Genomic DNA, 69234 nt, shown 5'->3' on the forward strand with positions numbered 1-69234 from the left:
ATAGGGGAGAACTGAGGATGTGAAGGCATCTGACCCCAGCTCCCTGCTCTCTGAGAGAGGGCAGGGAAAAGGGTACCCTCCGAGGGGGCCCAGAGGGACGAGACTCCTGATCCTGGGGAAAGCACCAGGGGGTCTAGAGGAAGGAAAAGGAGGAAGAGGGGGAGTCAGAAAAAGAGCAGAGCGCTGTGAGGAAGAGTGAAGACCAGGAGAGCTCTTGCAGCATTCCGGGCCAGGCAGGGAGTTGGGGTGTGGGGGAGGTGCTGAAGTCTCACCCCTCAGGGCAGGATGCAGGACTCTGGCCTCACAGAAGTCGGCTGCGGCTTGAAGGGAATCCTAGAGCCATGGAGAGGGGTGAGGTTCCTTCCTATGTTTTAGTTTTTATTGTTTTATTTTGCATAGGTGATATGTGTTTGAGAAAGCATCCATAGGGCACAAAGCAGTATGCTATAAAAAAGATCTATTGTCTCCTGACAATTGATCCCCCAGTTCGCTGGCTCAGGGGCAACCTGTTACCACTCTCCTGTATGCAGGGCTCCTTCTTCGTCGGGCTGGGCCATAGTGGGCTGTATGGTCTGACAAGCAGTCTTCCCCACGCTCCCCAGCTACTCAGGCCAGTAACCAGGGCCTTGTCCTCCCCACCTCCCTCTCTGTCATCCCTCGCATCCAACTAGCGACCAAAGCCTGTACTGAAAATATTGTATGGATCTGTCCCTCCTCCTCCGCCCTAGTCCAGGCCACCATCATTATTGCTGGCCTTCTTGTTATCTCTTTACTTCCAGCCTGCCCCAGCCCCCAGTCTACCCCCAATTTCCTAAGATCCAGATCTTACCATGTCACATCCCAGCTTGAAAATTTCTAGACACCTTGATGCTCCCAGGATAAATCTCAGCTCCTCTCCAGGCTGGCCTCTGCCCACCCCTCCAGTATCAACTCCCTTCACACTTCCGGTTCTAACTGCCCTGCTAAGGCATCCCCTGCTGCTAAAGCACCCCCTGTTGCTAACACACCCCCTGCTCTATGCCTCTCTGTGCCTCTGCCCAGGATGCTCTCCCTCCCCTTCTTCACCAGGCGAAGGCCCATTCATTACGAGTTCTGCCAGCTCCCCAGCAGGGTTCATCACCCTCTCTCTGCTCTTGGCCCTGCTGGTGGTGTGCGCTTCTCACCGTCTATCTGAGCTTCACTTTGGTGGGCACCACTCTTTACTAGACCATGAGCTCCTCAAGGCCGGGGGCTCTGTCTCGTTCACCTCCTCATCCCAGTTCCCAGAGCATGCCTGGCACAGAGCGGTCACCAAATACTCTTGCAAAAGATGAATAAACCAAGTGTTCCCACACACAGGGTGGGTGGTTCTACACCTCTTCACTTCCTTGAGGATGGTCGGGTTCAGGGCAAATAATGACGACATCATCACATGATAACTACAGTGTCGTTGTTGTGTGCCATCGCGTTGATTCTGACTCATAGAGACCCTATAGGACAGAGCAGAAGTCCCCCATAGGGTTTCCCAGGCTGTAATCTTTACAGGAGCAGATTGCCAGGTCTCTTCTCCCGCGGAGCCACTGGTGCATTTGAACTGCTGACCTTTCGGTTAGCAGCTGAACACTTAAGCATTGTGCCACCAGGGCTCCTAATTACAGTGTAGAAAGCCCTAATCTATGTGCAAGTACATTATCTATATGATTCTCACAAACAGATCATTGCCTCCGTTTTACAGATGAAGAGACTGGGACTCAGTCTCTTACAATCTAGAATTCAGTGCACAACTCACAAAGTCCACTCTCACCTCAAAGCACCCTGCTCAGGCTGGACTCTGATCAGACCCCAACAGTCACCGGTTGAATGAAGAGTTGTTCTTACTCATACTGGCCACACGAGGGCAGCCGAGTGCTGGCGTGAGAGGCTCTATCCACCACCACCTCCAGCTCCTCGCTGCTCAGAAAGATTTGGGTCTGCTCCCTGAGGGAGGCATGGCCACCACTGAGGAGAGACCAGGGACAGGAGCCATGTCAATGGGTCTGTTATTTCAACATCTGCTAGAAACAGTTAAAACTGGAGACAGAGAAGAAAAAAATGAATTCCAAGAATCAGGGACTAGAAACATAGACTATATACTCCAAACTTGCATCACCAGCATATTTAATAACAAGCCACAGGAAGTGATGGGGTGTTGCTGGGGTACCCAAGACCTGCAAATGGGTGACACTGACCCACAGCCCTCAGTAAGGATGGGACACTGGCCTGTCAGGCCACCACTGCCCTGCAGCAGGGCCAACAGGACAGGGGCTGTACTCATGTCCTCAGAGGCCCAGTGGGCAGAGGGCATGGCCGGAGTCTGCTGCACAGAACATCCAGGTGTGTGGTCACTTCGGTGCCCAGGATATGCAGCAGTCGCCAAAGGGGCTTTTCCATCCCTGGAGAGCTGCCCTCCCAGACCCACACCCACGAGTACTTCAGAGAGCTGAGCGGAAGAGTTCAGAGGCAGCAGTTGGGTGCAAAGATCCCAGGTTGAGGTCTCATCACAATGCAAGTCTCTCCCAGTCTGTCATCCGCACCAAAGGTGGCGAGAGCTCCCCAGAGAAGCAGGCTGGAGGGAGCACTCTTTGGGAGGCAGACCACGCAAGGTCAGGAATCTGTAAGAAACAGGTTCCCCCCTTCCCACCATCTTTGCTGGGAAAGGTGCTAGACTACATGGAAGGCGAGGAACAGATTCGATAAACCTCTGGCAGCCTTTTCCAGCTTAGTGCGAAACTCAGGGAGTGGAGGAAGGGCAAAGGCAAGATCCCAGCCCATCTGTCATCCTAGCCCTTCCCCCATGGACACCCTAGGCTAATGGGGGTGGGGTGGGGGCTCAAGGCTTGCTGGGAGTCCAGATGCTGGCTTCCCTCCATGGCGCTCCGAACTGCACCCATTCCCCCACCTCACTCCGAAGCTGGAGCCTGGTAGATGGGGTGACAGCAGCAGCACCCATTTCCCAATTTTCCAAATTCTTTTCCTCCCCACTCAGCCTGACAGCCTTGATCAGGGTCGGAGTTCAAAGCAAGCATCTCAGTACCTTCCCCCAGGAACACTGAGGTCCCCAGCTCACCCCACACCTGGCTCTGGGTGAGCTGAGGGGACAGCAATGGCATGAAGTTGGATGCAGAAAGTCTTTTCCTGCCCACCTCACCTCAGGCCACGCCCTTCCCACCACCAAATCTCTCTGTACCCAACACCTTCTGGACTTGAACCCAGAGGCCAAACCAAAAGCCATCACCCTTTAGCTCTGGCCCCCTGCTCTGATGCTTGGATTTTTTTCATAAATGTATATTCCAGCTGACCCTCTGAGTGCATCCCCGCCCCTCAGGATCAGGCCAAGAAAGATGAGTCCAGCTGGCTGGGAGATGTGCCAGCATCAAGAAGGCATCACATAAGGCCGCTGTGGAAGGGGGCAGTAACACAGGGGTTTTGGGTTCAAGTCCCTGAAACTGTATGGCAAGTGTGTGTGTGTATGTGTACGTGTGGGGGAGAGATAGGTTCATTCTTCTGGGAAGGGTGAGGCCATATTTTTCATCAGCATCTCAAAGAGTCGGGGAGCAGGTGGTGGAGAGCAAAAGAGGCAACCCAAGTAGGGGAATATGTCCTGAGTTTGGCGTCAGAAGTCCCAGGGTCCTGTTCCTGCTCTGCCTTTCACTTGAGCATGTGACTTCTCTCTGAGCCTCAGTTTTCCTGTTTGTAAAATAAAAGGATTCACAGTGGGTCTGGAGACTCCTCTGGCCAGCTGCGGAAGGAGAGAAGGGCACAGGGTCCAGCTGGGAGCAAGGGCTGGAAAGCAGCAGAATGTATGCGGCAAGAGGGATGGAAGAACCTGGATTCAAGAAAGGGAGGTCGTGCCTACTCTCTCTCCCAGGATACAGCAAAGTAATGTCTCCTGGGCCAGCCCGGCCGCCCTCATGCCAGGAGCAAGTAACACACACATACCTCACTGGCCGAGATAGACCTCTGTCCGCGGGGGTAGGAATGGTGCCTCTGAGGTGAGAAGTCCGCAGCTCAGCAAGGCTGGCATGGTACGGCTGCCCAGGATTAGTGCCAAATCCTGGGCTGCTCTGTGCAGGGATCACACGTCGTCAGCTTCACAGCTGCTTAGCTGCATCCTGCCCACACCCTCCCCTTGCCCCTCACCAGCCCCTCCTCACAGGCACCAACCCTGACTCTTCTCAGAGGGGGACAGGTATCCTGCCTCTCTCCTTGGCAAGCAGGGGAGAAGCTCTAGGGGCAGGGGTAAGACATGTCAGAGTTACCCCCAACAAACACCACCACCTACAGAAAACCCACAGGAGCAACTAGATTCAAAACTGAACAGACCCTACCCTAGCGGCTCCACCAGAGGTGGCCTTGGCCTGGAGATACCCTGTCCTTTGGGCCACCCGCCCTTCCCTCCAGATGGCTCCTGTCCTTGGAGACAGGGCCAGGAGACCCAGACGGAGCCCCCACAGCTGCAACCTCTCAGCCCCAGCTTCCTGGAGCAATGTGCCCCTGAGGCCCCCCAGCTGCTGGGAACCTTGCCATCCATGGCCACCCCCACCCGCCTACACACACACACACACACACACACGCTCCACCTCCACACCAAGCTACACACACGCTCCACCTCCACACCAAGCTCCTTGCTCCAGGCTACATTTGTCCCCCCAACCTGAGCAGGGGCTATAGGAGGGGACCTCAGCACACCTCTCATTCCCCAGGGTCATCCTGGCCCTTAGCTCTGCCCTCAAACATCCCAATCCCTGCCTCAGAGGACAGTAACAGTGAGGACTCAATTACTCAAACTTCCTTCCAGGGAAAAGGCTTCAGGAAGGACAGGACAGGAGGGAGCTGAAGCCAAAGACCGGCTTGTCCAAGTTTTTGTGCCAAGTCTCTCCTGGTCTCCCAGTGCAGTAGGCGGGGCTGGGTCACTGCTGAGTTGGGCCTTTGCACCGGTGTGCTAGGGACGACCGGGGGAGGGGGGGGGCGGGGGGGGCGGGGCCAAGGGAAGAAGGGCTCCAGAGCATTGCGGCCCCTCCACAGACCGAGCCTCCCTTCTCTTTGATCAGCCGTGCCTCCTCTCCGGCTGGGCCCTGAGCACAGACCCACAACTATGTCCATTCCTAGCACAGAGACGGGACAAAAGGTGAAGGGCAACTGCTGCTGCGGAGAGACGAGCAGGAGACTGATGGAGGGGGCAGCCCTTTCCCTCTGATCCCTGCACACCTGGGGTAGCTGCAGGCTTCACCTCCTGTGGATTTAGGGCCGGGGAGGTAGAGTCGCTGAAAAGCTGATTCTCCAAAGGTGGTTTTCCAAGCTTCCGCCTGAGGAGCACCCCTCAATAGCTGTTACCCCCCTACCCACCCCCACTCCCGCCTCCCTCCAGGCTACGTCCTGTCACCCCGGCTGCACTGCTGATTGTCTCACCTGTGGGCACGCAAGCTTCAAAGGAGGGTCTGGGAGCCTCCGCTCCATAGCGACGGTCGGAGCACTCCTGGTGGCGCCAGGGGACCCGAGGACCGCCCCCTCGCCATCCTGCGCGGAGTCCGAGGCCACTACCCTGGAGCACAGTCGGATGCCTACAAGTCGTCGTCGCCTCCGCTGCTGCCGCTGCCGGGCTCGGCCTCGCCAGACGCGCGCCGCTCGCGGTCCAGCAGCGCTGCCAGGCCCTGGGCGCGGAGGAGGAGACCGCCACCCAGAAACAAGACCCCACAGAGCACGAGCAGCGACAGCACACCCAGCACCGCCGCCTGCACCGCGCGCGGGGCCTCGGGGGGCTCCGGCAGCGCCCCCGACTGGTTGCAGCAGGCGCTCAACCAGGCGCCCCGGGCCGCAGCGCCCGCTTGCGAACCGTTCATGCTCCAACGCAGGCTGCCCGAAAGTGCGCTGGACCGCCAGATGTGCGGGAGTGCGGGCTGGCGACCCAGGCGGGGAGGGACCTGAGGGGCGGATCCCAGGCGCCCTACCCCCCACTCCTTGCCCAGCGAGGTCAGACTCTTCCTAGAGAAAGAGGGCTCCCCCAATGTGGACCACAGCCCCTTTTCAGGAGCGTCCAGGGGCTAGGGGGTATTCTTCTCCTGGCCAAGGCCCACACACCCACTCATGGGAATGCAAGCTCCTGTCCCCAGCCAGCCCCGTCTCCAAGACTCTCTCTGCCTTGGGGAAGGAGGCCTAGAGGTTACACTTCCCTCAGAGCCTGAAAAGATCCTCCAGACCCCCATCCCTGGTGCTGGCTGGGGGGCTACGAAGAAAGGCCATCCCCATCCCTGGGTTTTTGGTTCCTGGACCAAAGCTCAATACAGTTAGGTAGCCCAGGTGGCTGCTGGGACAGGAGGCAACAGGGCAGACACCAGGACCTGAGTGATTCACATCCTTCCTCTCCCACCATCCCCTTTGGGAGCCCCCTGGGTCTGGACAAGCAGGTCAGTGCTTCCTTCAGCCTCCACAGAAGGAGGGGGTGGGGGTTTCAAAGCCTACCCCCAATCCTTTTCTCAGGCCCCATAGGCCAGGAAGAATCCTCTTTACAGAACAATGGGAGAGCACAGATTTCAATCAACAGGCTCCTGTCCTGACCTTGAGTAAACCCAGCCCTGCTCAGGATAGCTCAAGATATCACAAGGCCAAAAGGGATAGGGATGTTACTGTCCTGTCCACCACCGGCAGGCCGCTGCCAGCCGAGTGTCCCACAGCCAAGCCAGAGTGCGCGAGTGGAGCAGAGTCCAGCTGCAAAAAAGGAGGAAGTCTGCGGATGCTGAGATGGAGGGAAGACCATTCTGGTCAGATCTCCTGAAAAATCCTGTAGCAAGTCTTGAGCCCTCTTATAAAAAACAAAGTCTCTGCCAGCCTACACCTGTACCAGTCACCCCCTGCCATGGACTGAATTATGTCTCCCCAAAAATGTGTGTATTAACTTGGTTAGGCTATGATTCCCAGTGTTCTGTGGTTGTCCTCCATTTTGTGATTGTAATTTTATGTTGAAAGGATTAGGGTGGGGCTGTAACACCTCCCTGATCCAATGTAAAGGGAGTTTCCCTGGGGTGTGGCCTGCACCACCTTTTATCTCTTAAGAGATAAAAGGAAAGGGAAGCAAGCAGATTTGGGGACCTCATACCACCAAGAAAGCAGCACCAAGAGCGGAGCACGTCCTTTAGACCTGGGGCCCCTCCATCTGAGAAGCTCCTTGACCAGGGTAAGATTAATGACAAGGACCTTCCTCCAGATCTGGCAGAGAGAGAAAGCCTTCCCCTGGAGCTGACACCTTGAATTTGGACTTGTAACCTACTAGACTGTGAGAGAATAAATTTCTCTTGTTAAAACCATCCGCTTGTAGTCTTTCTGTTACAGCAGCACTAGATAACCAAGACACCCCCTCGGGAGGTGTCAGATGGGAGTAATAAAGAAGGATCCCCAGACTGCTGCAGGCCAAGTGGTGGTCACACGTGATCGAGGACTTCCTGGGAATGGGCCTTCTCCATCTCCAATTCCCACTGCGCCCCTTGCAAGTTCTCCAATTCCCTGAAGACCGAGAGATCAAGGCCATTGTTGTTAGTTATGGTCAAGCTGATTCCAAGAGATCAAGGGTAGGACATGAAATATCATGTGGCCAACGGTGGCTTGGAATAGTAAAACATGCAAACACTTCCTGGGCATCTTGGTTACCTACTCTGCTCCAGGAACCCCCTCCAATTTCTTCCCTAGTATGTCCCCCCGCTACAAACACACACACACAATTCATACAGTCGGGTTAGAACTGCCCCAGATGTAGCCAAAGAGGATTGCAAAACATGGAACAAATCAACAAAAAGCGTAGTGCATGACAACGTTCACTGAATTTGAGTATGCTTGTGTGGAAATGTGAGCATGAGTTACCAAAGCAATGTCCTAACAACCAGCCAGAGCCAGCCTGACCTGGAAGAGTGTCATTAAACGCCAGACGGTCTCAAGATGGCCAATCTCTCTCCAGAGAGCAAAACCCCAAATCAAATTACCTATCTGGTACATGCTGGGCCTGTGTGCGTTCTGTAAAGACAGAAAATATTCCCTGGGGCCATTATGAAGCAAGACCAGGAGATATAAAAGCCAGGAAGGAGATATGGCTCAGTCACATCTGACCCCATGTCCTCATTCATGGGCTTGGCCATGGCCACATCTGGATGGGTAACACCTGCCTCTGTGAATGTCCAACAAAGTGCAAAATCTGTTATAATCTTTAATTCCCCGTCATCTTGGAAAAACACCCTCAACACACGCCCATGTCCTCACAAGTGTGCCAGAAAGTTAACATTTCAGGGTAGAACACAAGCCAAAGGAGAGATGGCTCAACCCAATCTCACACTCTCAACTTTATTCACAATCCTTCTGTACAGTGGAGAAGAAAGGCGGACCCCAGTCTGGGTGTGGAGAGACAGTGTAATGCTGGACCTGATCATCAGGCAAGGAGGACCAGAGAGGCTGGTGTCCCCAAGCAAGGAAGCCAGGGACTAACCCTCCCAAGTCTCACCCAAGGACCCAGAGCAGGTTTCCAGAGCCCCAAGGGCCTCAACAGCATAATCCCCAGAAGCCAAGGTCTGGGAGGCATAAAGGAGCTCCCGGTCCCCAGCGAGCCCTAGAGGGCAAGGGTGTCTTTGATGAGCCTGCGCATGGTGGTGGTGACCGAGGTCCCCAGGGCATCAGTGATTTGGAAGGAGATCTTATAGAGGTAGGGCTGCACGTCCCGCAAGCCTGTGTCAAACACGTTGTCCACCTCTGACTGCGTGGGCATCTTGGGCAGGTACTCATGCCGGTTCATCACCTCCACGATATTGATAATTTTCTCACACAGCTTCTCACCCACCTTCTCCCGGCATATCTGCCGCTCCTGCTCTGTGGCCAGGGCTACCACGTGCACCTTGACCGTCCACACTTCCCATGGGATGCACTCGTCCGAGAAAGGCCAGCGAGACTTTTTCTTCTGGTAGAACTCCAAGGACATCTGCCCCAGCCCATCGCCACCAGAGCTGCGCAAGGCATCCTGGGGGAGAAGCGGTAACAGATGAGCAGACCAAGACCCCTTCTCACCCTGCAGAGGTCTGCTTCCTATGCCCCAAGGAAGCAAGCACCCTTATCTGTATTAGTCCCTCAGTATGGCAGGGAACAGAGGCCCAGAGAGAGTAAAGGATTTATGTGAAGTGACACACACCAAGCCAACAAAATCTGTCCCCTCTCCCAACACCTCCAGCTTTGTTAGGAATTGATGGTAGAGAAATCACTAGCGTTTTTCAGCACTTACTCTGTCCCAGGCAACATGCACTCTCCTACTGGCTCAACAACTCTGTGGTAGGTGTGTGACCTCCATTTTACTGACGCAAAATCAGGCTCAGAGATGTAAGATAACTTGCCAAAAGTCACATTGCCAGTAAATGGCAGAGCCAGGATCTGAATCCAGGTTATCTGATTTCAAAATCCATGCTTTTCACCTTTACATTAAGGGCCTTCTCCACCTACAACCGCACCCTGTGGCCCCCATCCTTGAAAACAATCTCTAAAATCACCTTCTCTCCAACGTCTCCTTCTCCCCAAGCAAACCCTATTTGCCTTCTCCACTTCTACCCCATTCGTTTTATGACAGCCCAAATTCATAGTCTCTTTCTAAAAAGCAGGAGGTAGGGAAGAAGGGAGAGATTATAAGGCCTAAATGATCCTTGTTTAGAAAGAAAGAAACCAAGGAACAGAATAGGGAAGGGAAGTTGAAGGACAGACCAGATCTGGCCACTTTTACCTCTTCCCCTCTGAGGAGCAAATAGGGCCATCTTGACCAATAATTCTGCCTCTCCCAACCCCTGGGGTGCAGGTGACCCTCACACTCCTCTTCTTAGGGCGGCCAGGACCCTGAAGCACCTTTCCATCTGAGTTAGTGCCAACCCAGAGGCACTTCCTCCAATCCTGAGCCACCCAATAGGGAATAAGTCTCTCCTTCACAGACAAACCAAAGTCATGTGACCTTAACTAATAGTAACAATGGCTAACTTCTGTATGCTCACTGTGTGCCAGGCTCTGTTCCGAACAATTGACACATTTCACTCATTTAAACCTAAAAGTACTTTTAAGAGGTAGGTACTATTAGCATTCCAATTTTACACGAAGGGAAACTGAGGCCCAGAGGCGTGGACATGCACCCAAGCTCACACACTTGCTAGGTGGTGGAGCCTGGCTCCAGGGTCCACGCTATGCTCTTGATCACTCTACTCTGCAGACCTTGTGCAGGCACAGAACAGAAGGCTAGGTGCTGCTGCCTCCCTGTAGGGTGACTGGGAAACCTCTTATGAACTTGGCCTTTCTGGGCTTGGACATCCCGAGGGAGGGGAGGGAGCTAGCTTTCTGACTGCTGTGGCCTGGGAGGGGATCCACCAGACACAGGCAAACCCCTGCAAGGAGCACACAGTGTAGAGGCGCTCCAAACACTTGTGGAATCGAAGGCAGGCGGCAATCCTCTGACCCCAGAGCTTGGGCAAGAGATTCCCTTTGTTACTTTTTTAAATAAAAAAAAAAATCCTTGCATTGAAATAGGAAAGCACTGAGATTCGGCACAGAGACAAAGTCAAAAATCACACCCATTTCCACCCTCCTGAGGTGACCAACATTAACAGCCTGGTGTGTCCCTTCCTCCCCTTTCTCTAACCCACACAGGCATATACAAACACATCATAGCGCTCAAAAGGAGCACTCCGTATCAATGGCAACTCCTGTCTCTCACGGAGTTTTGTATGGGGAGGGACCAGAGAGTGGTGAAAAGAAAAGCAGAAAAGGTGCTGGCAGAGCGAGCTGTGGAGTCAGAGAAGAGCTTCCAAGGGAATCTGACTGCAAACGCTGTGAGGGCTTCCTGCGCTCCCTCCGCCCCTGGGTATTCTTATAAACCCTCCACCCCCACCCACCACCACCACAACCCCTCAGCCCCAGAGGAGCTCTGAACACGCCTTTTCATTACAACCTGAAAGACTTCCAACAGCAAGGTCCACCTGCCATTTGCCAGGCCACATTCCTACCTTGAATTCCCCGACAACCTTGCGCAGAGCACGGTCAAGCTCATCAGAGGAGACGCGCACGTAGGTGAAGTCGATGAAGTCACAGTCGACATCCTGGGTGCCCACGGTGCCGATGGAGTAGGTGCCCTCCTTCTTGTAGTGGAACTTGCCTGTACTGCGGTGCAGGAGCACCGTGTGCAGCACGGCCAACAGAGCCTCCTCCACCTGCCGCCCCTCCACCGACACCTCCAGCACCTCTGAGCGGCAGTTCATCCTGCGGCTGGTGGCCCACGGCAGGGTGGGGGACAGGGATGAACACGGAGAGCTTCACCCCACACAGGGACCACCCTGTAAGAGGAGCCCAGGTCAGACTGGTCAGACTGCTGGCACCTTCTGAATAATCTGCATGTTACCTGCTCGTTTCCTTCCAGGCCCAGCCCAGCCCATCTCCACTGGCCCTTCCCTGCATTTTTGCAGCACTTACTATCAGAGAATCAAAGGCTCTCAAAGCCAGCAGTGGGAGAGCTTCAAAGTCACCAGTCCAAACAACCGGCCCAGGCTTGAATTCCACGTACAGCATCCAGTGCCATTCACAGCAAATGCCCACTGTGTAACACCTGTCAGGCCTGGCCATCCACACGTGAGCACAGGCCCTGCTCTGGAGAAGTTGACGGGACAGAGGTGAGACAGGCATGTAAAGATTACCGCAGTGGTGAGATTACGAGGGGAGTGACAAGGAGGAAAGGAAGGTTGTCTGATTTCCTGGGATCTCGTTAAGGCATCTGGACTCTGCTGAGGGCAGAGAAGGGTGAATGCATCACTGTGCCCAGATCAAATCGGTGCATCAGAAAGTCACCTCTGGCTGAAGGGCAAAGAACAGCTCTTAACTACTCTGCGATCAAAAGCTACTCAGGGAGCATGAAAACTATGATGCCTGGGCTTAAAGCTTGACTGACACATGCACGTCCACACAAATCTCACACACAACTTCTGGGGTCATCCAGGCTCCAGGGAACAATCTCACGGATTTAAGGGCTGAAAGACTGAGCAGGGTGACGAGTTACAGTAGTGATAGTTACAGAGGCGGCACAAGGGGGTGTGGAGGACTGAAGTGCAGAGTATGATGGTTTTCATGTCCAAGAGTCCTGGGTTTGAATCCCAGCTCTCCCACATCTTGCTTAAGCAAATCCCTCATCCTGAGCCTCAATTCCCTTATCTGCAAATCAAGATCGTTTTGAGGATTAATAAGATAACTTACGGAAAACACAGTAGGATAGTAGTAAAGAGCAATGGCTCTAAAGCCAGGCAGCCTGAGCTGGAACCACAGCTCTGTTGTGTGACCTTGGGGAAGCTGCTTACCTTCAACTTGCCCGATCTAAAGAAGGGGACATTAATAGCAGCTACCTTGAAAAGGTCATCTCAAGGACTCAGTTAATATCTATAGAACACTTAAAACAGTACCTGGCAAGTAGAAAGGGCTCAACAAGTATAATTAATTATGATATTCTTATTGCTGGAAAACGATGCAAGGTGTCATGAATTGAATCATGTTCCCCCAAAAATACGTGTATCAATTTGGCTGGGCCATGATTTCCAGCACTGTGTGGTTGTCCTCCATTCTGTGATTGTAATTTTATGTTAAAAAGGATTAGGGTGGGATTATAACACCACCCTTACCCAGGTCACGTCCCTGGTCCAAAGTAAAGGGAGCTTCCCTGGGGTGTGGCCTGCACCACCTTTTATCTCTCAAGAGATAAAAAGGAAAGGGAAGCAAGCAGAGAGTTGGGGACCTCATACCACCAAGAAAGCAGCACCAGGAACAGAGCACGTCCTTTGGACCCGGTGTCCCTGCACCTGAGAATCTTCTCAACCATGGGAAGACTGAGGACAAGGACCTTCTTCCAGAGCCACCTTCCCCTGGAGCTGAAACCTTGAATTTGGACTTTTAGCCTACTTTAACGTGAGGAAATAAATTTCTCTTTGTTAGAGCCATCCACTTGTGGTATTTCTGTTATGGCAGTACTAGATAACTAAGACACAAGGCTACATCACGGCAGTGGTGGAGCGAGTAGGGAGGAGAGAACAGACTTGAGAAGCAGAACTTAGTAACTGAATATAAGCCTGTAGGGAGAAGGTGCAGTCAAGTTTCTTAGCTCAGACTGTTTAGCTTGAACATCTCCATTCACAGTGAATTCGCAGCAAACCGTTCCATCTTCAGATAGCTCTATTAAGCTATTCCTTCTACTGAAGGAATCTGTCCCTCATTGCTTCAAACTACTGGTCTTAGTTTTGATACCTAGAACCACACAGAATAGGTCTCACCTCTTTCCCACAAATGAAACTTCAGGTATTTAGAGGCAATCTTCCATCACCTCCTGGCCCATTCTACAGGTTAAAGGTCCTTAGCCACCAAACATGCCTAACTGACATCACATCTTATCTCCTCAGCTCCCCTCTAAGTAGATTCCAGTTGATCTCTGTTCCTCTTCGACAGCAGCATTCAGCACTGAACACAGGTCAACAGTTTTTGGACTGCTCACAAGATCAGGCTGGCTCTGCCTCTCACCTGACAATCAGCCTTGTCTATCGATATTATCCTTTATCTCTTCACAGGTGTTATTCTTGTCTCTCCCACTAGGCAGACAGTTCCTTGAGGGCAAGGACTGTATGCTAGTCAACACTGTATCAGGTACAAAGTAGCTGCTCAATTCATCCTCATCCTGAATTCCAGGTCCTTCCTGAGGTTGCTGGGATCAGTCTTGGACGAAGGATAAGGAGGGCTTTCTCTCACTTCTGCACTCTGGTTTAACTCCATCCAGCAGTTTCCCATTCACAGACTCCCAGCTCTGTTTCAGTTTTCCTTTCTTCCACAACTTCTCCCTCCTGTGTCCTCCATGAGCCTTCATACAAGCCATACAGCAACTCAGTTTTGCCCCAAGCCCAGGCCCTTCACTCAGTCTCAGCGCTATTCTAGGCTCCACTCCTCCAGGAAGTCTGTCCTGATCAGTTCCAGCCTCCATCCCACAGAAGCCACCTTTTGTCTGTCTCCACGATGACCAGGGGCATTCCCCCAGGGAAGGGCCCGGGAAGTCTCCTCTCGCTAGCCCCTCAAGGCCCAGGTCTGCAAGGCCCAGCGGCAGAAGCCGACAGACGCCTTCTCAGAGCCAAGCTGGAGTTCAGGACACCCACACCCACACCACCAACTTACGTGTTAAGCTGGAGTGCAGGCCACTCAGGCTCGGAGCATGCCCCTTCTCCTCCTCCCCACGCCTAGGTACGACCTCTGCAGGTACACCGAAGCCTTTACGCGGGCGATGAGCCCCCAAATCAGAATGAACTAAACGCAAAATCAGAACGCTTTCCGGCTCCGTATCAAAAGACTCAGGCGGGACACAAAAACCACTTCCCTCCCGGGTCCCGTTTCTCCCACCGCCACTACCGGTGAACCTCCACAGTCCAGGGACAAAGGAGGCTCTGACTCCCCCGATGTCTCGGGGCCGGCACCCTGCCCCTAGCCTGGCCGGACTCCGGAGTTCGAGGGGCACCCTCACTCCCGCCGCCCCGGGGAGCTCCCAAGCTGGTGCAGGAGGACAGGCGGTCAGAACGGTCCCCTACCCCATCACACACCCGTACCCCGACTCCCTGGCCATCGGGCAGCACTCACCGGGAGTGACAGACCAACACCACAGAACAGGGACCCGGGACCGGAACGCCGTCCCACCGCCCCTACCGGCCGGGAGAGTTCTACCTGCTCCACCGACCTCCAGAGGGGGAGCGTGCACAGCTCGGCCACGTCCTAACATGAACGCAGCTGTCCAGATAGTTTTTGTACTCACGTAATCAAAAAAATTTAATCATATGTTGCTCCATAATTTGTATGATTTTTTTTTCCTGATTACATCTCGGTTTTTAAGATTTGACCGTCAGAAGTATCCCCTTCATTTGGACGAGTCCACTCACTCCCACCACTGACAGTGTTGTTGTGCTTCGGCAGGAACTACCCACTTCCGCCATAGAGACGGACGGCGGGGCGGGAGAGAGGGGCCGGTGCTCTGCACTGCCTCCCTAGGCTGGGAGGAGTCATCGTAGGCGAGCCCGCCCCTGGGGCGGAGAAATGATCCCCAACTCTGGACTGAGAAGCCTGGGAACAGGTACGGATCCCCACAAAATGAGGATCATGCCCTTTGGAGATGAGCCCTGGCCACTGTGCTGCGTGACGCTGAGTGGATGGCAAAACTCTAGATTGTCCAACATGCATAATAGGCAGGATCCCTGGCCCTCGACCACATAAAGATGCTAGAGAAAGGGTCTTAATCTTACTGTGCTATCTTCCTACAGTAACACTAATTGGTACTCTATCGTGACCTATCTGGTGACAGTTCTCATAAGGCTAATTGTAATTCTGCCTTGCCTCTCTATGTGACCCTTGATATCACTCCTCTTTTCTGATTTCCTCCTCTATAAATGGGGATCACAAGAGATTACTCACAAAAAAAACCTTTGTAAACTGGAAAGTGTTGTATGAATGTGAGTGCAGCTTTAGTGCTAGGTAATTTGCTAGGAGTGTGTTTGGTTCTCCATGCCGGTTGTAATAAGCCCAGGGCAAACAGAGCTCTTAATGCCCACAGACCCTGGCATCTCCCCACCCACAACAGGAGACCTTCCTAAATTGTTTACTTCGGGGTTAAATTCTTCATCTCCTAACACACATTTTCTCCCAAAATAATAATAGACATTATTTACAAATAATAACATTGTTGAATGCTTTACATTATTAATTTATTTAAACTTTATATCAATCAATCCTACAAGGTAGATGAAGAAATTTACAGGGGAAGAGGTTATGTGACTTGCCCAAGGTCACTCAGTAAGTGGCAGAGCCTGGGAATCAAATCCAGGGCTCTTGACCACTACAGAAGCTCTCTTTCTGGCCTCTCCACCCTGACCTTCCCATGCACCAGCACTCTCCACTATACCCCACCCACCAGCAGCGTGCTGATAAATGTTCAACACCTGCTGTCAGGGGAGGAATGCCCTCATTTGTAGCACTTGCTAATTTCCTGCCACGGCCCATTTCAAGCAGCTACAGAACATCACTAAATGTGGAGATCAGAATGAATAATTACGTCTTCATCATCAGGGGTACCATTGGCTCTCAGGTGTTGGGACCAGCTGGCTCCAGCACACTACTGTCACTCACCCACCCTTTAGGCTCCATGCCCTGTTATAGGCTGAACTGAGTTCCCCAAAAAAAGATATATTAAAGTTCTAACCCCTGGTACCTGGGGGCATGACCTTGTTTGGAAATAGGGTCTTTGAAGATCTTATCAGTTATCCTGAGATCATACTGCAGTAGCATGAGTCCTAATCCAATCTGAGTAGAAAAGAACAGACAGACACACAGGCAGTCCCTGGATTACCAAAGAGTTCAGTTCCCAAGTCTGTTTTTAAGTTGAATTTGTACCTAAGTCAGAACAATTAGGTATGTTGCATCTAACTTTAATTAGTCAATTTTTTGTCTGAGTATATAGTATGTAGTGTACTTTTCTATGCGTAAAAACATTGAAGAAACCCTTCCAGATACACTAACATGTCTTTAACATAAAAAAAGATAATGTAGTAATATTAATAATAATGTTTCATTGTGCATTGCAAAGTAGCTCCCGTTTGTTATTACAAACCATCTCTTGTACCTTCTCCACAGTTGAAGAGGTACCTACAGGGCAAGTTATCCAAAATACTTGGAAGACTCTGTTCTGTAAAATCTTTGAGACCAATTAGATACTTCAGCACAGGCCCTGAACTAAAAAATTTACAATTGTACCACCGGCCAGCATTTCTGCTGCGTTTTGAATCCTCCTCAGCAGAGGCAGGGAAGGTTGGGTCACCAGTCTGGTGGTGCTGGGCAGACAGATCATCCCACCATCACCTCCTCACCAGACCTGTCAACCCCACGCCCCAACTATGAAGCCGCTGCCTCTGGATGCAAGGGAGAAAGTGCCACTCAGGATGTACTAAAAGCAGCCGGGGGCCCAAGGGTTGGAAAGAGCTTAGGGAAACCCAAGTCCGAGGTTCTCCACCGTCTCTGAAAACCATATGAACATACAGAGGTCAGGAATAAGACTGCACACACACACACACCCACACACACACACCCACTTCCAGCCACCAAAACACCAAGAAGTACTGCAATGGCGAAATCCCACGTGTTAGGTAGAAGGCCAGAGAGGTGCTGCTATGGCCCCGGGCTGCGCAGAAAGGAGGGCCTGGCAGGATGGGGTGGGGCGGAGCTGGGTAAGGGGGCGCCGTGGGAGCCCGGCCGTGTGCCAATCTGGCGCACTGACCCACTGACCGGTTGTACTCGGAGAACACGTAGAGCGAGGTGCCTGTCTCTCGCCGCCGGCTGTCACCACCTGCAGGCCCGACATGTCGATCGGAGCGGGGGTGCTTGGGACACGCGGACGGTGGGGTCGGCCCTTTCCGAGCTCCCCGGGAGGCGGGTGCGTGTGGGCTCTCCGCTCGCTGCTCCCTCGGTGCCGCAGGGGCCCGCCCGCCGCCAGTGGCCGCCCAAGGACCTGCTGCGGCACTTGGCAGGCCGGAGAAGTGCGGCCCCTGCGGGGCCCAATACCGAGTCAGTTTTTTCCTGATAGCCTTTATGCGGGTTGGTTCGCAACTACGGGTTGTACGTAAATCGGACGTTTATAACCCGGGGACTGCCTTACAGAGGAAGGATTGCCGTTTGAAGATGCACCTTGGAGCCAAGGAACGCTTGGAGCTACCAGGAGCTAAGAGAGACAAGAAAGATCTTTCTCTAAAGACTTCAGTGGGAGAGTGGCCCTGCCTACACTCTGAATTTGGACGCCTAGCCTCCAGAATTGTGAGACAAATTGCTGTTTCTATAAGCCACCCAGTTTGTGGTATTTTGTTATGGCAGACCTAGAACACTAATACCTCTCCCCCCTCGGCTGCCCAGCCTTTCTAAGCCCAGCTGCACAACCCCCTCTGGCTGGCCTCTCCCCCCGCCCCACCTGCTCCCTATTCATTTACTTCTCCATCGCAGTCTGCCCTGTGCAGCCCGTCTCTATCTTAGGTAGGGGCACCTCTCCAGGGGCAGTCTGGGAGTACCCCCAGGGCCTGGGGAAGGAGAAAGCTGCCTGCCCCACAGACCAACAATCTTATCTGGAGCCTGGACTAAGCCAGGAGATATGTCAGGAGGAAATATTGAGAGGGGACAATCTGTGAGGAACTGGAGGGAGACTCAGGGAGGTGAGAACCATCTCTGGGGTGGAGTGGAACCAGGGGCTAAGCCCCAGAGACTGTCAGTGAATGAGGAGAGTGACTGACCTCTCTCTACCCCCTGGATGCCCACCCTCTCGGGGCCTTCCACAACACTCTCCTACAACACTACAACATCATCATCACTTCTCCCAATCACCAAGGCTGACTAGGCACCATGCTAGCGCTTCACATGCGCTGATGCATTGATTTCTCCAACTGCCTTTCAAAGTGATTATCGTTTTCTCCCCAATTTACAGATAATGAAACTGAGGCTCAGAAATATGTAATGTCTTGCCAAGGCCACACAGCTACTCTTTTATCATTCCACCAGTTTTTTTTACCTACTCTCATCCCTGTTCCGAAACTTAACCCTCTCCATGGAGCCCTTTCCTGCCTGAGGGTGAGGCTAAACCCTCTCACCTCTTTTATCTCAGGCCCAGATATGAACCAATCCTTGCCACCCCATGCCTCCCTGGACCTTCTGTCTCATTGAGCCTGAGACCTCAGGTCCCAGTGAGATCCCACTGAGGGGGACCTGTCAGGGAGGGATGGTCTTGGCCAAAAAAATGGAGCTCTGTGGGGTGAATTTTCCCATCCCATGCCCCTACCCCTGATGGTCAAGATATAATCATTCACTCATTCATTCATTCATGCCACACATATTTAACTGTCCACATGCCAGACTCACGTCATACCTAGTTATATCAAGGTGGGCAAGCCACAATCCTGGCCCTCGGAGCTCAAAGTCTTACAGAGGAGATGGACCAGGAAATGCACTTGAACAAGAAAATGTGACAAGCGGAACAAGAGAAATGGCGGCAGGTTTTTCGGGGGCAAGAGGGGCCAGGATGGAGGCTTCTGCTGTCATTTCAGAAAGATGCTGGTGGCCTGGAGTAGAAAATGTCACATTCAGAGTGAAGAGGAGTCCCAAGCTCTGCTCTCAGCAAGCCAGGAGGTGACTGAGCATCAGAAGGGAACTGGGACCACTGCAGAGAACACAGGATAGAAACCTGAGGAAATGGGCAGGGAAGGGGGGTTGGTGATTCCAGGAAGAAGTGGGGCTCCAGGGAATTATTCTGGGGAGGTTTCCTGGAGAAGTGGAAAGAAAAATCCTGAAAGAAAAAAATTGCTGAAGACTGAGGGTGGAAATTGTGGGATCAGAGGCAGGAGGAGCAAAGCCAGAGGGAGCCAACTGCTCAGGCAGAGCCCAGAGCCATGGCCAGCCAGGCAGAAAGGGCACTGGCTACAGCACTCTGAGCCGTGCCTGCAGCAAAGGCCTGTGGAGGGATCTTGAAGGCCAACCCAGGACCTTGGAATCAGGCAGCTGACTTTGCATGTTGAGTGTGGCCCCGGATGGCCCCACCTCATCCTGGTGTGTGCCCAGGACAGAGCTGAGCCCTGAAGCTGGCCCTGCAGGCCATCCCCAGCCGCTCCAGAGCTGACCCCAGTGGCGTCACAGGGAGTGACTCAAGCCCCAGCAACAACAATGAGTGGGACTGACGTCAGGCTAGGGCCTCCTGACGGTGGCCAGCTTGGCTGGGCAGTCAGCACCCTGCCTGCTGACCCTCCAGCCCCAGCCAGGCCTCAGGGGCGAGGAGGACCAGCTGTCCCCTCTGACATCTGCCCCCTGAGATGCTGGGCAGCGGCTCCTTCATCCCCCACCTTCTCTGGGATATCAGGTCCAGGCCCCTCCTTGGTGGCAGAGGAAATGGCTGGGCGGACGAAAGAGCCTCAGAGAGCGTGAGAAAGAGGCGCCTCCCAGCCCCAACCTCATCAAGCAGCCTCTAGACCTGGACCAGGCCCAGGGGAGGCTTGTCCGCTGTCTGCCCTCCTGGGGGATCTGCCCTTCTTTATTGAGGAAGGGTTGTGTGTCTCTATCTCTAAGCCTATGTGTTTGTCTCTCTAGCCAGGTTGGGGTGGGGGAAAGGGGGCTTTATTTCTGTGCGCCTGTCCCATGGGAGTAAGGTGTTGTCTGTTCTTTCTGCGAGGCCAGTGCATCTGTTCATAGGGAAGGCATGTGTGTATCTGTCACTCTTTGGGGAAGAGGATTCTGTGTGACTGTTCTTGAAACAGAGAGGGCTATGTAGCCACCCCCATAGGGGAGTCTCTGTAAGTACCCCTGGGGGCTCTTTTTCTGTTTCTGGTTTCTTGTTGGGTAGGGGGCATCTCTGTATCCTGATGATATCCCAGTTTTCTGGGACCCTGGAACGGGGTCTGAGTTTCCTGCTTGGCTACCCTAAAGCCTGGGCTCCCTGGGTGGGAGCCCCTTCCCTCTGATGTGCCTGGGCAAGGAGGGCAGCAAGTCAGCACCCTGCCTGCCCGGCTTGCAGCTGGGCACGGCTCCCTGCTAACACAGCATGTACCAGGACAAGGCCCCCCCCCGCACTCCCCTCCCCGGCCCAGCTGCCACCCCCAGGCCCCGCAGCCATGCAGGGCCTGATTTATGGTCCTGAATAGGGGTTGGACAGTGCCAGCGGCTGGGTCAGACCTTGAGGAGACCTCAAGTGCCCCCCCACACACACCACCCCCAGCCTGGCAGGGTCAGCGCCCAGCAGGAGGTAAGGAGGGTGAGGGTGTGGGGAGGATGAGCAGCTCATGGGCCTAGGGGTGGGGGCAGGAGACAGAAGCCAAGGCCAGAGTCTCCAGGACCTCTTAGCCCTCAGGCAAGCTAGAGTCCAGCCAGGGACCCTGGAATGTGCCTCCTGCCCTCAGAATGTCTCTGGCTTGTGTGGGGAAGGAGATATGGAGGGGGGTGCCTTTTCTCAGCATTGCACTAACTCCTTCCTGTCCTCACCACAGGGAGCTGGATGGAGGTTTCAAAGTCCCACTAGCCAGCCTAAGCCTTAACCAAACATTCCCCAGCCAGGGGCCGAGGAAGGGCTTGGGACTGGAACAGGGGAGGAGGCAGAGGTTTGGGGCAGAAACGGCAGCCCAGGGCTGGGCTCTGGTTGCCTGGGGAAGTAAGACCAGCTGCTGGCTGAAGCTACAGGGCTCCAAGGCCAGGCCTGGACAGGGCTGGAAGTCAGGTGGACAGAGAGGCTCATCCCTTAGCGTCATCCTCTGAGGAGATCCAGCAGCCCTGGGGTCTCTGCTGCAGTAAGGGGCTGAAGGTGAGGGCTGGGGATTCTTCCAGATTTATAACCTAAAACTCCCTGGGAATCTTCAGGCCCAGCACAGCTCAGTCAGGACGTGACTCTCACAGGCCTAACGTGGCCGTGTCAGGGCTGTGAAATGCCGTCATTAGCAACCTGTTGACTGTCCATTTACGTCACAGCTGCCTTCACCTCTGACAGGATCTCTCGCAGTCTACCTCTGCAGCCACAGAGCCAGGCTGCCCCTGAGACACAGCTGCCGCATGGTGAGCATGCTGGATGCTCAGAACTGACCACGTGGCACAGTACAGAGTGAGTACAGTGTGGCTGCCTATGACCCTCACGAGCATCTCAGTTTCCTCAAGCCTGGCCCTTACCACCTCCCTCCATAACCAAATCCTGGTGGCCAGAGTTCAGGTGTAGGACAGCTTGCTCCACCCCAGGCCCCGAGAAAGAGCCATCAGGCACAGACCCCTGGGATATAGAGCTCCCACTCAAATCCCAGACCCCAGAACCACCCCTCCCCAGTCACAGTGGCACCTCAGAGCTGGGGAGGGGGCCAGGGCCTCTGGGCACAGTGCCCAGCGTGGGTGGGGTGGGGGGAGATAGGGAGGCAGGCTTCCTGGGTCTCCACGTGAAGACAAACAGCAGGCTTTGAGTACTTGGAAAATCCCGCTCGGGATTCCAGGCCCTGCCGGCGTCACTGCCCTTTGACTATTGTCCCCGTCGGAAACGGGCCCAGCCCCCGGCCAGCTGGGACAGAGCGGCCATTGTGAGGCCCCACCAAGCTCAATGCCCCCTTGTTCGTCCTCCCGGCCCCTAGCAAGACTTGGAGGCCAGGTCTTCCAGTTGCTTAGTGGAAAGAAAGAGCCTGCCTCCAGGCTCCAGCCCTCGGGTGGGGCAGGGTGGAGCAGGGTGGGGCTGGGGAGAATCAGCTCCCCACTCTGTGCCCCAATTGCCAGAGTCCTGGGAAGGAACTGAAGAAATTACCATCAATGGAGCTCCTTTTATTTGTGAGGCCCTGGGCAGGGAGACCTAGCAGTTAAGTTACTAGATACACCCAGGATTCTAGCTACTTACAAGCTAAGTGACCTTGGGAATGTCATTTCCTTTCTTTGAAGCAAATTCTCCTCTTCGTAAAAACAATAAACCAAAAAGAAAAAAACAAATCCATTGTCTTTGAGTCAATTTCAACTCATGTCAACCCCATATGTTAGACCTCATATGTTAGACGGTAGAACTGAGCGCCACAGGGTTTGCTTGGGTATAATCTTTATGGGAACCAGATCACCAGGGCTTTCTCCCGTGGCACCATTGGGTAGGTTTGAACAGCCAACCTTTCAGTAGGTAGCTGAGTGCAAACCACTTGGGCCACCCAGGGACCTAGTGATGATAATAGCTCCCATGTATTATGTTCCATTATAGGCTACGTTCTTTTCCTACATTATTTCTAGCCCTTGCTGCACCCCTACAAGGAAGATGTGGTTGTCCCCACCTCATAGGTAAGCCACACAGTAGAGTGGTTAAGAGCAAGAACTCAAGCAAGACTGTCTGAGTTGAAATCTCGGCTCCAGCACATACTAGCTGTGGAATTTTGGGCAAGTTACTTAACGTTTTTATGCCTCAGTGTCTTCATCTATAAATGGGGCATTTATAATGATTAAATGAGTGAATACATACAAAGTGCTTCAAACAGCACTTGGCATGTATTGTGGACTCAGTAAACATTAGCTGTCTGGTCTCAGCTGGTGGGAGATTTCCAGCAAGCTCTGCACCTAACCAGGGCACTACTACCAGACTTACCTCCTCACTGAACAGATGGAGAAACCAAGGCTCAGTGAGGAAGAAGTGCTTCTCTGAGAGCAGCAGGAAGGTGGAGGCAAAGCTGAGAACAGAACCAAATCTTCTGAAACCCCATTTGAGGCTCCTTTCCCAGCGCCTTGCCAAGCGCTGGCGCTGCTGACAAAGGCCCACGCAGGAGCTCTGGTTGGGTACCAGCGACACATCCTTGGAAATCCACTGCACTGGTGGGGGCAGCGGTCTCAGTGTGCAGGGCTCAGGGTCCCACCCCACCCCATACATGGACCCTTCAGAAGGCCTGAGACAGCACTGTCTTCTCAGAACCCAAGTGAGGGTATGTGGCTGGGGACCCCTTGTGGAACCTACAGTCTGAGACAGCACAGAATGCCCTGGACTCTCCCCTACTTCTGAGCAGAGTACTGTTTTGTCCAACTCCCATCCAGCAGGGGCTGCTCCCATCCAGCCAGTTACCAGCCTCGTAAGGAAATGGTATGGGGGCCACTACCTCAGGGTTCCTGCCAGATCCCGGAGAGATCGATGAGGCAGGATCAGCACTGAGTGTAGTGAAGAGGGCCCAGCCCTGCGTGGTGGCCAGCTACCTTAGGCCTAGGGTGATCTAAGTTCATGTTTCTCAGCAGGATCACTCCAGACCTTCATCAGATTCACCTGGGAACCTCCTAAGAGTACAGATTCATGGGCTCCATCCCTCACCAAATCTGTCTGAGGGCAGAGTCAAGAAATCTCCATTTTAAGCAACTGACGAGCTTGGATGTTGTAGAACCTATATGGGGGCATCTCATGGCATTGTGGTTAAGAGTTAAATGCTAACCAAAATGTTGGCAGTTCAAATCCACTGGGCACTCTTGGAAGCTCTATGAGGCAGTTCTACTCTGTCCTATAGGGTTGCTATGAGTCGGAATCGACCCGACAGCAACGGGTCAGGGCACAGGCAGGGATTGCAGAACAATCTTACCAAGAAGGCAAGGGCTACCATTCCTTGGGTCCTCCTGCTGGGTGGCAAGGGGTGGTAAGGAATGTTGATAAAGGAGATGGAAAAAAACCTTATACTGAGTAACAACAGCTACTACCATTCTGGCTTACTTATACCCAGCCCTGTGCTAAGCACCATACAAACACACTCCTCTAATCCTGACAGCTCTGGGAGGTCAGGTCTATCCCCTTTCCTGTTTTACAGATGTGAGGATGAGTCGTGAAATAATTTGCCCAGGTTAGAAACCAGTAAGTGACAACCCTGAGTCCTGAAGCCAGGTTTGTTTCAGAGCCGAAGCTCTCCATCCCTCGGTTAATCTGCCTCCACCACAGGCACCATGAATGAGCCAGCAATTTGATCAGATGCTTTCTGTGTGTTAGAAACTACTCTAAGTGCTTCACATTAACAACCCCATGAAGCAAATGTCACTATTATCCCCTTCACAAATAAATCCCTGAATGGTACACATGGCTAATGCTCTAGGCTGCTAACCAAAAGGTTGGAGGTTGGAGCCCACTCAGAAGTGCCTCAGAAAGGCCTGGTGACCTACTTCTGAAAAATCAGGCATTGAAAACCCTGTGAAGCACCAAACCTGTTGCCGTCAAGTTGATTCCGACTCTATCGACCCTACAGGGCAGAGCAGAACTGTCCCACAGGGTTTCCAAGGAGTGGCTGGTGGATTTGAACTGCCAACCTTTTGGTTAACAGCCAGGCTCTTAACTACTATGCTACCAGGGCTCCCTATGAAGCATAGTTCTACTCTAACATAGACGGGGTCCCCGTGAGTTGGAACCAACTTGATGGCAACTGGTTACTGGTTTTTTTTACACATGAGTGACCTGTTAACCCAGGTTGGTACAATCCGAGGTTTATCCAGAGCCCCCCATGTCTCCCACTTATGTAACTATGGGTGGGTGTGGGGGGGTGGGTGTAAGGCGCAGAAGACAGGGTATCGGAGACAAGACAGAATCCCAGTTTCAGCTACATGTCTATTTTTTATTCAATATATTAAATATATTAATCAGAAAAGTCACATACTATAAATCCAGAAAAATACACAAATATAAATGTCAGAATCTGTCATTTGTCTTCCTCCAAGAGTAACAGTTTTTATGTACATGTGGAGGGTGGGTGGGAAGAGAGAGCAAGTAGAAGGATACTGGAAAAGACTGGCCCAGACTGGTGGGAGGCCCCATCCCTTCTTCGCAACCCCGCTCCCACCTCAACCTCTTCCTTCCTGTATTTACAGCAGCATTTGGCTTATTTACAGCATGGTGGTGTGTGTTAAAAATGGTTTATCTTACAAAAACATAAAGGCCAGGGGTGGGCCGGGGGTAAGAAAAATAGTGGGGGTCACTCCCATGAATGCAACCCCGACCCCCAGGGCTTGAGCTCCCCGCCGACCTCCTAGAGCAAGACAGGAAGTCAGTCAGTCTGCAGCTCCCCAGTGGGGAGGGCGGCGCTCTGGGGTTCGTGGGCCATGGGCTAAAGGCACGTGGGGTGGTGTACGAGCGCACACACGCATGTGCACACGTGTTCCCAGGCTAGAGTCAGAAGGGCAGCGTGTCCATAAAGATCTTGTCAACGATGGGCGGAGGGGGCACCAAGTCCTCCAGCTTGAGGTAGAAGATGCGCTGCAGGCCCTGGGTGCACAGGGTTCGCAGCTCAGGTAGCTTGCCCAGCAGGCGGGACAGGCAGCTGGCCGGCTGGGGCTCACCCGCCACAGCTGAGACATGTTCCTTCAGGCAGCTGGCGATGCGGTTCTGCAGTTCCTCCACCCGCCGCGGCTCCTGCAGCCCGTGCCGGTCTGTGAAAAGGGTGTGGGATTAGCCACTCATCCACAGACCAGATACCCAGAAGACCCAGCCTTCCCTGGTCTCTAAAACTGCCACTGACTGCCCCTCACATTCCTCTGGCACTTTGCAAAAGCTTGCGCACACACAAGCCCATTTTTGAGTCCCATCAAAGCCTACAAGGGCAGTAACACTCGGTATCCTTACATTCCAAGTGAGAAACTGAGGCCCAGACAGGTTACATGGTTTGCCCAAGGTCACAGAAAAGAAATAGAACTCTAACCCAGGTTTTCTAGCTAGGCCAGTGGGGTCCCTCCCAACCCCAGACTGTCCTGGAAACTCCTAGCATCCAGCAGCAGTGCTTTAGTGGCCACTCCCAGGGAGAGCTAGCCCTAGAACCCACCAGTCCCTCTTCAGCCCAGGGTGCCTCTTATTTTGCTTTATATACTAGAGTTCCACGTGAAAGTTCAGGGAAAAAAAGTGGTGGTGGACTCTGGTGCTTTAAAACATAAAAAGATGAGAGGGCAGAGGGGGTCTGAAGCTGGCCGAATGAACACGAAAAGAGAGGGTGGAGAGAAGGAGTGTGCCGTCTCATTGCGGGGGCGGGGGGAACCATCTAAGAGTACATAGCAAGGTGTATATAATTGTCGTATAAGAGACTGACTTGATTTGTAAACTTCCACTCAAAGCACGATAAAATATAAAAAAAAGAAAAACATAAAAAGATATCTGAAAACCCCTACGCTTGACACCAAAGAATCCACTCTCTTTCGACTTTAGAGTTCATACATAAATGTATAATAGCAATTATGTAAAGTACAAAAGCAGGCACAGCTAATTCAAGCTGGTAGAAGTCAGGATAGGGGTTACCCCCGGGGGAGATGGTGAAAGGATGATGCACAGGAGGGGTCCTGGCCCACATTCTGCTTCTTGATCTAGGTGCTGGTTATGTAAGTGTGTTTAGTTTGCAAAAATGTATCATTTGTGCACTTTTCTATATCCGTGTTATACTTCAGTAAACATTTTTAAAACAAACCAAAACCCTAGGCCACATACACGACACCACACACTCTGGACCTTGGGTGCCACCACCATTACCACTGGCTGACGTTGAGTCAACTCCGACTCGTGGCGACCATGTGTGTGTCAGAGTAGAACTGTGCTCCACGGGGTTTTCAAAGGCTGATGTTTTGGACGTAGACAGCCAAGCCTCTCTTCCAAGAAGGCTCTGGGTGGACCTGAACTGCCGATCTTTCAGCCAGCAGCTGTGGGTGTTAACTGTTTGCACCATCCAGGGACACCAAGATCTTGGGTAGTTTGGGGTAATTCAAAGACTTGACTGGGCTTTGGAGTCAGATGCAGCTGAGCCTGGCCCCAGCTCTGCTATCTACCAGATGTGCTGCTCTGAGCAAGGACTCTGACAAGGACTCCTGTCAGCCAACTGCACAAGCAGGTATGAGCAGGGGGCAGTGTAGGGCCTAGGAAGTGCTAGATACCAGCCCACCCAGGGCCATGCTTTTAGGCCCTCTCCACTCCCCTGGATAGCACCCTTCTGAGGACCAATTGGCTGCTCCACTCCCGCCCCTCCCTGAGCCCCAAGGACCCAGCCTGGTGCTGGTCACTCACCGGTGATAAGGACAAGAGCAGACAGGCAGGCAAAGGCAGGGACGTCGACAACCAAGCTGTGCAGGGACCGTGAGAAGGCCAGGATGCTGTCAATCCAGTCGCCGAAACCGCGGGCACACTGCAGCCGATGCAGCACCAGGCCTGAGCAGAAGATGAGCTTCCCCTCGGCAGGCTTGGACCTGGTAGGTGACAGACACCGACAGCAGTCAGGACAGCTCAAGGGCACGGCAGTGGGGGAAGGGGCCAGGCGGGCAGCTGGCAGCTCACCGGTAGGCCAGGCGGAGGATGAAGAGCTCCAGAAAGGCCGACTCCAGCAGCAGGTCCTGGTCGCCTGGTGACAGCTCAGTAAAGCCGGGGATCTTCTCGGCCCACTTGCGGATAACCTCCAGGGAACCCGAGAGCAGGTCGTAGAACTGCTGCACATCCCCGGCATCTTCCTTCCCAAAGCGGGGCAGCATCAGCTCCTGGAACTACGAGGGCAGTCCAGTGGGGTCAGCACCCCACCAAGGCCCCACACAGGGCCACCACGGACAGCCCTGTCGTGCACTCAGATGTCCCATCACGGCAGACAGGGTAGAACGGAAATTCAGCCCATGCTCTTGCTCGCCAATTCTCACATATTATCCCAGGGCTGCGTGCGCCTTCTAGAAGGAGCACATTTTTCTAATTGGCCCCCTGAGGGATACAGTTTTCCATCTGGTCAGCCCAGAGGGGCTCCTCTTTTTTCAATGTTTCGAGCTGGGGCGGGGGCACCCTTTCTAACGCGCACACAGGTACTGAATGTGGTAGCAGAGCAGGAGCAGGGTGGGGTGGGCAAAGCCTCACCTTGGAGTAGTCTAGTTTGGTAGTGCTGGGCCCCGAGTCCAGGTGTGCCCGGACCAGGGAAGTGAGGAGGTTGGCAGGGGAGGCATCTGGGGGCTGCTTGGGTTTTGAGGGGAGCCGGCCCCGCCGTCCCTTCAGACTGTCTGTCCGGACAACTGCAGAGAAATGGGCAAGGGTGAGGAAGGGAGAAATCGACCCCATGTACCCTTAGCCAAAGTTGTGTACACCAGCACTGGGACCTACAAAGACCTTCTCCCCATCCCTCACAAGCCAGGCTGGTGGAAGTGGCCTCCCATTCTCAGACCCAAGATATTGGAGGTAAGGGCAGAAATCAGGTGCAGACATGCCCTCCCCTCTGGACAGCCTGTCTAGGGGACTTGCCCAGTCCCACCCGCGCAGGCCGGGTCTGTCCCGCTGGCCCCACCCACAGCCACCCACCTTCCTTCACCATGCCCACAGCCAGGCACTTCTGGAAGCGGCAGAACTGGCAGCGGTTTCGCCGCCTCTTGTCCACAGGGCAGTCCTTGTTGGCCAGGCAGATGTACTTGGCGTTTTTCTGTACTGTGCGCTGGGGGAGGGGGGAGCAACACGGAACAGGCTGTCAGAAAGTGGGGTGGGGTGGGGGAAAGGCTAGGGGAGGGGACCGTCCAGATCCTGCTGCCATCGCAGACAAAAGCGCTCTCTGTTCGCAGCTATTTTTCTAACATTTGGGTGGCAGGGGAGGGAGAGATGGAAGGGGGGAGGAAGAGGAAAGTCTTGGGGGTGCTGTGGGAGGTTTCTGCCCCAGGGGGTGGACCCCAGGACATAAGGTTAAGGGCCAGGGGCCTCCCAGCAGTCCTGACACCTGTACTTTGTATTATGCCTGTGTCCACCTGCCCCTTTCCTGGGGCAGATAAGAGAGGGCAGAGGAGGGGCTGGGGGTGGGGACGGGAAGCTAAGCAGGCACCCAGAGCTGGGACAAATACACAGCCTGTTCCCAAGTCCACCCCCAGCCCTCAAGCACCAAGCCCTCTTTCCAGATCCTTTCATCTCATGCCAGGAACACGAGTGCATGGGTCCCCCTTCCACTAGGACCTTGGGCTGGGGGAGGGTGGGCGGAGGTAAGCCAAAGGCTGGCCATTCGAACCTCCCCTTCTGGTACCCCACGGCCTGCACCCTCTGCCCATGTGCCACTCCATCTCCATCTCTCTGCAGGCCTACTGGCCCCACGTCCTATTCCCCTGCCATCTATGGGTCCCTGCGGGGGAGTCCATCTGGTAGTCTCCCCTCCTGCTGCAGGGCAGGACTATTTGGGAGGAAAACCCAAGGCAGGCTGCCACACGCCCCACTGGGCAGAGCCTTGCCTGTCCCCACTTCCTACAAAGAGCCCACCTAGAAGAGTGTTGTACCTTGAAGAAGCCCTTGCAGCCCTCACAGGTGCGGACGCCGTAATGCTGACATGAAGCGTTGTCCCCACACACGGCACAGCGGCCCTCGCTTCCACTGGGAGCCCCACTCCGGGCCTTGGCCGAAGTTACAGGCACATCCAGTATTCCCGAGCCATCAAGGTGTGGGGAGGTGGGTGCCAAGCCTGGGAAAGCTGCTGGCATGGAATAGCTCTCACCCTCCCTCAGCTGGTGGGTGGCCTGTGAGGGGAAGAGCTTCAGGGGGCTTTGGGCAAGGCTGGGGCTGGGGCCAGTGTGGGTGCTGAAGGAGAAGAAGGCTGGGGGCTGAGGGGGCCCAGAGGCCTTGGGCAGCTGCTCTGTCCATGCCCGCAGGCCTTCGTAAGTCTGGCTGGTTGAGAAGTGACCAAATGAGCCATCCCAAGGAGAGAGCTGGGGTGGCTGGAAGCTGGGCGTGGATGGTGATGGGACTGAGCAGGGGCTGCCGTAATAGTCAGAGCCGCTGGAGGACAGGGTCTCATCTAGTGGGCCGCTCAGGGTGCCTGGGTAGCAGCCATACACCTGGAAGTCCTCAAACTTGAAGGCAGTAGAGGCGGGGGAAGTGGCTGAGGAAGAGGACGTGGAGGAGGCTGAGGAGGAGGCGGAGGAGCACGGCTGCACTGTTCCTGGCAGCTGGTAGAGGAAGGTGTCGAACTCTCCTGTGTAGCCGTCCATGAAGGTGCTGAAGCTGGGCAGGGCAGTGGGGGCAGCGGGGGCCGCCTCAGGGCTGGCCAGGTCCATGGTGGACTTGCTGAGCTCAGGGGTCAGGGGGTCGCTTGCCAGGTGGTCATGGGCTCCTGCGCTCGGTGCTGTTGTCCCATACTGGGCTTGGATACAGGGCATCTCTAAAGTGAGAAAACAGCCAAGGAAGGGGAGGGGAAGAGTTAATGCGAGAGCACCATGCCTCATTTCAAAGTACAGGCCCCAGAGGCAGCCAAGTGGTGGGAATCCCAGGCAGGAAATAGGACACTGAGATCTTAGGGCCATGACCAAATACAGAACCCAGGACCCTGGCCCTGGCCTGAGGCACCATCTCAACTTACATGCCACAAAGTCCCTGGGCAGTGGCCCAGGGAGAGTGGGCTCAGTCAGAAGGCCAGCCACACCCCAGTCAGCCTAGGAACCCTCAGGAGGGCATCTGGCCAGCATTTCGTTGCCAGAACAGGAGGAAGCAGTGTTCCTCTAGCCCCCTGCCCTGCCCCCACTGGGACGGGGCTGGGAGAAGGGTAAGCGGGGGAGACCACCAGGCAAAGCCTTACAGCCCAATCCCCAGGAGCAGATGTGATGTTTCTCCAACCAGGCCCTTCCTGGGACTATCCCCAGGCACAGCCTGGTTGCTATCCAGTCAATTCCGACTCATAGTGACCCTAAAGGACAGAGTAGAACTGGCTCATAGAGTTTCCAAGGAGCGCCCGGTACATTCGAACTGCCGACCTTTTGGTTAGCAGACATAGTTCTTAACTACTACTCCACAAGGGTTTCTAGGCCTGGCTGAGGCTTCTGCAAAACACCTTCCCTCTTCCCCCAACAGTACCAGGGAAGAAGGGCATCTTGGAGTGGGAAGAGGGGCTAGGAGTGAAAGCCCAGAGTCTGCCCCTGCCTCAGAAAGCAACCTAAGGAGCAATGCAGCCACCCTTGAGCCTAATCCCATCCCCACCCCCACCCTACAGACGGAGCAAAAGCTGCCAATCCCACGCGCGTACCTCAGTCCTGCCATCTGGGGCTGTGCACCCACTCTTTGCTGCTGCCTGGGATGCTCCCAGAAGCAAAGAAGAAGGGAGTCCAGGCCTCCCCACCGAGTTCCCAGCTCTCTAGGGGATCTGGGAACGTGGCTCCAGACCTTTAAAGGCCTTATGTTGGAGGGAGAGGAAGGGGGAGAGAATAGCCCCCTGGTCTTCCAGGGGAATGGACAGTCCCTAAGAGGAATTTCCCTCCGACCCGGTAAGTACTTCTCCCTTTCCTGTTCTTTTTATAAGAGTATGCTAAAGAAATAAAAAGATAAAATGACTCTGTTCTGAGAGCTCTCATGCCTAAAATCCTTAATTTCTTTCCAACATGTATTATTCCCCTTATACATCCAAATTTCTGAGCTCAAGTACAGATTCATCCTTGCTAACAGAAATAAGGACCTCTTCTTCTGAATTATTGCCTTTCATAAAATAGTTACCAGACTTTGAAGTTCTCACATCTACCATTAAAAAAAAAAAACCATTAACAAGGGGGGAAAAAAAGAAAGTAAAAAAAACGAGTGAGAGAGAGAGAACACTCAAGAGTCCAGCAGAGGGCTTAAGGTGCTTATGCAGGAAGGAGAGGAGCCTGCCCCTGCCTGGGTGCCTGTATTAAAGTAGTCTCTGTACCCTGGAGAATCTAGGGGCTCCAGCAAAGGGGCCTGCTCACCCTCAACCGCAACGAGTCTGGAGGAAGAGAGGCAGCATCATTGATGGAATTCTTAAATTCAGAGACTGATCAAAATAATGCAGAGGAGGCTCCAGGACAGTCCCTCTTCCCCCCTCCCTGCATAGGGTCTGCATAAATATGGCCTCACCATTGGGGGGTGGGGTGGGAAGGGCTGGGTAAGAACTCAAGCTGGAACACAAGATCATGAATGAAGGGATACAGTGGATGGGGGCAAAGGCTGTCACCACCCCCTGGCCAAGAGCCCAGGGAGTCCTCTGGTCCTAACCCTTATCCCATCTCCATGGGCCCTGCGTGGGGCGGCTCCACCCCTAGCCTGACACCACCACTAACCTAAGCAATAGAGCCCCTCGGAGCTCTGGCCCCACCCACCTGGAGGTGCCCCTCCACAGGCCAGCAACCCTGGACAGCTGCTTGAGATAAGGGTAGCCACGTCTCCCAGCACTAGGACAGCCTGGGCAAGGATGGGTTGGGGTGGAGGAGGAGAACGGCAGCCACGCAGGGCTGGGCGTTCCAGCCTTATTCAAATCCTGTTTCTCCACTTGGACGTCCCACATCCGGATCAACCCCCACCAACCTATTCCACCCCCACCCCCCACCTCAGCTTCCAGACTGTGCAGGTACTTAACATCACAGGACCTACATCCGCCCCCACAGGGGAGCAGTCCCAGAGAGAGGAGGAAGAGGCGGGGTTGAAGGAGGGAGTGGGGAGAATCCGGCTTCAGGCAGGTCCTGGCAACAACGCGGTTTGCACCTGTTATACTGAACAAGCCTGAGGCTGCACCCTACCTGTGAGATCCAACAGACACTATGGGGGAAGGGGGCACAGAGGTGATCAGCATGTGGGGCTGGAGTGGTGGGAATGTGACAATCCTTCAGGTAGCTCCACATCAGAGGTTCCGACATTAGCAACTCCTTCCAGGATTCCCAAGCACAAAGGTTTCCAGATCTCTCTCTATGCGCGCGCACACACACACAGACACGGGATCCAAGCCACAGCTAAAACAACACTCCTAGTGCTTCCAGAGTGACCCTGTCCCTGCCCCTAGGAAGACTCACTTACTCCAACACACACTAAGTACCCCCTCCACAGTTCAGCCACCAACGCTAACCATTCCATTCGGTGATCCAGAGTCTCCTGATATACCCCCAACAGAAAGAATCTTCGAGGAGGGGATCCCTGCAAACGAAGCCACACTGCCTAAAGTAGTAAGAAAGCAATTAATAGATGAGAGTTCCCAGGCTGGGAGAAAGTAGACCCTTTTTGGAAATCTGAGCCTGACCGGAGTCCGATGGATCCCAGCACCAGAGAAAATCATCAGCACCCAAGTTCAGAAAACCGTGTGCCGACTTGGGCACCCTGGGAGATTGAACTAAATCCAGCTGCCTGCTTGACAAGACCCTGCTGCCGGCGCCAACCCCAAACCCCTGAGGCTTCCACCTTGCACAGACACTCCCCTACCCTCCGGCGCCCAGCGGACTCCAGTCCGATCTGGGTCCTCATTCCTCTCCAACTGCTACCTCCCAAGCCCAAAAGGGCACTGTACACCCGCCCTCCTGCATGCCGACCCTATCACATCCTTTCTTCCCGCGCGTATACTCCATCTTCTTCATGCAACACCCCTAAAAACTAACATGCAGCAACGCCACATAGCGACCCACTCAGATGCACGCCTCCCCGCGGGGCACCTACCCTGCCGGCTCCTGCTCCCTCTGCCCGAGACCAGCGCCCCGAGTCGCAGTCCGGTCCTGCGTGCGCTCCCGCAGGCTCTTCACACTCCCCCAAGTTTCGCAGCCTCCGCCACTGGGGCTCCCCGCTGGAGCCAGACCCTCCTCTTAAGCGCTCCGTGACGCACTGGGAGGGGCGGGGGCGCCACTGACGCACGCGGCCCGGCGAGCTTTGGCCATACAAGGGCGCGGGGGGCGGCGCGGTTCCGGCGGGAGGCGGACAGAGGGAGGCGCGGGGCCGGGGAGCCCGAGGGGGCGGGGCGAGGGGGGCCTGGAATGTCTGCGCGCGTGACGCACGCGGGGTTCCATTGACGCAGGGAGCGCGGAGTGTTTGATCTATAAATAGTCCCCTCGCGCCCGCTGCGCCGACTAAAAATAGCAGCTCCCTAGCTCTCCAGGCTCCCCCTACCCGACTCAGAACCGGGTCCGGGAGCCTCCAGGTCCGAAATAACCGGCCGGGAGGGCCAGGGCTGGAGAAGAGAGCTGCGGCTGCGGGGCTTCCCCGGACGAGGATCTCCTCGCCCTCCGGCTGCTCCCGGGTACCTCGGCCGCGCCCAGCCCCCTGGCTCCCTCCGTGCCCGGCTCCGCCTTTGCCCCCTCCCAAGCGCTTCCTGGAGGCCTACGGTATCGCCCTCTGCCGCTGCTGGGCGGCTCGGGCAGGCCCAGGGCTGGGGAGGGCAAATCAGAGACACACCCTGGTGAGCCTGTGCCCCCACCTCCGTCCGAGGTGCAGCCTGTGCACTTGTCCTGTCTTCCCCTGCAATGGCTCAGGCGAGGTTGCCAGTTACGGCCCTGCTTACTCCCTCCCCTCAATTCCCCACGCAGTCATAGGCAGAAGTGCCTTCCCCAGGGCAGGGGTGTGCCAGGCCCAAGCCTGGTCGGTGGGCTCTGCTCCACACGCTGAAATTGAGTTCTCAAAACTCTTCCCCCAGCTGCTTACAGAGTGAGTGCACCCTACTTGGGAAATTACTGAATTTCAGAACCGGGTGGAGCCTGAGAAATCTTTTCAAAGTTACGCCAACTGTTCCCCATTTTATAAATAAACGGGCTCAGAGAAATACCGGCACTTGCTCAAGGTCACACAGCAAGGCGGTGGCACCCTGGGGTGGAAACTAGGCCCACTGACTGCTTCTCTAGGGCATCTTTTCACTCCCTCTTACCACTATGCACTCCCACCCCACCCTAGCACCTGTGGAGGGAGCAGTTCTGACCAGGTATAACCTGCCTTGTAGAGCAGGGCTGTATCAGGGCACAAACCAGGCTGCAGCCACCTGGAGCCTTCCCTGGTTCATACGTCACCCCTCCACCCTATCCCATACCAAGCCTGGGGTGCCCTCTCCAGCTAGGTAAGAGAGGAAGGATGAAGGGCTAATGTTTACAAGAAGGGAGCCACCCACCCCACTGGGGTCGCCACCAGTCCCCTTTCTCCCCTGTAAGTCAGCATCAATAGGAGTTTCTGCTTTCACTGAGCTTGCACCCACCCACCCCACTCACTTTATATGGCCTCCCTATAACACTTCCCTCTGCCCTCCAGACACTTCCTGCTCCTCACTTCCACTCTCACCTCCGGTCACAGGTTTCCCACACCCATGTCCCCAGCACCCACTTCTGCCCACTCAAAGGTCCTGCAAGCGCCTCAGGCTTCATCTGTTCCAGACAAAATCTGTCACCTCCCACACCCTGCCCACTACCCCATCTCTCCTGATGCTCCACATGCAACTTTTTACTTTGTCCCTAAAATTTTGTTTTGAACTACCTCTTGGGTTCCTCCATTCCTATGGCTAGTAACAGAGCACACTTCCACAGACCAACTGGATGAGCCCAACGACCCCTTCTTCTTGCCTACATCTATTAAAAAAAAAACCACTCCTTAACCAGTCTGTCTCCTCTTTCTAAATCCACCCTGTCCACTACGGATGGAGAAGTCTTCATTTAGTATCAATCACATTAAGTGACCTGGTTAGAACCTGCCATAGCTCCCTGATCTCAGCATAAAACTTCAATGTCTTCAGAGAGCTCTGAGTTTTTTCCCAAACCATCTTCCATGGACCCTTCAAGGCCTCCGGGGTGAAGGTGATAGATGGGCAGGGCAGTATGAATGAGACCCACCCAGGGCCCAAGTTTCATTTTTCATTGGGCTTTTGCATAAAATTTTGCATTAAAAAAAGGGAGGTTTTAAAAACCACAAATAAAATTCGAGTCCTCCCATTTGCAGATTAGAACCCATGGGTTCAGAAAGGAGCGATGCCTTGCTCAGGAGCACACAGTAAGTCAGTGCTAGGTGACACTGGCTCTGGCTGTGGCACGAGCTGGCTTGCCTAGGCCCCACCCTACCCTGGGATGCCTCCCTCCACCCCAGCAGAGCCTTCCTTAAATTTTAATATGTCCATAAAAAAATATTAGGCAGATCAATGTTCTTCCCTCTGTCCAATATCACCAGCAAAAACGGATGTATTACCTGCTACTTGGCCTGTCCCTGCTCATGCCTGGCCTTAGCTCTTTGCAAGTTCTGCCCATCTTGAGCCCTAGCATCCCCCTTTCCTCCCTATCACCTTCCACTTGTAAAAAATAGCACAAGCCATCTTGTTGGGTAAGCCCACCCCTGAGCTCTAGGGAACTCAAGCATGGTAAGGAGCTGTCCAGGCCTCTGGCCTAAATCTCAGCCTCCAGATCTATGCCTGCAGCCCACATCCCACCTCCCCAGGCTGCAGTCTCCCTGACCTCAAAGAGGAGAGGAAGACAATTGTAGCTGCCACCTCCCTTGGCCTTTAGGGGATGCTGGGAGGGGAGCTAGATACACCACACTCTGGAAATAAGTAAGTAAGGCACAAGAAGAAAAAGGCAGAGTCCCTTGGTGGGAATACAGCTAGGTCTCCCATTCAGACACAGGTGTGCAGTATCTAGCCCAAGACAGGGAAGAGAGGCTAAAGGAGCTGGGGGATCCAAGAGCTGTTCCCTGTTGGTCAGAGGCCTTCCTGGGGTGGGGGCAGGGGGGCTCTGAGTAGGGTGGAGTCCAACTAAGGTGTAAGTTCAGGGAAAAGCATAATTGACAGGCTTTGGGAGGCTGAGAGTATAAGCGGGCCCCAGGTTGCACAGAGACCCTCAATGGACCCCCACAGTCCAGTCTTCAAGAGCAAGGTCAGAGTGAACAGCTCACAGGGGGTAGGAGAGGCAGGTAATGATGAGGCACGTAGTGAGGCAGATGTGTCCAAAATTAGAAACTAAGACAAGGAGGTAAGGCAGGGCTGTTATAACACAGGAAGGGCAGAGAGAGAAGATGCCATGTGGGAGGCCAGAGACAGCCCCACGCAGTCAGGGCCCAACATCGTGGCCTCAGCCTACCCACCTGCCCTCATCATCCGCTGTTCCCCACCACCCCCAGATAAGAATCTTGGGTTACACCTTCCCATTACCTGCTTTGCACAACTGTTTCACCTACTGGGCACATTGTTCCTCTTCCTCCCTTCCACTCTAATCCTGCTCATCCTCCAAGACTCCAGCTCAAACGCCACCTTCCTGGGCTAGGCCAATTCTTCATGAGCACCTTGTCACGTAGGAGGAACTACCTTCTGTAGCACACCAACCAAGTGTCAGACCTTCTTCCACTTAACCCTCTCACCACCCCTTTCAGTTTTGGAATCCGGGTCCCCATGTGATAAATGAGGAAACGGAGGCTAAGGAGTAGTACTCAAACTCGGGCCCAGTAACTCGCAGTTTTGTGCTAGATCCACTGCTCCTGACACTGAACTCCAGAAGCTGTGGCTTTTGACCCCGTGGTCCTTGAGTTCTTATAAGTACACCACAAAACCAGGCGCACACACACGTGGCCTGTAAACTGAAAACAGCAGTGCCTGCAAGGGGTTCTTTGGTGAGGCTGGCAGCACTCTAGTTCCTGATCTGGATGTTGGACACTGGGTGTGTTCACTCTAGACAAGTCATTGAGTTGTACTATTAGGATTTTATATCTGTGATTTGTAAACTTTTCTGTATGTTATACTTCCCCCTACCCCCCAATAAAAAAGCTGTTGTTGTGGTGTGCTGTTGAGTCGATTCCAACTCATAACAACCCTGTAGGACACAGTAGAATTGTCCCATGGTTTCCTAGGCTGAAATCTTTATGGGAGCAGAAAAGCCAGGTCTTCTCTCCCATGGAGCAGCTGGTAGGTTCAAACTACCAACCTTTCAGTAAGCAGCTGAGCTCTTAGCCATTGTGCCACCAGGACTCCTATACTTAAAAAATAGCCATGCTTGATGTTAACGGTGGTGGAATAATTTGGAAAAGGACGGTGAGAATGATTGTACAACTTGAAGGATGTAACCGATGTCACTGAATTGTACACGTAGAAATCGGTGGAAGTTTTATTGTATATATTTACACCACAAATGTATTTATTCAAATGAATGCAGATACCACTGGAATTCACTCAGTACAAATTCATTCACAAGTGTGTTCCTGAAATCACAGTGACCATTTCTCAGTATGTATTTGCTCTATAGACAGACACTTAAAGTACAACTATAGTCAGGCAGGCCCCAATATCCAACATTAAAAAGGGGTCCTTGGACACTCAACGCAGTATGTTTCTTGAAGAGCTCGACAGGCCCTTACCCTTCTAGTCAAATCTTCTGGGGCAGCAGGCACTTATCATATGTTCAGATCCCTCCTCCCCCACCAGTGTGGGACCTCTATAAGGGCAAAGGCACTGTCTTCCTCACCTTGGTAGGGGGACCCTGCCTGCATCCTCAACAGTAAGGAGCCCAGAACAGGGACAAAATGGGCACCATGTCTACCACCATTCCCCAGCCAAAGAGGGTAGGCATGGGGTTGGGTAAACAGGGGATGGAGGAAGTGGAACTGCACGGCTCCTTTCCCACGCTGCCCCCCCAGCTTGGGCTCAACTGGGCCCGCCCCTACTATGCAGAGGGCAGGAACTTGTCCTACTTTCACCAAGACCACGCCCTTCCCGTGGGGTGGGCAGAGGGAGAGAGCTTTGCCTCCACTTGCTGAGAAGTGGCCCTGGGAGCTTCCCCTCCTCGGCCCCAGGGCCCACTGCCAGCCCTGACTGGGCCACTTCCTCTTCCTGCCCTGGCAGTGGGCAGGGGGATTTGTGCTATAGGCAAGGAAGCACTGCCTACTGCCCTGGGGGAGCTTCCCAAGGGTGGGTCGATGAACCAGGATGAAGGGTCAGGCCCAGGCCTCTGACTCTGATCTCTTGTCCCTTGCCCAAGCCCTGCCATGACCACAGATGTCACTACTCCTCCCAAACAATCTCCCAAGGACACAGCCAGGTCAGCTACTACCTCCTACCCCAACTCCAGCCCCTAGGAGGGGCAAAAGATGGAAGAGCTATCATAGGCATCATTGACCAGGAGTCAGCAGACCTGGTGTGTGACCCAGAGCCAGTCCTTTCCCTCTCTGAGACTGTTTTGTCATCTGCCCAACGCAGACATCCCAAGTTCCAGAGCTGCGAGAATTCAAGTTGCTAGCAGAAGGGAGAGGCTCAAGAGCAAAATGGAGCACTGTCAGGGGCTTGGACTCTAGGGACCTACAGCAGAATCCTGGGGCTGACAGGGGGTAGGGAAGGGAGACAGGGTCCTCAGCTCAACTGGGAGCCAGCAGCCCCCCTTCCCCAAGAACCAGAGATAAACAGTAGCTCCATCTCCACCTCTCCCCCTTCAGGGCTGAGCAAGAGGAAATGGGAGTGTGCCCAGAGATGTGGTTCCACCCAGCACCAGGAAAATTCCAGACTCTGTATACAGCAAGCGCTCAATTAATACTCCAGAGAAAACCGCTTAATTAAGGAAGTCAGGCCTCTCTCTACAGAGGCTACCTTCAGGCCATGATTCCTCTACTCTCCCCTACTCCACCCAAGCCAGAAGGAATGAACAGCATCTAAGAATCAGATCAGCTTCAGGAAGCACAGCCAGACAGAGCTGGAGAACAGAGACAAGACTGTGGAGTTCCTCAGGAACTCTCGTGCCTCCTCAAATCTCCCTGCAAGCCCCCTCATCACCTCAGCTCCTGGCCAGCTCCTCTCTCTTCCCCATTTGGAGGGTCTTCCAACACCCATCAAATCCCAGGCCCCTGCCCAAGGCCTCCACCCAGCCTCCGCAGGCAAAATTTCAAATTCCAAAATAAAAACCCTCTGATAACAAGCTCCAGCAGGAAAGACTGATGCACTTTCCTATTGTTAAATTATTTTTAGTCACGGGCTCTGGATTCATTTAGAGACTCACGTTCAGAAAGGGAAAAAAATTTTTTTTGAGAACTGAGGAGAGCACAAGAGCCTCCCACGTAAGGAGCTGCCGCTTATTCCATGTCGGGACAGAGGCCTTGGCCCCAGGCCCAGGGAGCATGTTTGTGGCAAGCTGGTTGGCAGACCTGCTCAACCTCGCTCCAGCCCTGCTTCTCAGGCACCAAAGGCAGCTGCGAAACTGGGCAAGGAGAGTGGGGAAGGGGCTGAGGGCTTGGCAGGGAGCAAAGCCACCTAGGTTCAGCCACCTAGTCCTGAACAGCTGGGTCGGGGGTGCTCCAGGACCTTGCTCAGGGAATGGTATCCTGAGGCATCCTGGTGGACACCAAATTCACTTTTCCGTCCCTCCTCTGCCTGAGCAGACCAGTGCCTCACTGGAAGAAGAGGATTGAGACCCTGCTGGAAGTCTCTGAGGAAGGGGATGGATGGAATCACCTATTTCCATGTCTCCCAGTCCTCACAGAATGTTCCAACTCCATCTTCCAACTGCAGTCGAATCTATTTACCCTCATTCCTGGCCACCCCTGCTCTTCCTCTCCCCTCCGCCCCCATCTCAAGGTCAAAGCATTTAACATGACAGTCACAAAGGAAAATATCCAAACAGCCCAGCTCTCGTGCCTCAGTTTCGCCATTCCCAAGACTCACCAGCTTCCTCTTCAGTCTGCTCTGACTCCCAGAGATCCTGGACAACCACACGAAGGGAGAGTCCCAGTGTTGGTTGGGGGCTCTTCTTGGCAGCTTCAGGGAGTCCTGTGGAGAGAGACGTGACTGCCCAGTCAGCCTGTCCTCCCTGGTGGAGGCTGTACACCAGCTGAGCTGTCTCCAAGCCAGCGTGTCCTCCTCTGTTTATATAGCAGAAACCAGAGCCGGCCTCTGGGGATAGGGAGCCGCCTCGGGGCCCTCTTGGCTGGGGCCTGACTTTGGCCCAGGTCAGCAAGAGCCCAAAATAGTCAGCTGACGGGAGCCCCTGCGTGAGCGTGACCCTGGGCCCACGCCCGGACCTGGCAGACAGGTGCCCACGTCACAAGACCAGTGGCTCAAACACTCATGGGGCCTGGCTGGCAGCCCCTCAGAGTGGCCTTGGCAGTGTGTCTGGCATGGGAGTTCCACCCAATCACCATCATCACCCAGACGACGGGGTAAACACAAGGACTTTTCCCACTCAGGGCTGCTATGTACCCAGAGGAAAGGCTGGGAGTTCTGGGTCTGGGCTAGGGGCAGAGGAGGGAGCCAGGTGGAGAAGAAGACACCTGGCCCACTGCTGTCATCCTAACTCACATGCTTCCCAAGTCCAGATCTCTGGCTGACCAGGAACAACTGCCTCTCCCACTTACAGCAGTTCCTCTCCCTTCCCCCCCAGTTTGCAGTTGGTGGCTCAGAGCCTGCTGCCAACCGGACACCAGGTGCGCGCCCAGGCCCCAGAATAGGAGGGCCTGGTTTCCAGGGTTTCCCCATCTTCCATCCAGGCGCAGATTGGACACCCCATCTTGCCTATCCCAGCCACCTCTCTAGGACCCTTTGCACCCTGAACACCTAGTCCACATGAGGCAACAGCATTGTAGGGGTGCTAGGGGAGACACTGAGTCAGCTCCTGCTTCATCCAGGCATCTCTTAAGGCCTGAGGGGGGTATGGTTCAGAGGTGTGGCTCTGTTCAGTGGAAGGAGGAAGGGACTCACAGGGCCTAATCCATAGTGGTTACCTCCCCAAACCATGGATTCCACAGGTCCTACAGGCCTACCATGGTGGGGGAATGGTCACCACCCTTTCTGGAAGCGGGGGTCCCTGCCTTCCCTTCATGCAATCCCTCTAGTGTAGTCTCTACACCCTGGCAACAGGCCAGCTCCCTCCCAGGTCTGCCGCATTACCCCCCAGGTCCAGCCCCAGCTCCCTGGCCCCACCCCATCAGCTTCCTGGAACCAGGCACATGCTGCCCTGGGAGTGGCTGTCACCCCCTCCTCAGGCCCACCAGTCTATGTCACCTGGCCCAGAGCTCTCCAGCCTATGCTGCTAAGAGCTCGGGCTTCCCCCTCCCCACCCCCGCATCACCCCATCACTGGAGAAATCAGATCTCCTGATGCTAAGTAGCACCTTGCCTGCCACCTCTGCAGGGCTTCCCCTTCACCCCCCAAACCACATCCACCTCGGGAAGCTCCACACCCACCCCGGCCCCCCAACCCACATGCTGGGGTGGGGGCCCAGAATGTAAAAGGACAACAACAGAGCACTTACCACTCTGGGTGGATGACAGGCTTTGGCCAATCCTCAAACCATCCCTTCCAGCTTCAGGCCTGGCACAGGGAACTGGTCACCAGGGAGGGGCAGGGGCTGGCCTCTGTCCATGGTGGAGGCCTGCGGAGGGAGTTAGCATGAGGAGAATCCAGGGGCATTCCCTGGAGACAGCCCAGTTATAGAATACAGCAGTGAAGATGGGGGCAGGACCCAGGCCACGTGAGGGGATAAGCTAGCCCAAGGACTTCCCCGGGCTGGGGACCCAAGCCCAATGCAAGCGGTTCTTGGGGCTGGGAGGTATGGCCAGGAGCCATAGAGTTCCTCAGCCTGTACCCCACTCCAGGATGGGAGGGCACCTAAACCCAGCTCTCAGCCCCAAATGTACACAAAAGGGCATCTTGTAGGCAGAGAAACAGAGCCAACGAATAGAACACCCTCTTTCCTTCAGGGGCTGCAGCTCAATCCCTGAAGCCTCATAGGCCCCCATGGGGCATGAGCTCCATGTCCCTGTCGCCAGGCAGCCCAGCCTTCTAGTCAGAGCCAATGGGGACCCTCGGGAATTCTGAGGGGACTCCGCTCCCCAAATGCGAAAGGTCCCACTTACAGCAAAGCATGTGAGCATGAATGCTGGATCCCAGATGGCCTGGGTTCAAATCCTGATTCCATCACTTGTAACTTCGGGCAAGTTACATAACCTCTCTGGCCTCAAGTTCCTCATCAGTGAAAATGACAATCACAGACTGTCATCAGGCTTAAAATCAGTTAACATATGTTAAGGACTTAGAACAGTGCCAGGTACACATACATGCTTTATAAATATTGTTATTGGTCCAGCTCATGGTGACCCCGTGCACAATGGGATTGGGCTTCTGTGAGCCAAAGGGTTTTCAATGGCTGATTTTCAGAAGTGGATTGCTAGGCCATTCTTCCTAATCTGTCCCAGTCTGCAAGCTCCTCTGAAATCTGCTCAGCATCACAGCAACACACAAATCTCTACCGACAGACAGGTGGTGAATCGAACCCAGGTCTCCCATATGGAACTACCACTGCCCTCGTTATAAATACTAGCTGTCGTTATTAAGAGAAATGAGGGCACGTAGAAAATGCAACCCCAGACCCTAGTTCCTATTCCAAGCCACTTCTGGGTACCTGGCCTCTTCTTCCAGAATCCCAGGCCCATATCTCCCCTTCCCTCTTCCCACCCCCATTCAGCCCTCTCCTCTCTCGCTGGGCCCTGGAGTGAACGCAGGACCAGCCAAGGGTTGGCCCTCAGTGGTTAGTGGGCTGCCCTTCAGGCCAAGATGAGGTCTGGAGAAAAGGAAGTAGATGTTTCCGTAACGGGAGAGAGAAGGAGTGAGGCAGAGAATGGACCCACAGTGGATGGGTGATGGGCTCCCTCACCCTCTCAGCCTCTTCCCCAAGGTCCACAGGAGGCTTCTCTGGCCAACTTTTCCCCTCACAGAGCTACCAGCCATCCCCACTCCCCTGTGGGTGTAATGTGGAACAGAAGTATAGAGTGAAGGCCACAGGAGAGAAGGAGGGGGGAGAGTGTCTGGGACATCTGGGAGGGCTTCCAACTTCAAACAAAAAGCAAAATCAGGCTTCAGGCCTGTCGCAGCCCACAGGCTACACCTGCTTCCAGAATGACACTATCGTTCTCCCATACCCCCCAAACGACTCTGTAGTTAGCCCTTAAGGGTCTCCTCACAGCTGGGGAAGAAGACAGCAGGGCAGGGAGGGCCAAATACCCTCGAACCCCAGTCAGGCCCAACCAGAGAATAACCCAGGTCTTCCCTGCCTGTGTCTGAGGACAGGGCCCAGAGTGTGGCACCCAATGTTCAGAAAGTGATTCATTACACCTTAGAACAGGTATCTGATACAATCTCATGTCCCAGATTAAAACTCCTTCCTCAACACTCATTCCAAAAGAATGAGCAAACCAAGACACCTGCAGCTCAGGAGGTCGTAGTGGGGAGAGGGACACAGAAAGAACCAAAGACATTTACAAACAGCCCTGTGCCGCCGAGGGTGGGCCAAGAGCTGAGTGAGCTCGGAGGAGAAAGTGATGCCCACAAAACGGGGAGGGAGCATCAGGCTGCCCCAGCTCTGGCTCCCCTCCCCTCCCCCCCGGCCACTCCCCCTCTCCCCCGCACCTGCACCTTACCTCCACTCACTGTGTTTCAGTCACGTGAGCTTTCTTCCCCACCTCAGGGCCTTTGTTCCCTCTGCCCAGAAAGTCACTGCCTGGATGCCTGCAAGGCTGGCTCCTCATCCATCAGGTTTCTATTCCCCTTGTCACCTCCTTAAAGAGCCCCCCCATACCCATCACACTATTCTGTTTTTAGAACATAAGTAAGGACCCTGCCTGACGCCACCACGGCCAGTCTTCAGTCTCTAAAACAGTGCTCAGCATTAAGTGTTCCGTAAGTATTGTGGAATGGGGAGGGGTACACCACCCTCCTGAGAGGAGAGTCAGCGAGCTGTCTGGAAGGAGATGGGGAGGACATTTGAGCTAAGGAGCCAGACAGCTCCCAAAACTGCCTCTTCCCCTTTGGGGCAGATCAGAGGATCTTTCCTACACTGAGTCACAGCCCAGACTCTAAAGGCCTCACAGCCCTGGATCCCAGCTCTACCTCCTGCATGAGCCCACAGAAGACCTTCTTCTCCTTCCTACCAAGTATTTGAGTCTTTTATCTAAACGCTCCTGTGCAACAGTATATGGTTGACAGACCTTCTGCAGCCCTGGTGGCCTCCTGGGCACAACCTCTGCCTATGTCCCCACCCTGAAATGGACATATACTAACAGTAATAACAGTCACTAATACTTGTCAAACACCATGCTCCATACATTGTGAAGCGCTTCACACGCATGTTCTCATTTCAGCCTCGCAGCACTATGAGGAAGGATGTATGCACATTTACCAACGAGGAAACAAAGGCACAGAAAGGTTACACAACTTGCCTGAGATCACACAGCTAGGAACTGGCAATGCTGGGATTAGAACCCAGGTAGCCTTACCAGGGAGCCCAGGGCGGGGTATCACCATGCCCCCTTGGACCTGTGCAGTGGGTAGAGGCCTCAGATTGCACAGAACAGTGTGACAGACCCCACCCACTGGGCAGCTGAGCCAGGCCTCTCACCAAGCCTGACTCCTGAGATGACTTTCTGAACTCCAGCCCAGGCCTGTAAACACTTACCATTAGTCACATTCATCTTGTCAGTTTTGGCCCATCCTTCTGCCCTATAGCCCACATTTGAAATCTTCATTTTATGGGTGGTGCAGCGGTTAAGTGTTGGGCTGCTAATCAAAAGGTCACCAGCTGTTCTGCGGGAGAAAAATGTGGCAGTCTGCTTCTTTAAAGATTTCAGCCTTGGAAACCCTATGGGACAGTTCGATTCTAACCTATAGAGTCACTATGAGTTGGAATCGAGTCAATGGCAATGGGTTTGGTTTTTTGGTACACTTGTCATTCCTCCCAGCTCTGGGTCAGAACAAAAAGTCAACTGGCTTCCCCTTTAAGTCTTCATCCCAGTGACTGATCTAAGTGTTCCCTTGGAATGTGTCTGGGACCATGCTTTGTGGCCACCACTTGAGCCCCTCTCCAGGGTGATATCTGTCCCCCAAACCATCAGCACCTTTTAAGTATAACAGTTGTGAATCTACCTGCCCCTGCCCATTCTTCATTTTCCCGACAGGCCCATAATACTAGCCCCAAAACGCAGACCAGCACTTCACTGTCAACAAGACATGCCACCTCTGCAGCATTTCTGTGTCCACCAGTCCACTTATCAAAAATGGGCGCATAAAAGGAGAATCTGTTGAAGTCAAGGAACGGAGCTCTCCCCTCAACACCCCCCGAGGAGATGCCGCTCTCCCCAAGTATGAGGTCGCTGTTGGGAAAGAGGGTGCTGCGGCAGAAAAATACGCTGTCATGGTAGATGTGGCTCCTGAGTCCCAACCCTAGCCCCGCTCCTGACCCCATAAGACCCTCTCTGGGCTCGATTTCCAGGCTCAGACACACTCAGGGGCTGCGCAGGGCAATTCCGGGCCCTCCCGCCCCGACCTCCTGGCAGCCGAGCTCCGGAGCTCCTGGAACTCGTTCCCCGCAGCCGGCGGGGATATGGAAGGAATTTCTCGGGCCTGGCCACCTCCAGCGCCCCTCGCGGGCCAAACCCCACCCTTGGCCGGCTGGGAGAGAAAGGGTTGGCCGTCGCACTTGGGGGCTGACTCTGAGCCAGCAGGTTCCGCTGGGAATCCAGTCCCCCCCCCCCCCCACTCTCCAGTTTCCAAGCAAGACTCCCAGCGTGGCCCTGAGCCCATTGCAGTGCATCCGTAGACCCCGTTCCTCCCCGGGCCTCCCCCGGGGACCACCTTGCTCCTCCCCAGGCTGCCCCCTCACCTGGCAGGGAGTGCTTGCCTCGCCTCTCCACCCTAGCTTTCCGGGGTCGCGCATCAGCAGACGGGGAGCTGCTCTGCACCGCAGCGGCGCCCATACCCGGAGGCCGGGGGGCGCGGGCGCCGCGTGGGGGCCCCCGCTAGTTCCGCCGCCGCCGGCTCGCGCTCCTGCCGCCGCAAGGCTGCGGCTCGGCGCCCCCCGCCCCCAGGAAGCCCCCGGCCCAGCAGTTCCGGGCGCTGCCGTGCCCCCCGCCCCCGCAGCCCGCGGCCGCCCGCGTAGCCATCCCAGCCTCGGCGCGCCTCCCCCGGCGGGCAGGCGGGGACCGTGACGCGCGCCCATTGACGTCTCCGGAATCCCGGCGGCGGCGGCCGACGCAGCCTCATCAATGGGGCTAAAAATAGCGGCGCCCGGAATAGCCGCGAGCGCCCCGCCCCGCGGCACCCCCCCTCCCCAACACACACAGGCTGCACACACTGTTACATAACCCGCCTCGCTGGGGCCGGGGCAGAGGGGCTGTTTTTCACAGGGTTCTGAGGCCTTGCTAACACCTAGCGAGGCAGGAACCCGGAGCCAGGTTATAAATAAACTTACCCGGGGCTTCCCCCGAGGAAGAAGTGGAAAAAGAGGCCCGGAGAGGCTTCGCGGCGGCCCAAAGTCTCACAGCAGTTAGGCTGGCTTTAGATGACAGGGCCCCTGACTGAGCCCTGGGCACCCACACCAGCCTTTCTTGGCCTGTATGCCACCCCAAGGGCAAAGAAGCCAGGTAAGAAGAGTGCCCAGCTCCCAGACAAGAAGGCAGATTAGACAGAAAGAGGACTTCTTGAGAGAGTGAAATTTCCCCTGAAGAGAAGCAGTCCCAGCCTTGAGAATGCGTGCAAGGGCAAAGCACACGTGATGGAGTCACAGACCTGGCTTCTCTAGATCATACGCATACCACTGTGTGACCTGGGACAAGTCACTTAACCTCTCTGAGCCTCTGTTTCCTTACCTATAAAATGAGGATGATAAGACTGTCTCCATCTTGGTTGTTTCTTTTTCTTTTTTTTTGTTTATTGGAAGATTAAGCAGCTGTGAAGTTGCCCTGTACACAGTAGAATGAATTTCTCCTCCTTGCTCTCCCTTAGAAGTCCGACTTCTCCAATCCTCAGGAGTGCTTAGTGCAGGAAATACACAGTGGCCAGGAAGCCCTGAGAGACCCACCCTCCTCTGACTGTAGTCTCTGTCACAGATTGAATTATGTCCCCCCAAAAAGGTGTGTATCAATTTGGCTGGGCTGTGATTCCTAGTATTGTGTGAGTTTTCCTATATGTTGTAATCCTGCCTCTATGATGTTAATAAGGGAGGATGGGTGGAAGTTGTGTTAGTAAGGCTGTATACTCTACAAGACTGGATTCTGTCTTGAGGCAATCTCTTAAGATATAAAAGAAAGAAGGGAGCAGAGAGACAAGGGGACCTCATACCACCAAAAAAGCTGTACCAGGAGCAGAGCATGTCCTTTGGACCCGGGGTCCCCGCACGAAGAAGCTCCTAGTCTGGGGGAAGATAGACGAGAAGGCCGACAGAGAGACAAAGCCTTCCCCTGGAGCTGACACCCTGAATTCGTACTTTTAGCCTACTTTACTGTGAGAAAATAAACTCTTTGTTAAAGTCATCCACTTGTGGTATTTCTGTTTTAGCAGCACTAGATGACTAAGACAGTCTCTAAGCGCAGGCTTCCCCAATAAGAACCTTCCTGGCGGTGGGGGTGCTTGGAAGATTTCTCTGTCCCACCTGACCGGGGCATTCTTTGGATATGGGAGAACTACCTTGTCCTGAGCAAATCCTTCTTCCCCAACAGCTGCCTGCTCAGGTGTATCTGTGGGGAGGGGGTCGCCAGGCCAAGGCCTGAGCAGTGGCGCTTGGGTCCGGCTGGGTGGGGTTGGGGGTCACAGCTCCTGTATGCTGGGCGGCAGGGCCATTGGAGAACAGTCATTAGCGAGGACCCAGTCCTGTGCTCTGCTACACCAGCCACCGGTCCCTGCTCACTTTTGGAGTCACTTTAAACTATGAACACGAGATCTAATCCCCAGCACCCAGGCCAGGCCCCACGCAGCAAAGAATGCCTTCTGCACTCTCCAAAGGAGGCCCCACACCCCACTCAGCCCTCATTCCAGGGGCCACATTCTTCTCCCCACCCCCATGCCCACCCCCACAAATCCTTTTCTGGACCTACCCTAAACTCCTGGTGCAACTCAGAAGCCCCTTTCTCTCATTCCTCATAATAATTCCAAGAACCTCTGGTTTGTTCCAAATCACCTCCTCAGAACCTTCGCATTTTTTTCCCAGATACAAGTGTTAGGCCAATTTACAGATAAAGTGAGGCTTCAAAAAAAATAGCTGAGCGGGGGAAGCCAGGGGACCAGCTTTTTTCCACCCTCCACACTCCCCTCCTTCCTGCCTCAGCAGCTGCTTCCTAATGGGTTTCTTAAACCACCACCCCACCCCCTCTTTTTCTTTTCCCAGAAATCTAACTTTTGAAATACATTCTAAAATATTTGCCTGTGTAGGAGAAATACATTTATTTGGACAGGAAGGACTAAGGAAAAAAAAAAGGGCTCAGTTACCAGTTTTTCCATGAAGCCTTCCAGCCCACAGAGGTCTCTCCCTTCTATAAATACCTTAGCACAACTTGCCTTTATTTTAAACTCCCCTGCTTTATAATCAAATAAAACATATATTAAAACATGCATGGATAAAACACACGCACTGTGTGGCTTGTGGTGCCAGCATGAGGTGGTGAAAGAAGCATAGACTCAAGAGGCTTGGGATCCACATTGGCTCAAACTCTTCCCAGCTGTGTGACTTCAAGGAAGTTACTCGCCCTCTCTGGGCTTCTCATCTGAAACACAAGTGTGATAACATACGTATCTCGAAGGGTTGTCATAAGTAATGCATCTTTGATAATAGACATAAAACATGTAGCAAGGAGTTGGGCACATAGTGGCAGGGCTGCCGTTTCCACAGAGGAGGACTTGCGGAGGCCATCTGGTAGGAAGGCAGGGCTGGGGAACCTGTCTTGAAGCTGCACATGCAAAGTGCCCACCATGGCTTTGCCCAGCTGGTATGTTTATGTAGGGAAGCTGCGGGGCAGGGAGGGCTGTGCAGTTGGGGGTTATGCCACCCCTTAGTGCCATTACTGATGTACAGTAAATTCCAGGCCCCTTGTTGTCTTCTGGAGTCCCTAGGTGGTTAACGCTCTCAGCTACTAACTGAAAGGTTGGAGGTTCAAGTCTACCCAAAGGTGCTTCGGAAAAAAGGCCTGAAAATCTACTTCAGAAAAAACAGCCACCGAAAATCCTATGGGGTATAGTTCTACTGTGACACATGTGGGATTGTCATGACTCATAATTGACTCCACAGCAACTGGTTTGTGGCTTTGCTGTCTTCTTGACCCAGGTCACTCAGCTAGTGACCAAGCCAGGACCACAGCCCAGATCTTCTAACTCCCAAACCAGTGCTGTTTCTACCCACCATCTTGTTCCTTCATGCCTAGCCCTTCCTCTTTCTACACAAATCCCAGGAACCATTGTTGTGTGCCACTGAGCCAATTAGAACTCATAGCGACCCTATAGGACAGAGTAGAACTTCCCCATAGGGTTTCCAAGGCTGTAAGCATTTTGGAAGCAGACTGCCACATCTTTCTCCCGCTGAGTGGCGGGTGGGTTTGAACCACTCACCTTTCGGTTAGCAGCCGAACGCTTAACCACTGTGCCACCAAGGCTCCTTCAGGAACCCCTACACAGTCCATACTGCAGATGAGGAAGCTGAGGAAAGAGAAGCTACCTGAATAGTTTTTTGGGGGGGTTGGGGGGGCAGGCACTTTGGCCAGTGTTGTCCTGTCTTCTAGGAAATTCCTCAGGGAGGTGCTGTGGCAGAAAGCTGGTTCCTAGTCTGATGGGGAGGCAAGAAACAAGAATAGGTATTAAAATATTGTCAGAAGACCAGGAAGCAGCCTCTAAGAGGTCTCAAGCCAGCACTGCAGTGGAATCTAGAGAGCTAGTCTGAGAGGCCTCACTGGAGGAGGAGAACATGGGGGCACAGTGTGCAGGGAGGGAAAGTACCAGGCAGGGCAGAGAGAAGGAAGGGCATATCACAGTGGAGAAGGGCTGGCCCCAAAGCTGATAGGTATTAGGGGGCAAGGTAGGGATTCTGGAGATGAGGAGCTGTGAGCTGCAGGACCCAGGACAAAAAGTCAGACCCTTAGTGGTCTTCACTATATGCCCCTCAATCTTACATTATCAGAAACCCTTGATCCAACCCCACTGAGTCAGGGAGATACCATTCCTCCCCACCCACTCCCTCCCACTGCAGCAGGGAGGAGCCAAAGGATGTCAAAGGGGTTCTTGTAGGTCCAGAAAGGGCTCCCCTTCCCAGGCCCTGACCCTCAATGAGGAGAGGGGCTGTGGAGGGGATTCCCTTATGGGTCCCTTCTTCATCTTGAGGATCAAGAACTACCTGGGTGGGGTCCCCCCACCACTTCCCAGGTTTGGGAGCAATTAGAGGACAGAAAAATGGGGGCACAAAGGCAGGGCCTTCCTGGGGCTGTCCCAGAGAGCAGGGGCTGTCCAGGGACACCACCCAATGCCGTAGATTCCGAACCGTAGCGATCCCATAGTCTTTCCAAGGCCACATCTTGCTCCCCCCTGGAGCCGCTGGTGGTTTCCAACCCCAGATTTTTCAGTTAGGCGTCAAGCACTTTAGCCACTGTGCCACCAGGGCCCCTTACCTGTTAACCGTCCGTCGAGTCAATTATGGGGTTAAAAACCAAAATCAAACCCATTGCCATTCCAGTCTTCGATTCCACTCATAGTGATCCTATAGGGCAGAGTAGAATTGCCCCATAGGGTTTCCAAGGCTGATCTTTATGGAAGCAGACTGCCGCATCGTCCCCCTCTTCCCGCCCCGCCCGTGGCTGGTGGATCCAAACCGGTGACCTTTTGGTTAGCAACCAAGTCCTTTAACCACTGAACCACCAGGGCTCCTTCAGATGGGATTACATGCTTAGAATTACATAAGGGCTGGAAGGGCACTTTTAAGAGGCACTTTCCCAAGTGCCTCCTCATTTACTCTTCCTTGGTTGCCATGGAAGGCCGTCAGGGACAGAACGAGAAAGTGGCCAAGGTCACCAGGCTGGGAGTGGCAGAGCTGGAATTAATGCCAAGATTTCCCCTAAATCCAAGCCAGAGCTCTTTATTAAAAACAATTTTTTTTTTTTAATTACAAAACTAAACATGCTGGCTGTAAACAAATGCAAAGGTTACGGGCTGCGTGATTTACGAAGTGAGAGGCCCTTAATCCACTGGTAGGACCGCTTCCAGGCTGCTCTCAACGTCGTCAGACACCGGCTGGGATCCGGGCGGCCCCCCCGGAGGAGTCCGGGACCCCACCTCCGGGCCGGAAGGCACAAGGCAGGGCCGCGCCCCACGCCGCGCTCCCGGGGGCAACCAGGCTGCCCTGCGCCACGCCTGGCCCGGCCGGGTGGGGCCGGGGAAGCCGCCGAGTCACGGGGCCCCGGGAGGGAGCCCGCGCCGGGTGCAGCCACGACCCATTACATCACCCGGCGGCGCGGAGCCGCCGCTCCGTAAGCACCGCCGCAAACCATTGGCTAGCGAGCCACCCTCCCAACCAATAGCACGATAGTATGCCGTTTAGACCAGGAGTGATGGCTTCTGGGGCTGATGTCTGCAAACAGACGTCATGGCAAGGAAGGGAGCTCCCTGGAAGAAGGAAGAAAGGGGTCCTGAGATCCGTGGGAGGCTAGTTGAGGACTTGCCATCCCAGATCTGGTCCAGCGAGCCCTGGGGGGGATGGTGGCGCGCTTAATTCCCTTGAGCTGTCTTTCCAGTTAGATCCCGTTGCTTGGATATTCAGTGAATCTGAGAAATGGTGCAAAAATTATTTAGGTCAGCTAAGTTGTTTTTTTTTTTTTTTTTGGAAGGCTGAAATAAGAAATCAAGAGATACAGAAAGCTGGAAGGTAATTCGGGGAACGCATAGGCTAACCCTCACGCTGGGAACACAGCAGTGAACAAAACAAGACAGAGCCCCGACCCTTCCTTACTTCCCGGTGAGGAAGAGTAAGTGGGAAGAGTAATGTTAATCTTACAATCAGTAATAAGTGCCACAAAGAAAAAGTAAAATGCAGGATGGCAATGAGAAATTTGACTGGGAGCGGTAATTTAGAAGCATGGTGGTGAACAAGAGAATGCTTCTCTTAAGAAGTAGTTTTTTAACTGAGGTCAGAAGGAGCAGGATTTGCCAGGTGGAGAGTGGGGGTGGGGGTACAGGGACAAGTGTGCTAGGGAGAGGGAACAGTATGTGGTGAAGCCCAGAGGTGGGAAAGAGCTTGGTTCGTTAGAGCAGAAGAATAAGGGGAGTGATTGGAGCCCAGTGATTAAGGGAGGGGAGGACATGAGGCTGAAGAGGGAGACATGGGCCAGATTATGCTGGACCTTGTGTAAACTCCATGCTAAGCCCTTTTATTGCTTAGTCTTTCTCTCTCTCTCTCTTTTGTCTTTCAACAGCCCTCTAAGGTTAGTAGTATGTTAGCACTGAGGAAACTGAGGCTCCAGGAGGTTGAGGAACTTGCCCAGTGTTACACATCTGAGAAATAGCAGAACCTGGGTTTGTATCCAGATCAGTGAGACCTCAAACACTGTACATTGACCCGCTATGTTATTGCCTCCCAAAGAGGGACCTGAGGTTCAGAGGGGTAAAGTGACTCCCCTTGCATTTCATGGCTTGTGGCTGAACTGGGACCCCTACAAAGGTCTGGGAGTTTTTGCTCCATGTGCTATGAAAGGAGACAGTGTTCAAGAAAGGGAAGAGGACAGGGAGTGTGGGGAGAAAAAGGGTCCCCCTTGTCCAGGCCAGAACCTGGGGTTTGCTGGGGTGGAGAGAGGTTGAAGTCTTTAAGCATCTGTCTCTGGGAGTTGTCGCTGGCCAGCTGTGGAAGGCCTGGCTGGCCTGGCAGCCTGGATTAGCTGGATCTTGTGTGCTGTCCCCGTTGCCAAGCAACACTGCTCCTCCTGCTTCAGCGAAGCCAGCTCTGTTACCAGTGACAACTCCCAGGGGAGAGCACCTGCAGGGACACAGGCAGGCAGGAGGGTGCCGGAGGTGGCCAAGCCCTCCCCCACACAGGTTTATTTGGTGGTGGGATGGGAATGCCCTTGTCACTGGTGTGCCTTTGGGGTCCATCTTCCTTGTACCTCTCAACATAAGCTCAGAACTCAGGGTGGGTACCAGGACACACATGAGGAGTGTGGCAGAGGCATGGGCTGTGCTTGGGCACAGGCAGCCTTCCAGGGAGCAGAACCGAAGAAGTCTGGGAAGGAGTTATGCCCCACGTCTGGGCACCAAGAAGAGAGAGGGAGTGTGTATGTGTGCCCGTCCAGTCATGGGGGGCGAGCAATTTGTCATCAGGAATCTGGGGCAACTCACCCACCTTCCGTTGCTCTTTTATAAAATACTCCACACTTCTCAAACTCAAGGGTTCCTACTGTCAGAGGGTCCCAGATTCATGAAATAAACAGACCCCTGGGGGTGTCCATTCTGCTGAAAGATTAAACAAAAGAATGAAACCCAAGGGGTTAACCACTGTGGCACCAGGGCTCCTTACTGAAAGATTTGGGGAGAATAAGTAGGTGATTTCACTCTTAGGTAACTTAAAGCATTAATTTTGTACTTTTAGGAAGAGGTTGTATTTTAGAGGAGTAGGTAAATGGTTAAGTGCTCAACTACTAACCCAACTAAGGTTGGCAGTTAGAGCCTGCCCAGTGGGACTGCAGAAGAAGGCCTCGTGATCTGCTTCCATTAAGATTACAGCCAGGCTACCATTACTGAACATTTTGATCAAGGATTCTATAGAAGAATCCTGATTAAAAAGGAGAAAATGCTGAACAGAATTTCAAATTCTCATGGACTTCACACTTCCCTGGAGCCATGGAGGTTGGATGAACCCCTGATACTATTGCCCTGATAAAATCTTTAAACTTTAAACCAAAAATATCCCCTGATGTCTTCTCAAAACCAAACAATAGTTTAGCTGAACTAGTAAAAAAATGTCTGCTTTGAGAATTATGTTCTTTTAAGAACCATCTATACGGGATCAAATTGACAACAGCAACTGGAGAGATGAGATAGAAACCTCTGGAGGCATTGAATTTATGTTAATGGGGGAGAAACAACTTGGAAAAGGAGGGTAAGAATGGTTGCACAACTTGAAGAATGTAAACAGTGTAACTAAGCTGTATATGTAGAAACTGTTGAATTGGTTTTTTGTTTTTTGCTGTGTATATTTCTCAACAACAGCACCAAGAACAAAAAGATTACAGCCAGGAAAACCCTATGGAACAGTTTTACTCTGTAACACGTGGTTTTGCCATGAGTTGGAATCAACCTGACAACAGTGAGTTTGGTTTGGTTTTGGTTTAGGTATCTTAAAGGTACAGAATTGGAGAGGCCATAAATCACAATTCTTACCCCATGATCACCATACAGCTGGACTTGACACCTATCTTATTTCATTTTATTATATTTTCCTTTTACCCCCGTCTCAGTCATCTAGTGCTGCTATAACAGAAATATCCCAAGTGGGTGGCTTTAACAGAGAAATTTATTCTCTCCCTTTCTAGTTGGCTACAAGTCCAAATTCAGGGTGTCAGCTCTAGGGGAAGGCTTTCTCTCTCTGTCGGCTCTGGAGGAATGTCCTTGTCATCGGCCTTCCCTTGGTCTGGGAGCATCTCAGCTCAGGAACCTCAGGTCCTAAAGGATGTGCTCTGCTCCCAGCATTGCTTTCTTGGTGGTATGAGGTCCCCCTGCCTCTCTGCTTGCTTCTCTCTTTTATATCTCAAAGAGATTGGCTTAAGACACTACCTAATCTTGTAGTCCTCATCAATATAACTGCCACTAATCCATCTCATTTCATCATAGTGATAGGATTTACAATACATAGGAAAATCACATAAAATGGTGGACAATCACACCATACTGGGACTCATGGCCCAGCTAAGTTGACAGATATTTTTGGGGGATACAGTTCAATCTATGGCACCCCCCTATGTCCAATCCACTGCCTTCCCACCCCACAGGGTGCATTTCAATTTACCGTCCATTCCTCTTCTTACTTGCACAGTATGGCTTTGTGTATTTTACGTTTACATGTTTAACAGACATTGTGCTGTTTGTTATATCTGCTGTATTAATTTTATATGATAACAATATTAATGCAATGCTGTAGTTTTCATATAAGATGTATATAAGTAACAAGATTAAAAAACACACAAAAATTGTTTAAACGATAAGAACACAGAACTTCACAGAGATGTAATGTTAAATCACTGGGACAGCATCTTAGTCACTTAGAGCCCCCCACCATGGTCTGGAAGGCATGGCCAAGGTGCTCTCAGGAGTAGGGGTGTATGTGCCTGGTCTCTCAGGAGGGGACATGTGGCTCTGCCCTCTCCAGCGGGCATCAGAGTAGGTGGCACCTCCTTGTCTCCAGGACCCATGGGTGCAGTGGCAGAGAGGACTGTGAGATGTGAGGAATGGGGGTACAAGGGGAGTGCAGTCCTGGAAAAATGTTGCCTGCAGCCCTGGCCCCTTCTGCATCTGCCAGCACCTCCACTCTCTTCAATGGCTCGGGCTCCTCTTCTCTAAGCTTGGGAGCTTGGCTTTCTCTGGTGCTGGCTGTAGTGATCCCAACCTGCTTGTGTGGTCAAGACCTCTGGCTCCTAGCATCCAGTGAGGCTGCCCGGTGGGCACAGTGTGGCCGCAAGCTGCCTCAGCTCAGGCTTGTGAGTAGGACGATCCCTCAGGCGCTCACACCATAAATGTCCAGACACAGAGTCATTTTGGAACCTTCCTCTGCAGGCCAGGCAGGGCCACCTCCCAGAGAGGTCTGGGTAACCAGAGCTGCCAGCCAGTGGTCAGGTCATTTCAGGAACGTGGGGCGGTCAGCTGATACTCCTAAGGATCATTTATCATGCCCCCCGGCCCAGCCTGTCACAGTCATGGCTATCTGCAGCCCCTGGGTATGGAGCAGCTCATGTAACAGGCTGGGGGCCAGGGGCTGGGCTGGAGAGGGACTTGTGACAAGGAATGGGCTGCTCCCCCTTCCCACTGTTGGGCCAGCCCCTCAGAGCCTCTGGTCACCCTGCAGAGCTGTGTGGGGGCACCCACAGCCCTGGGTGGGATCACTGTGGACAGCCTGGTGCCTCTGAGCACACTTTTCACTTGGTTCCTTCCAGCCCAGATTGGCAGATGGCCTGGTCACTTTCCTTCCATGAAGCTGAGGCCACCAAACCAGGCAGCCTCTCCTTCAGTCCTCTCAGTCCTGCAGCCTCCATCCGTTCATCCTCCTCTCCACCTCAGAGGCAGAAGGAGGTGTGCCTGCTGCTGTCCCTTGGAGGAAGCCTCATGCCTGTTTCTGCAGCCCCTTTCCTGGTGCCTGTGGGGACTGTGAGGTACAGCCTGGTCACTAAGCTGAACTCAAAGCATGGCTTTGGGCAAGCTTGGTAAGTTTGCTGAGCCTGAGCTTCTCATCTGGGAAATGGGAATACTGTCTCCTTTGCTGTGTGGTTGAGACCATGGGGGATTAAAAACACATTCCAAAATGATGAAAAGTTCTGAAACTAGAGAGAGGCAGTAGTTGCTTAACATTGTGGATGCACTAAATGCCACGGAGCTGCACCTGTAAAGTGGTTGATCGTGTGTTATGTGAGGCGTCCCGGCGCGGGGCAACTGGTTACGCTCTCAACCAAAAGGCCGACAGTTCAAACCCACCCAGAGGCACTTCAGAAGAAAGGCCGGGTGATCTGCTTCCAAAAGGTCACAATCGTGGAAACCATATAGAGCACAGTGCTACTCTGAAATGCTTAGGGGCACAGGGTTGCCGTGAGTCAGAATTGACTCGATGGCAACCGTTTTGGTTTTAGGCTTTGGTATATTATACCAATTTCACCTCATTTAAAAAAGGAGAAAAAAAAATTCTGGAAGCCAGATTGCTTGGGTTTGTATCTAGCTCTGTCTAGTTGTGTGGCCTTGGGCAAATTATGTAATCTCCCTATAATTCAATTTCCTCACATGTTGAGTGGGGACCAGTGATACCATCCATCTCCCTGTTGTGAGAATTCAAACAGTTTCTGTGCATAAAGCACTTAAACAGTTCCTGGCACATGGTCAGCCCCATCTAAGTGTTAGCTATAATTAGAGGATGTTTAGAGATCACTTTCCTCAACCTTGGCTCCTAAGAAACCCTTGGTGAAAGGTAGTTGTTATTTTTAACTTCTTTCTCCTTCACTGTCTTAATCCCCTGCATAAACCCACGTTCGTTTAGCCTTACAATTCCCTTTAAGTACCCTCTAATCTCTCTTTTGTTGCCAACCTGCTGCCACTACCAATACTCACGTGCTGCTTCCGATGCTGTCAAATGGGTTCTGACTCACAGCGACCCTATAAGACAGAGTAGAACTGCTCCACAGTGTTTCCAAGGCTGTAACCTTTATGGAAGCCAACTGCCACATCTTTCTCTTGCGGAGCAGTGAGCAGCTGGTGAGGGCTCCAACCGCAGTTCTTCGGGTTAGCGGCTGAGCCATTGCGCCACCAGGGCTCCTTCCACTATTAATTAAAAAAAAAAAAAACCGTTGCCGTGGAGTCTATTCAGAGTCACAGCGACCCTATAGGACAGAGTAGTACTTCCCCATAGGATTTCCAAGGAGCAGCTGGTGAATTCGAACTGCCGACCTTGTGGTTAGCAGCCACAGCTCTTAACTATTGCACCACCAGGGCTCCTCCATTACTAATAAACCAAAAAACCAAACCCACTGCCGTCGAGTTGATTCCGACTCATAGCGACCCTACAGGATAGAGTAGAACTGCCCCCAAAGAGTTTCCAAGGAGCGCCTGGCAGATTGGAAGTGCCGAACCTTTGGTTAGCAGCCATAGCACTTAACCACTGTGCCACCAGGGTTTCCCCATTACCAATGGGTGTGTATAAATTAAATTCATCTTGCGTTTACATTCACAAAACATTTACATGCTCCTCTCTGGGCCTCCCAGCAAACCCATGAGCGGGCAGCGCAGCGCATGTCATTGCCCTCATTTTGCAGAGCTCGGGACAGGGTGTGATCTGTCCAGAAGCATCAGCTGCTAAGGGGTGTGTCCAGGACACCGGGCAGGGTATTCCGGCCTCGGCACCGGAGCACGCCGGATGAAGCGGCCGGGGAGTGCCAGCTCCGTGCTGCCAGGGCAGATTAGCGCAGGGGGCCCTTCAGTTTCCGGTCACAGCCGTCAGAGCGCCCACAGAACGGAAAGAGAGAGGCCTGTGGGCTTCATAAACATCTTCTAGCCCAGCACCGGCCCAGGGGACCCCAAAGTGCTGTGTGGTGGTGCCCTCTACTGGACACAAGTGGTACTGCTGCCTCTTTGAAAAAAAAGAAAGCGGTCCACATTTACACAAAAATCTATGGAGCTCTTACTACGTGCCAGGCAGTCTTCTAGGAAACACCAAAGGGGGCAGGGGGGAAACCGGTGCCATCGAGGAGATTCCAACTCATAGCAACCCTATAGGGCAGAGTAGAACTGCCCCATAGTTTCCAAGGAGCGGCCAGTGGATTCAAACTGCTGAGCTTTTGATCAGCAGCTGTAGCACTTAACCACTAGCCACCAGGGTTTCCCTAGGAACCACAGAGGTGGAAAAAACCTTGGAAAGTCCCTGCCTTCCATGAAGATATATTCGCGGTGGGCGGGGGGGAGGGGGGGACAGGTAAAACATGTGACATCATGCTATGTACAGAGAAGGGCTATGAAGAAAATAACGCAGGGTAAGTGCCTAGAGAAGGCATGCTGATGGCTCAACAGTTAAGCACTCAGCTGCTAACTAAAAAGTTGGTAGTTTGAACCCGCCCAGCCCTGCCGTGAGAGAAACACCTGGCAATCTGCTCCTGTGAAATTACAGCCTAGAAAACCCTATGGAGCAGTTCTACTCTGTCACATGGGGTTGCTAAGAGTCAAAAACTGATTCTAAGGACAGCAGTAACAAGTGGCTAGAGAAGTCTCTAGGTGGTGCAGATGGTTCTCTTGGCTACTAACGGAAGGGTTTCGACCCAGTGGTGTGGAAGAAAGGCCTGGCAATCTGCTCCCATAAGGCCGTCTTAGCTATCTAGTGCTGCTATAACAGAAATACCACAAGAGAATGGCTTTAACACACAGAAACTAATTTTCTTACAATTTAGGAGGCTAGAAGTCCAAATTCAGGGTGCTGGCTCTAGGGGAAGGCTTTCTCTCTATGTCAGCTCTGGAAAAAGGTCCTTGTCTCTTTGAGCTTCTGCTGCTGGGTGATCTTCATGTGGTTTGGCATCTCTCTTCCCTACCTCTGCTGCTGGCTTGTTTAATCTCTCTTATATCTCAAGACACACTCTACCTACACTAATCCTGCCTCATTAATTTAACAAAGACAACCTCGGGAAATGGGATTATAACCACAGGCATAGAGGTTAGGATTTACAACACGTATCTTTGGGGGACATAATTCAATCCATAACAACAGACAAGAAAACCTTGTGGAGATGAGGAGACCCTATTCAGCGCCTGCTCAGAGTTGCAGCCCCACAAAGCTTGCACAGCTTCAGGCAGTCCCTCACTGTGACCAGCATCACCTTCCAGCTGTTCTCGGGGCCTGCTTGAGACAGGAGCACCTGCCAGTGGCTTCTTTTCCAGTGTGGGAGCAGGGCCGAAGCTCAGAATCTTCCTTGCTGCCTGCTCCCCTGCCTGGGCCCAAACGGACCTGCATTTGGAATTTGAATCTTGGTTCTCTGGCTTCCTTGTTAAAGAACTGTGAGCTGCCTATTTAGCCTTTCTGAGCTCCAGTTCCTGCATCTGCAAAAACCCAGCTGCCATGGAGTCAACTGACTCATGGCGACCCCATTTGTGTCAGAGTAGAACTGTGCTTGCTGGAGTTTTCAGTGACTGATTTTTTTTCAGAAGTAGATTGCCACCAGGTCTTCTTCTGAGGACTCAAGCTTCTAACTTTTCCGTTCGTAGCTGAGTACATCAACCATTTGCACCATCCAGGGACTCAAAAAGAAAAGAAAACCCTGTGGAGTGCAGTTATACTCTGAACTTCGTGGGGTCACCATGAGTTGGAATCAATTCCATAGCAATGAGTTTGTTTTCTTTTGGTTTTGTTTGAAGCCTCTAGAGAGGGACTGAAGGTGTTAGTTATAAAGGAACACCAAAGAAGGCTCCTCTGAGAAAGCAACAGTGTAGCAGGGATGGGAGCGAAAGAGCTCCTCGAATACCTAAGGCAAAGGCCTTCCAGGTAGAGGAAGCATTGAAAGGCCCTGAGATGGACAAATTCCGGTACCCTAGAGGAATAATAAGGAACCCTAGTGGCGCAGTGGTTAAGCGCTTGGCTGCTAGCTGAAAGGTCAGTGGTTTGAACCTAGCAGACGCTCCGCAGGAGAAAGATGTGGTAGTCTGCTTCCATAAAGATTTACAGCCTTGGTCATGGAAGCTCCACAGATACATCCAAACTCCCTGAGGGGCTGAATTGCTGGGCTGAGGGCTGTGGGAACAATGGTCTGGGAGAACACCTAGGTCTATTGGCATAAGACGGTTTATAAAGAAAATGTTCTACATTCTACTTTGGTGAGTAGTATCTGGGGTCTTAAAAGACTGTGAGCGGCCATTTAAGATACTGCACTGGTCTCACCCCTTCAGGAGCAAGGAAGAATGAAGAAAACTAAAGATACGAGGGAATGATTAGTCCAAAGGACTAGTGGACCACAACTACCACGGCCTACCCCTGACTGAGTCCGGGACAGCTGGATGGTGCCTAGCTACCACCACTGACTGCTCTGACAGGGATCACAATAGAGGGTCCTGGACAGAGCTGGAGAAAAATGTAGAACAAAATTCTAACTCACAAAAAAATACCAGACTTACTGGCCTGACAGAGACTAGAGAAACCCCGAGAGTACGGCCCCTGGACACCCTTTTAGCTCAGTAATGAAGTCACTCCTGAGGTTCACCCTTCAGCCAAAGATTAGACAGGGCCATAAAACAAGACCAGACTAAAGGCGCACAACAGCTCAGGGGCAAGGACTAGAAGGCAGGAGGGGCCAGGAAAGCTGATAATAGAGAACCCAAGGTCAAAAAGGGAGAGTGTTGACATGTCGTGGGGTTGTTAACCAATGTCATAAAACAATATGTATACTAATTGTTTAATGAGAAACTAGTTTGTCCTGTAAACCTTCATCTAAAGTACAAAAAAAAAAAAAAAAAGATTTACAGCCTTGGAAACCCTATGGGGCAGTTCTACTCAGTCCTACAGGGTGGCTGTGAGTCGGAATCCACCCAACTGCAGTGGGTTTTGGTAGAGGAATAATGAGGACCACATGGGCAAGAAAAGTGCTGGCGAGGGAGCAAGGTCAGAGGCAACTAAGGATCAAAGTCTCCCCTTTCTTACCATTATGACAGAACACCACACACTCTCCAAGAATCGTGACTAAAGACTGTTGTTGTTAGGTACAGTCGAGTCCAGTCTGACTCATGGCAACCCCATGTGACAGAGTAGAACTGCCCCATAGGGTTTTCTTGGTGATAATCTTTACAGGAGCAGATCGCCAGGTCTTTTTCCCACAGAGCCACTGGGTGGGTTCGAACTGTCAACCTTTCAGTTAGCCGCCGAGTGCTTAACCATTGTGCCACCAGGGCTCCCTGATGAAGACTAGTCATGCTCAAAATATAACAATATCAGGTAGCATGTCAATACTTACGTATGTGCAGGACTCTACCACAAACCGGTGACGTGGGTGGGTATTCTTGGCATTTCACCGTTTTGCACATGAAGAGATTGAGGCTGAGATAGATAGAGGCTAGGTGGCTTGCAGGAGGGCAGAAATATAAAGTCACAGAGCAAGGTCTTGAACCCACGGTTATCTAACCCCAGAATCCAAAATTTTAACCGTGAGTCGTGCACGTGGGGAAAAAAAGCAGAACCTAAAGCAGCATGTTAGAATGTGGCCACAATGGCTGCTAACCAGAAGATGAGTGGTTGGACTCCATCCATCAGCTGCTCTTAGAAGCCCTATGGAGCAGTTCTCCTGTGTCCTATAGGGTCGCTATAAGTCAGAATCCACTCTACAGCACCGGGTTTGTTTGTTGTTGCTGTTGTGTTTTTAATACATATGTATTAAAAAAAACAGAAAGGCAGTACATCAGAATGTGATGTTGTCTGTGGGGTGAATTGTGCCTTTCCTTCCATCAGGGGTTGGGGGTGGGGAGAAAGATGATTTCCTCTCCAGAAGGCAGGAGAAAACGCCTCACACTCAGATGGTCCTTTTCAGTTTACTGTGTCTTTCTTTATAAACCAGTCACCATCTAGTTGACTCTGATCCATGGAGACCCCATGTGTGTTTTCAGTGGCTGATGTTCTAGCAGTAGATCACCAGGCCTTTCTTTCGAGGCGCCTCTGGGTGGACTCGAACCTCTGACCTTTCTCTTTGCACCACCTAGGGACTCCATCTTTCTTTACTCTCCTGCATTTGGTCCTTCTAACAACCATTTCACAGGGAAAGAAACTGAGCCTTAGGGAGGCAGAGACTCTTGTGCAGATAGTCTGTGGCATATCTAAGACCACGATCCACCCCTACATATTCCGAGTCCCACAGGGGTCGTGTCAAAAAGGGAAAAGAGAAGACGGAGAGGTCAAGGTGGGTCTGAGACCAGGTGGCGAGAGGGGTGGGGAAAAAACGCAACCAAAAGGGCAAGTAGTTCCTGAGTCTGCCCAGCAGAGGGCGACGCTACCCCAAGCTCTGCAAACCTGCCGGGGCCACGCCCTCCGCCGAGACCTGCCCCTTCCAAGACCCACCGGGGAGGAGCTCTGCCCCGCGCTTCGCCCGGGTCCCCAAGGGTTTAGGGGGCAAGGAATAGAGGAGAGACTGGTGGGGGAGGACAAGGAAAGAAGGGTGGACCTGCAGGGCAGGTCTGCCCGGGGGGACTGTGTCGGTGTCTGTGCTGGGTCAAGGGTGCTGGGGCACCGCGTGTCTACACCCGGGAGAGCGAGGCGTCAGTGCGCTGGGGGTGCAGACGGACAGGGGTGGGCGTGTGCAGCTAAATGGTCCGGGTGGCAGGGAGGGGGCCCCGAATGTCTGTGGGACTTTCCGAGGCGGTAAGACGCGCTGCTCCGAGTGGCAGTTACTCAGGCTCTGCCACCTGCTTCCCTCCCAGCTCCCAGCAAAATACAACCCTGAGTCCTCAGCTCCACCCCACCCCAGCTAAAGGCAGCTGCACTCCCAGGCTGGAACCTGCCTGCAATTTAGCCCTCAGCCCCTCAGCCCCTGGGTAGGCCTGGGTGGGAAGGGGGGCACCCAGATGACTCCAGCTCTCGCACTGGACTGGAGTGGCACCCCCACCCGCACTGCAACCGGGCCAAACTTGAAGGTCAACCCTGGAGCCCCTGGGCAGCTCCACCACCAGTCAGATATCCCCTGCCAAGCGCTGGTCTAGGACATGAGCGCCTGAGGAGCCCCTGCCCTGCGGGGCAGCCCTGGCCTGCTTGTCCCTGGCCGCAGCCTCCCCTTTCCTCCCCTCACCCCTGAGCACTGTCTATAACCAGTCGGCTAGCAGGTCCTGGCTACCTGTGTGTGTCTCACCACCCACCCCCCACTCCACCCAAAGTAGGGTACGGATGTGTCTCATGGGATCCCTGCCCTCCAAGAGCTCCCAGTCTGCCGGAGGAGATGGCGGCCACCATACCAAGGCTTACACACCAGGCAGAAAGTGGTTCTGTGGCAGTGGGAGGCCCAGGTCTTCAGCTCCCAGAGCAAGACGCCACTGCTCGTGGGCGGGGGCTCTGTCAGTGCTTGGAGCCCCAAGGTGGAGTGGGCTCCGAGGTCTCTAGAACCACCTTCATTCAGCATCCACTCAGTAACTCTTCAGTGAGCATCTGGAGTGCTTTTGAAAATGCAGCCGGCTCAGACCACCTTCGTTGTTTAGTTGCTATGGAGTTGATTCCAGCTCATGACAACCGCATGTGTGTCAGAGCAGAACACCTCCACGGGATTTTCAAGGCTGTCACCTTTCAGAAGCAGATCACCAGACCTGTCTTCTGAGGCCCCTCTGGGTGTGTTCGAACCGCCAACCTTTCCGTTAGTAGTCGAGTGCTTTACCGTTTACACCACCCAGCAGTCCCCAGACCACCCTAGAGCTTCAGAATCAGAATCTTCAGGGTAGGGGTAGGGCTTCTGTTATTGCTAGGTTCTGACTCGTAGCGACTCTGTGTGGAACAGAACGAAACACTGTCATGTCCTGCACCATCCTCACAATCATTGCTATGTTTGAGCCCATTGTTGCAGCCACTGTGTTAATCCATCTCTTTGAAGGTCTTCCTCTTTTTCGCTGGCTCTCTACTTTACTAAGCATGATATCCTTCTCCAGGGACTGGTCCCTCCTGATAGCACGTACACGTGCGACGAAGTCTCGCGGTCCTGTCTTATAAGGAGCATTCTGGCTGTACTGCTTCCAAGACAGATTTGTTTGTTCTTCTGGCGGTGCCTGGTGTATTTAATGTTCTTCACTAACACCACAATTCAAGTGTGTCAATTCTTCAGTTTTCCTTTTTCATTGTCCAGCTTTGCCATGTGTATGAGGTGATTAAAAATACCATGGCTTGGGTCAGGCACACCTTAGTCCTCAAAGTGACAGTTAAATGTCCCCCAAGAGACTTGCTGCTATTGTTGTTAATCACTAGTCTCCTGTCCCCTCAGCCAGCAACCAGTCTTCAGAGAAGCTGGGGTCTGAGCTGGGCCTTCAGTCAGTAAGATTTGGAGGTGCTGTGTGTTGGGACTTGGGTGGTCTGTGACTCCGGGGGGGGGTGGAGGGGAGGATGTTGAATGGGCCAGATCAGCTGTGAGGAGAGCTGTTAAGTGACTTTGTAGGGGTGCAGTGGAGAAAGAGGCCCAGAAGTACAATATTTGCATAACTTTTACTTTTTGCATAAATTCATGTGTTCTCTCCAGAAAGGCCAGACTCCAGGAATGGAAAATTCAGTGAGGTTAGGCCTCCCTAACAGCAAAAATTCTTGTGTCTTGCAGTTTAGCAAGCGTGCTTGCCACCCACCCTGCCCCTCACTCCCCAACCCACCCCCAGTCCCTGAGCTTTTAGACCATACAAGGTTCAGTGCAGAGAAGGTATGTTGGTTGAAATCAATTAAGGTTGTTGTTCTGAACTCACTGTTTATTATTCTTTTTCATTCATTCACTCCTTCAGACATCCCTTCCTTCATTCAGTGTTGTTCCAATACCCACTCAGTGCCAGGCCCTGTGCCAGGCACAGCAGATCACAGAGGTGAACGGGGTAGGACTCACTCCCTCTGGAGCTCACAGTGGGTTGGGGAAATGTAATGGCGACCAGATACAATTTGAGGGTGTCAGATCAAGAGTTGGAGAGTTCAGAGGAGGTTCTGTTTTTAGGCATGTGGGATGGGGCTGAGGGAAGACTGAAGAGATGGGCTCAAAAAGAGGGGAGCAGGTGTTCACGGCCTGTTGACTGATAAGAGAACCCCACTTCTGCCCCCTCCCTGCTTTTGTGGTTTTGTGGTTCTGAGCTCTGTAAGTCAGGCTGAGAGAGTGCAGTTTTCTGAGGTCACCACCAGGGATCCAATGCACCTGCTCTCCTCTCCAGCGTCTTCCTCATCTCTTTTGGCTGTTAATTTACTCTATTGAAGAACCTTCCTTTGCCCCCTGTCCTTTCCTCACCCCCTGTTTCTCTCTTAGTTCTCTGAGCTCATCACTCCTTCCTAAGGTCAGTATATCCACCAGTCATTGCAGGACCAGATATCCTCCCAAACAGACAGCCTGACAACCTGTTGTCACTCCTGACCCTTGGGTAGTCCCACAGCCTCCCTCACTTTCCCAACCTCATGACTGGCTGGACGGTGAGCCCTCTACTGTCTCACTTCTCTTTCTGCTGCCATTCAATTCAAGTTTTCTAGTTTGGTTTCCTGGGAAAATGAAAGCATTCATGGGTTCATTCCTTCTAACAGGTTTTCTTGCATGTGCCAACAAAGCCCTTCTGCAAGCCCAAGCCTCTTTTGTGCCCTCTAGAGCCAAGTCCCAAGGGCCCCCTCCCCTTTGGTGGGAATGTGCTCACCTCACTCCAGGACAGTACCCACATCCACAGAACCTTGATCCCTCTGGACCTGATCTCCTTTTCCTTTTGCTATCTAGCCCATCTCAGACTGCTCCTTCAGGTCTTACCTTCCATATCCCCCCAGGCTCCCACCTTCTCTACCCACAAGTGAAAGCCGCAGCCTTAGAGGCTCAGCTCATTCCTCACAGCCCCTTTGACCTGCCCTCATATTCCTTCTCCAGGAAACTTTCCCTCTCCCCAGGCTAGGCTCTAAAGCCAAAGAGATATGAGAGAATCCTGGCTCTGCAAGGTACCAGCTACGCTACGTAACCTCTCTGATTCTCAGTTTCTTTGCCTGTGAAATGGGGACAGTGATACATAGCTCTCAGATATACTGTGAGGCCTAAGTGAGGTGATGAAAGGGAAAGTGCTAAGCACAATGTAAGGAACATAGGAGGTGCTCTGGAGAACAGTCTCCTGTCCTTTCCTTCTGCTTCCCTCCCAGCCCTTGGGCAGAGCCAGGGGACTCGGGGTACACATCCACCTTGCTGGGGAATTAGGGGCAGATGCAGGGTTCTGCAGGGACCTCAGACTAGAAGTCCAACTGCAGGGCTGAGTCCTCAGCCCACCATGCCTGAGACATCGAGTGGAGCCCACTCTCCTCCTTTCTGGCATTATTTAGGGGGTGGGGAGAAGGAAACCTGTATTGGGGATCCCATTGGCCTTGGGTGGGGGAAGGCCTCCCCCAGAGCCCCATGAGGCTGCTAGAGGAGCAGAAGGCTGGTGGGAGGCAAAGAGGAGGCAGGCAGGCAGGCAGGGCAGGGGAAATACTGACCACACACTATTCTGAGTCTCTGCTCCTTTTCCCGTCCACCCCCACCCCCTCCGCTGAACACGCTCCTTGGTTTAATTTTTAGCATCGCAGCTCGCACATTAGTCACCCGCTGTCACCCACCTACATAGGAGGAGGCTGCTGTGTGGTGCCGTCATCCCATCAGCTGAGAGGTGGGATCCAGCCCCGCCCTGGGCACCCCCTCACCCTCCCCAGGGTGCACACAGGCAGCCTGACTGAGCCAAGCTGGGGAAAGGGGCACTGTCATCACTCCCCAGACTAGCTGCACAGGGGGATGGGGTGGTGGGAGAAGGGTTGGAAATCTGCTCTGGGAGGAGAAAGCTAGGAAGGCCCCTCCGGCTCCCCGCCCCCACAAGGTGCTAGGCTTTGCCCAGGCAGCTGGTCTCCTGGCAGCCCTGTGCACTGGGAACAAAGGTGCTAGAGGGCTCCTCCCCTAGACCTGGGCCCCTGGGATCTGCTGTTTGTCATCTCTGCAGAGCAGCTGTTCAAACAGGGAGCTTGGGGAAGCTACCATTTTCTTAATCAAATGTCCTCCCTCCTCAGGATAGCCTGGTGCAAGTTCCCTGGCTGGAGCCACTAGCCAGCCCCAGGGGGATTTCGTGAGAGGGACCCACAGATGCTAGCTACAGATGGAGCAAGGGAGGTCCCACTTCGCCCCCCGCCCAGAGGTGGGGAGATGGTGGCCATCCCCAGGCAGGGCTGGCCTGGAGGAGGTATTCACTCATTTGGGAAGCGTTTGTTGAGCACCTATTGTGCGCAAGGCTCTGTGTTAGGCCCTGGGGTGCACTGTACACAAGACTGGGGTTTCTACTCTCACAGAGACAAAAGAGAGATACAAAAGAAATCTGTGTAATTACCAATTGGGAGTAAGTGCTATGAAGGAAAAAAATAGGGGATCTGAGACAAAGAATAGTGGGGAACGTCCACGTTGAGCATTGTGTTCTTTTGAAGAACTATCTAGATGGGATCAAACTGACAATAGCAACTTGAAAGATTAGATAGGAAGCTTAGGGGGCAGCGAGAGTTTATGTTAATGGAAGAGGAATGATTTGGAAAAGAAGGGTGAGAATGGTTGTGCGAATTGAAGAGAGTGATCAATGTCCCTAAATGGAAAGGGTAGAAAAAGCGGAATTGGTGTTTGTTCTGCAGCAACAACAAAAATTGATGACTGAAAAAAAAAAAGAATGGGGCAGAGGGAACTATTTCTGGGGAAGTAAAGTTCAAGCTAAGACACAAGAATGGAGGAACGAGTCTTGCAGAGAATATGAAGGGTATTCATTCCAGGTGGAGAGAACAGTGAACACCCTGGTGGCGTAGTGGTTAAGTGCTACGGCTGCTAACCAAGAGACTGGCAGTTTGAATCCA

The 69234-nt window shown here is 53.2% G+C and overlaps 3 protein-coding genes across 10 annotated transcripts; all 3 read right to left on the bottom strand.

Moving 5' to 3' along the window:
* Positions 1–5588: 5588 nt before the first annotated feature.
* On the bottom strand, positions 5589–5858 carry SMIM41 (small integral membrane protein 41; the record flags this gene model as incomplete). Its single annotated transcript, XM_064285159.1, has 1 exon — positions 5589–5858. A coding segment is annotated over exon 1 (270 nt), but the record flags the coding sequence as incomplete, so codon positions are not given.
* A 45-nt stretch (positions 5859–5903) lies between these two features.
* On the bottom strand, positions 5904–17448 carry ATG101 (autophagy related 101). Of its 7 annotated transcripts, none has more exons than XM_064284198.1 (4): positions 17353–17448; positions 11485–11658; positions 11022–11348; positions 5907–9010 (listed from the first exon to the last, which is right to left on the bottom strand). In XM_064284198.1, exons 3-4 carry the CDS (start codon positions 11271–11273, stop codon positions 8606–8608), a joined length of 657 nt encoding a protein of 218 aa, XP_064140268.1. In that variant the 5' UTR covers positions 11274–11348; positions 11485–11658; positions 17353–17448; the 3' UTR covers positions 5907–8605. The 7 variants fall into 7 exon arrangements, with proteins under 7 accessions (XP_064140270.1, XP_064140269.1, XP_064140268.1 ...); XM_064284197.1 differs by lacking the exon at positions 17353–17448 and adding an exon at positions 14837–15178; XM_064284194.1 differs by lacking the exon at positions 17353–17448 and adding an exon at positions 14665–14806.
* Positions 17449–25136: 7688 nt separating this feature from the next.
* NR4A1 (nuclear receptor subfamily 4 group A member 1) lies at positions 25137–46608 on the bottom strand. Of its 2 annotated transcripts, XM_064284201.1 has the most exons (9): positions 45649–46608; positions 42451–42570; positions 40866–40970; positions 29791–30668; positions 28841–28970; positions 28406–28557; positions 27848–28050; positions 27581–27759; positions 25137–25968 (listed from the first exon to the last, which is right to left on the bottom strand). In XM_064284201.1, the coding sequence occupies exons 4-9, from the start codon at positions 30664–30666 to the stop codon at positions 25712–25714; spliced, it is 1797 nt and encodes a 598-aa protein (XP_064140271.1). In that variant the 5' UTR covers positions 30667–30668; positions 40866–40970; positions 42451–42570; positions 45649–46608; the 3' UTR covers positions 25137–25711. The 2 variants fall into 2 exon arrangements, with proteins under 2 accessions (XP_064140271.1, XP_003405502.2); XM_003405454.4 differs by lacking the exons at positions 40866–40970; positions 42451–42570; positions 45649–46608 and adding an exon at positions 33932–34109.
* Positions 46609–69234: the final 22626 nt, after the last annotated feature.

Source organism: Loxodonta africana, chromosome 4, assembly GCF_030014295.1.
Source record: "Loxodonta africana isolate mLoxAfr1 chromosome 4, mLoxAfr1.hap2, whole genome shotgun sequence".
NCBI classification, from domain to species: Eukaryota; Metazoa; Chordata; class Mammalia; order Proboscidea; family Elephantidae; genus Loxodonta; species Loxodonta africana.

Excerpts from the sequence above, each read along its gene's own strand:
- ATG101 (XM_064284200.1), bottom strand. The coding sequence starts at position 11,273 with ATGAACTGCCGCTCAGAGGTGCTGGAGGTGTCGGTGGAGGGGCGGCAG. Across the intron at positions 9,011-11,021 it reads AGGTTGTCGGGGAATTCAAG|GATGCCTTGCGCAGCTCTGG; the intron begins GTAGGAATGTGG and ends CTTCTCCCCCAG.
- NR4A1 (XM_064284201.1), bottom strand. The coding sequence starts at position 30,666 with ATGCCCTGTATCCAAGCCCAGTATGGGACAACAGCACCGAGCGCAGGA. Across the intron at positions 28,051-28,405 it reads CCAAACTAGACTACTCCAAG|TTCCAGGAGCTGATGCTGCC; the intron begins GTGAGGCTTTGC and ends CTGCCCTCGTAG. Across the intron at positions 25,969-27,580 it reads TGCTCTTGTCCTTATCACCG|ACCGGCACGGGCTGCAGGAG; the intron begins GTGAGTGACCAG and ends CCCTTTTCACAG.